This window comes from Gymnodraco acuticeps, unplaced genomic scaffold (genome assembly GCF_902827175.1).
Source record: "Gymnodraco acuticeps unplaced genomic scaffold, fGymAcu1.1, whole genome shotgun sequence".
Lineage (NCBI taxonomy): Eukaryota > Metazoa > Chordata > Actinopteri > Perciformes > Bathydraconidae > Gymnodraco > Gymnodraco acuticeps.
In genome coordinates, this window is record NW_022992223.1 from 325,690 (window position 1) to 397,191 (window position 71,502).

General features: G+C 40.4%; 6 protein-coding genes across 8 annotated transcripts in view; 4 read left to right on the top strand and 2 right to left on the bottom strand.

Moving 5' to 3' along the window:
* The window catches only part of map7d2b (MAP7 domain containing 2b), a 27,186-nt gene extending 26,358 nt beyond the window's left edge, over positions 1–828 (top strand). Inside the window, 1 exon segment of the mRNA XM_034206082.1 lies at positions 1–828. This exon segment is cut by the window's left edge and continues 1,687 nt beyond it. The gene's annotated coding sequence lies outside the window, so the exon portion shown is untranslated.
* Positions 829–3,203: 2,375 nt separating this feature from the next.
* zgc:112982 (uncharacterized protein LOC503771 homolog) lies at positions 3,204–15,593 on the top strand. 2 transcript variants are annotated; one of them, XM_034206030.1, is made up of 11 exons: positions 3,204–3,446; positions 4,257–4,300; positions 4,447–5,103; positions 5,507–6,313; positions 9,461–9,630; positions 11,590–11,713; positions 13,409–13,481; positions 13,799–13,920; positions 14,139–14,238; positions 14,357–14,459; positions 15,108–15,593. In XM_034206030.1, the coding sequence occupies exons 2-11, from the start codon at positions 4,266–4,268 to the stop codon at positions 15,119–15,121; spliced, it is 2,205 nt and encodes a 734-aa protein (XP_034061921.1). In that variant the 5' UTR covers positions 3,204–3,446; positions 4,257–4,265; the 3' UTR covers positions 15,122–15,593. The 2 variants fall into 2 exon arrangements, with proteins under 2 accessions (XP_034061921.1, XP_034061920.1); XM_034206029.1 differs by having other exon boundaries at positions 14,357–14,455.
* Positions 15,594–16,037: 444 nt separating this feature from the next.
* Positions 16,038–21,923, bottom strand: lipib (lipase, member Ib). The gene is given in 11 exon segments (XM_034206031.1): positions 16,038–16,871; positions 17,493–17,666; positions 17,761–17,869; positions 18,073–18,162; positions 18,852–19,019; positions 19,101–19,190; positions 20,185–20,286; positions 20,395–20,503; positions 20,655–21,032; positions 21,034–21,047; positions 21,872–21,923. Coding segments are annotated over 11 exon segments (1,371 nt in total). The 3' UTR covers positions 16,038–16,786.
* A 2,905-nt stretch (positions 21,924–24,828) lies between these two features.
* Positions 24,829–27,034, bottom strand: zgc:112408 (uncharacterized protein LOC550260 homolog). The gene is made up of 4 exons (XM_034206108.1): positions 26,906–27,034; positions 26,632–26,817; positions 26,086–26,208; positions 24,829–24,958 (listed from the first exon to the last, which is right to left on the bottom strand). Exons 1-4 carry the CDS (start codon positions 27,032–27,034, stop codon positions 24,899–24,901), a joined length of 498 nt encoding a protein of 165 aa, XP_034061999.1. The 3' UTR covers positions 24,829–24,898.
* Positions 27,035–28,311: 1,277 nt separating this feature from the next.
* Positions 28,312–33,747, top strand: si:ch73-264p11.1 (uncharacterized protein LOC100000923 homolog). Of its 2 annotated transcripts, none has more exons than XM_034206035.1 (4): positions 28,312–29,147; positions 30,135–30,198; positions 31,852–32,194; positions 32,547–33,747. In XM_034206035.1, the coding sequence occupies exons 1-4, from the start codon at positions 29,107–29,109 to the stop codon at positions 32,585–32,587; spliced, it is 489 nt and encodes a 162-aa protein (XP_034061926.1). In that variant the 5' UTR covers positions 28,312–29,106; the 3' UTR covers positions 32,588–33,747. The 2 variants fall into 2 exon arrangements, with proteins under 2 accessions (XP_034061926.1, XP_034061925.1); XM_034206034.1 differs by having other exon boundaries at positions 28,909–29,272.
* Positions 33,748–34,767: 1,020 nt separating this feature from the next.
* Positions 34,768–58,483, top strand: cip2a (cellular inhibitor of PP2A). Its single transcript, XM_034206033.1, is given in 23 exon segments — positions 34,768–35,003; positions 35,275–35,377; positions 36,295–36,442; positions 36,964–37,076; positions 40,538–40,632; positions 40,716–40,812; positions 41,684–41,806; positions 46,731–46,876; positions 49,876–49,951; positions 51,047–51,286; positions 51,784–51,946; positions 52,027–52,148; positions 52,150–52,175; positions 52,300–52,399; positions 52,568–52,686; positions 52,917–53,085; positions 53,390–53,464; positions 53,556–53,666; positions 54,160–54,356; positions 56,394–56,507; positions 56,622–56,704; positions 57,875–58,014; positions 58,143–58,483. Coding segments are annotated over 22 exon segments (2,706 nt in total). The 5' UTR covers positions 34,768–35,003; position 35,275; the 3' UTR covers positions 58,290–58,483.
* The last annotated feature ends 13,019 nt before the right edge of the window (positions 58,484–71,502 follow it).

Below are 71,502 nucleotides of genomic sequence, written 5' to 3' on the forward strand. Positions count from 1 at the left end.
AAGGCACCAATCAAATTGTACAATTTTTGCATATTAAGGAAAAATAACGTTCAATTTGATCTATTCAAATATTTTGTTTTTCTTCCTCCATTATGGACTGACTTCATTTTTATATTTTGTTGAACAATACTTCAACATGCCACCAACCAAACTCTGTTCAATTATTGAAGTATTTAGGCAAAATCACATTCTTTTTCTAATTTTGTAAACTTTTCATGCCATTATATAAATCTACGTCACTTCCAGACATATTAGAGAACATCACTTTTTTTATTTACATTTATAACGTGACCCATTTATGCATATGTTTTGATAGATCTGTTACATTGAAGGGAAAGAGTAAGCTGATGTTTAGCTGAGTCTCTTTTTTGCCTCTAAGTTAATTCAACCATGGCTAAAAATAATGATTACTGTCACAGGAACTTTTTGTTGGGTAGCAAAAGTAAAATAGAGAAAACTTTTGATCCAGGTGCAAAGAATGTTGTTAAAGATACCTTTTGTTGCAGAAAAACGTCTTTACTGCTCATATAAGGTGCCACATTGAGGGGACAAATTGTAAAGCTGTCACTGCTGCAACCTTCAGCACTTTGTTTTATGTTTTCACTCTTCTGCTGGCTTCCCTCTCTCCACTTTAACTCTCTATTCCTCCAGATTCTGCTGAAGCTCATTGTAAGAGGGTCTCCGGGGTCCCTGTGTATATGAAGTAAAGGACATAATGTTTATCCTAATATTACTTAACTCTGTGACACTGCAGCTTGGTGGAATATATCATTGTAGATGTGGTGCATGGAAAACTGCTGAAATGAACAATAAACTTCATCAAGCCTATTGTGTCATTAAGTTGGTATGAATAAACAAACGTATTGTAATGCAAACAGACACTTTTATTGAGAAATTAAACGAAATAGTATACATTCATATCAAGTGACATAAGAGATGATAAATGTAGTCCATTATATTTTGCACATTTTGCCGCACTGAAATTAAAATCTTATCTCTATTTTATTAGTTTCTGTACAGGAGTATTGCTCTGATATCAGATAATGTATTACATTTTCATTATCAAAAACAACTAAACTTCCGGTTTGGCCTTGCAGATTTCAAAATAAAACACGTTTGTCAACATTAAGTCTAACCAACCATATAAATGTTGCAAATATTTAAAGGGGACCTATCATGCCAAATGCACTTTGTGATGTCTTTTATACATAAATATGTGTCCCCTGTGCGTCGGGGAGCTCACGCAGCGTCAGAAAATAAAACCCTCTCTCTTTTCCTCCGTACCCAAATCTTTTAAAAACGGGTGTACAATGAGCGGATACAGATTTCCATCCGCTGTGACGTGTCCATCCGCTGTGACGTCGGCGGACCCACAGAAAGTTGCTATCAGAAACAATGCCTGACGTGTTTTGGACGTAACATGTGTTTAAAAAGCAGGAAATAAAAAAAGAACTCACCTTGTGATAAACCTGCAAGAGAAAAAGCATTTGAGCTCCATACTATTTCAGGATAAATGTTTTATCCTTGACGTGGTTTACACAGGATGGCGTTTTATCACAACCGAATTTAACTTTATCTCCGGTAGAATTCTGATCAGGCATTACCTCCTCTTCTTTCTTTTTTTCAAGCTAAGGACCCAAGATCGGCGTTTCTCTAACAGCTACAATAGAGGCTTCTCAATAATCAAATTTCCCCTCCTCGACTCCTCGGTCCTCCGGTAGTGACCCGGAAATGAATTTCAGCGCGCCATTTTGAAGGACGTTTCATTTCTCTAAATGCACACCGCGGACCGAGCATCGGGCGTCGAGGAGGCTCTCTGGAGGAGCTATAACCGAGGATACACTGATGGCTCCTCCACGGATGCATTTCCGGGAACGGTGGAGGCGTGACGCACGGCCGGACTTATCTCAGCCAATGACAGCTATGCATGCATCCCCTGGATATTATTTTAGAAACTGCTTTCATCACGTCGCCATGTTTCCAGAGAGAACAGCTGTACGGTCCATGCAGAAAGCAGAGCAGTGTGTATAATATATATCACTCAGTATAACAGGCCTACTCTCTTTATTTGCTTTAGTTTAGTAGATATCTACAAACAAAGAGTCGATATTTTTCTAAGACCATTGCTTCACATAATAAAATACACAACGGCTTATGCTTTTGGAGCTGTAGGTGTGTGTGGTACAGTGTGTATGTGTGTGTTGTACAGTGCGTAAATGCGGCGGACAGACGGGTCTCAATTGGTTTGGTGTCCTCTGCTTACTTTTAATAGGCCTACTTGTAAATACAACTTTTGGCCCGTAATTTCAATTCCCCATTTCAGCGACCAGAGAGAGGGGGGAATATATCCAGTCTCTGATTGTGTTACGTTATTATGAGAGTGCTCTCATACTTTAAATTGTATATATTTATATAAATATATTTGTGTGTGTGTGTCCGCATCTGTAGTCTGTTATTGTCTCATTATACCGCACTGTCAATGAATTCAAAGTAAATATGTGGGGGAACAATGTTCAGCTGATCTAACAGAGATACAGCGCTATGACAAAACACTCGACAGCTGATGCAGCTGTTGCCACGTAATAATGAACGGACGTCTCTTTAAAATGACCGCTCAGAGGAGAGGAGTTCTCATTTCTTTAAACGTCTGCTGCTTCCCCTCCTCTCTCCTCGGTTCCCCTCCTCGGTCCTCCGCTCGCATCTCCTGTGGGCGGGTCTAAGTCTCGAGGAGGGGTGTCGAGGAGGGGAAATTTGAGTATTGAGAAGCCTCTAATGGGTGATCTGTTTTTAAATTTTTTTTTTTAACTTCACAGACATGTTTTATATAGGTATGGCCCTACAATATATTTTTCAAATATAGCATGATAGGTCCACTTTAACTGAAGGTCATTTTACCGTGTGTAAACCTTTAGATCTATAGAAAGGTTTAATTTAGAGGAGTTGCGCAGTTTTTTACGTTAGAATTAAAGGTCAATATAAATATGACCTGAGGTACACGTACATTTACAGTTACAATTTTAGAAATGAAAATAATTGTTTTGGTAAGTCAGCATTACAACTTTAAAAGTCTGACGTGCTATTTTCTTGATATAAAATAACCACATCATAGATGTATACATTCATGTTATGTGTTCATCTGTAGATTTAACAACAAATATTTTAATCTGAAAAGACCGTGGCGGAAGTGTCGTATCGGGTAGTCACCATGCATAGGTAGTTAATTTACACCCAGAGCCACAACGTTTACTGCAGTGAAGAGAAGGGAGCAGCCATTTTCCTGAAGACTTTAATTAAAAACACAACACATTTTGCCAGCTTTTGTTTATATCTGATGATAAATAGGGGTTTAATCTAAAATTAAAAATCATTTTATTTCAGGGTTTTGCGTGTTTGTCATCGCTTTAGCTAACGTAGCCGCGTGAGCCCATCGCGTGTCGCCGACGAAGGTAAGAGAGCTAGGTTAGCTGCTAACTGCTCATTAGCTTTAGGGTCAGCTAGCTAAAAGTAAGCTTAATTTATTTCACATTTTCATGTTTTGGAAGGTTAAGGGAATAATCTAAAAAATATCTACTAGGGGCTATCATGCTCACCAATGTACCCCAATAAGAGTGTTTGACGTCAACTAAAGTTAGCTTGTTTGCAACTGTGTAACAGTTATTTTTTTGGATTAACGTGATGTTTAACATGTCATTTAATTATCTCAAGGCTTTTATTGTCATGCGTACACTACAGTGTAGTTATGTCGTTGAAAATCTTAGGTCACAGGCTCCTCCAACAGTGCAACACAATACAACAGATAAAATAGTGCAAGTAAATACAAATGAATCTTGTTGTATTATTACGTTGGCTTAATAATAATAATGTTAATTTGTTTGTACAGCTATAACATATATTACATATGTTCCTAACAGTTTTTATCTTTGTTTCAGGAGATCATTTACAGTAACTGCAGTCTATACTGTTGAGTTTCAAGCTTTGAGGAGTGTTTGGATTCACTTAGTAAACAGACGTCTTCTATTATTGAAATCCTTTTAGGGGGACATTGGCTTCTAAATATAGGTGCAAATTAAAGGTGACCCTTGATAGACCCTGTTGCTAGAAACTAGACAGTCTAGATCATTTTCAGTCAGATGAAATGAAAACAATTATCCTTGACAATACCAATAGTTCAGGTAGTTCAGTAATAACTTCTTCTACAGTAGTGATGTGTTTGTCTGCAACCTCTATTTTGTAACTAAAAACCTATTTCCCTAAAGGTTGACAACATGTCACGACCACGGTCCAGATCACCGCATTACAGGTAAATGCGTTAGATTTGATTTAATTTACTCTTAAAACTCAGAAATGAATATATGCATGTTTGTTGTAACAATATTAATGGTTTATTTATTGTTTGCTATATTACAAGTGGTGACACAGGTTTTCTTTTTACATTTTCTTTTTCAGGAGGTTCCCATGGGATGAACCTGACTTTAATCATCACAAAGTTGTTGCAGACCTGGACACTAATCCGTCAGATAGGAGCCCCTTCCCTGAGGAACACTGGGGAGACTTTAGGGAGGACATGCACCCTGAAGCCCAGAGAAGATCCCCTCCTTTCCAAGATGACCGTCAGTTTGGACATCAACGTCATCCAACCAAGGAGGACTTTCACCCCAGAAGACTACTATCGCCGCATCGTGATGCTGTTGGCTTTGAAGATGACCGGAGGCTTTCCTCGCTGCAAGTTGGAGCAGGAGATAGACACAGAGGAGGCTTCAAAGAAATATTCCAGAGTTTTGAAAACAGGCAGAGGTTGCCACAATCGCCTCCAAGGCTCGAGAGGGAAACATTGCCGCCGATGCCAAGGCCTCACTCAGACCACAAACAAAGAGAGCCAGTAGGAGGCTGGAGGAGAGAGGAGCAGGGCAGAGGTCAAGGGGGGTTCAGGGACCTCAGTCCCAGTGTGAGATCGGATGACCAGAGAGGAGGACCAGGTAGGGAGAGAGAAAAGAGGAACACGCAGGGTCCTTTTAGAGACAGGCGGAGAGAGGATTCACAGCAGGACAAGAACCCCTCCTTTAAAATGCAAAGAAGAGAAATGGATGACGCCACTCACCTTGGGTAAATTTAAAGCAAAATGCTTTGCAGCACTGTCTCAAGGAAACGAAGAATGCAGAAGATTCTCATCTTTCTAATTTTCCATAGAGCAAACTTACTGTTTGTCATCACACCCTATTTTGGCATGACATAAATTACTTGTATTCTGCATGGCCTAAAACTGTCTTGCATTGCAACTCTTTCTGATTCCTTAAAAATCTGCATGTATTTTACTGAACCAATAGTTTTTAATGAAAAAGGCAGCATTGTTCGCAAAATCTGTTTTTAAAGATCTCTTGTTATAGGTTTAACAGATATTTGATATAGACTGAGATAAATCCAAGGCTAATTAAAGTGTACATTCAAGTTGAATTTTAAGCATGAATAATTGTTGAACCATGTCACCTCCTCTTATGCTGTCACACAGGAATGAGGAGGACTTTGGGGAACAGCGTTACTCGGTGAACTCTCCCAGAGATAGGTTTGGAGGAGACGCTCAGGTGGGCCTCCCCCGTGGAGACATTCGGCACTCGGGAGCACTCGTCATTGAACATGGTCACGGCATCGCAAACAGCAGACAACCGCCACAATGGGAAAAATGTAGCAGTCGTGGAGACCCTGACTTTGATCGACCTAGGAGTCCCCGTCCCATGAGCTCCTCCCAGGAGCGTTTTAGGGCGCCGGACAGCAGGGTGGATGATGGTGAAAACACAAGGGGACGCCATTTTCAAGATAACTGGAAAGAATCCAACTATAATGAAACGAGGAGGAACCCCACTCCCCAAGATATACCAAACCCCGTGAAATATGGTAATCGAGGTCATGTGAACCCCAGGGGGAGGGGCGGCCCTCGCCAAGCAAAAGGGCAATTTAATCGCGGTCAAGGAGGACGGACCCCAGTTCCAAGGAATCAACCTCGCGTACAGCAGTCCTCCCAGGGATACCAAGGTCTGGAAGAGCAAAGAGCAGCTTTCCGACCCTTAAGGGATGATTCCTACGAGGATCCCATTGAAGAGGAGCCTGAGTGGGCAGAAGAAGACAGAATTCAGCAGTGGAAACCTCAGAGGCCTGTAAGCGTGGACCATCGCCTACAGAGGAATGACTTTGACCCGAAAATGCCCCGTCAGAGGGCGCGAGGATTGAACGGACAGAAAACCAACAACCATACGAGCGTCGCAACGGAGGAAACGCTAACCATCAAAGTGGACATGAGCCGACCCGCAAAAACAAACAGGTAGAGTAATTTTTTTATAAATCATCCAGGGTGAGAGGGGAAAGTTCACACTTCTCTTTCTAAGATCATTGAAAGCTGCTTAAGAAGGAAGGAAAACGATAGGAAAAGTGAAGGCTTGTTGAAAATCTCAGAAAGACTACATTTGAACTGGATTGTGTTGCAGTTTGTACCTCTGCTTATACCCCCCATTGGTACTGTAAAGCACTTTTGCTACAAGCATCTACCAGATTTGCTGTTGAATCAAACTACCAGGATGCTTTGCAGAAGTTTAATCTGAAGCGGAAGTCCCCCTCTAAGAAAATCAGGAAGAGACACACAGCGTGTTTGCTGTAGAAGCCCAGGAAACCCGCACCCCTCCAGAAGAAAGCAAACCCAAGATTAAGAACTGAAGAGAGGGAGTGTCATTGGGAAAGTGGCCACAAAAGCTGCAAATCACTCCTTTTTATATTCTACACAAATAGGAACACTCACCAGCTTGCTGTTGTGCTAATGCCATGATAAGATTGGGAGGATTTGGCCTAATGCAGGATGATGCAGGAGATGATACATGATGATGATGCAGGAGGATGATGCAGAAGAGCAAAACACCTCCAAAAAACTGAAGAAAACTCAAGGCATATAGTTTAAAAAGAAAGAAGGAAACATGCATTACCTTACTGATTTGTGGCAGAGAAGCATCATAATGACAACTTTCATCTCAAATGTACTATATTTTTGACTTTTATTCAAAGTCTCATCAAGTTTGCACTCGGATGCAGAAGACAACAATAGAGGCCAAAGACTGCACACCACCAGGCAGACCACAAAAGGAACAAGCGTTGTGAGTCAGTAGGCTGCAGAAGTGGATCGTATCACAATCAGAAGTCCTTTATTAGTCTCGCAGTGGGAAATGTACAATGTGGACTTTGAAACCAGAACCATTACGAAGAGCATATTGAAAGCACATGACCCAGGAGAAAGGAAAAACCCTGCAAACATTACATGTGCTTTGGTATGTCATTACATTTTTTCTATCCTTTTTTTTGGACTGAAATGGACGGACATCATTTGTTGAAGCTCTCCATCGATGTGACAATCTATTTGATGCACATTTTCAGGTTAAACCAAATCCTCAGAGGCCACACACCTCTGGTTGAGCTGATTTCAACATGATCTGTTAGGAATTCTTGGCCTCATTTGAAGAAACTTCCGTTACGATGTGAAGCTGGATTTGGAAACCCGACACCACTGAAACTGAAGGAGGAAATATCTGTTTCCTGAAGAAATGGCTCAAGGGAAGGAAGTCAAAGAAAGGCAATATACTACGTTGTGATGTATCGCAATTTCAACTGAGCACACATAAGAAAGGAATCGGCTGTTAAAGGAAGATCTGATAGCTCTGCCATTGAGAAAGAAAACCTCTGGAATATTTGAACGGGATAAATCAAGAAGTGTGACACGGTGAGGGCTTTTTCCAGCTTGACCAAAGCTGTTGGTCCACATGCCACATCAGATGTATTGAAATGGAACAAACCTGCATACATTGATCAATGGGAGGAAAGGGGGGAAAAAGAGCATGGTCAAAATAGGTTTCTACACTATCTGGATGAGCAGGGAGAAGAAGATCTGCATTGGCCAGACACTGAAACACTTTCGCAGCTTGGCAAATATATTTCAGGAAGAGGATTCAAAGCATGTCCAGTATTCAAATGCTGAGAAGCATCCACGTTAAGGCAAACATTTCTAACTCTGGAATATTGTTTTTGTCCAGCTTGGTAGGATGAACATATACCTCACCTGCAGCTGATATCACAAAATATGAGAAGCTGTGAATCTCAGTTATCACAAAAGCAGCAAGATAGGACACCTGGCAGAATTCATACACGTTGTTGAAAGAAATTGAAGCCATGCAAGTAAACATCAACACTTTCAATGGTATGCTGTCGCAAAGATAAAAACATAAACATCCTCAACAGAGAAATGAAAGCCCTGTACACGATCATCATCATCATCATCATCATCATCAACAGATGGATTGCAGACTCCTAATCAAAGCCTTGAGGATAAATATCAATGCTTTTAGAAGGGGAAATTGAAGCCTGAACACAAGTGAGAAACTGAAGCAACATTGGGTTAACATAAAAGTTCAAACCTTGAAAATACATATTGGTGTTGCTAAAGGAAACGTTTGCAGCATTCAACTCAAAGCCATTAACATCTACATATCTGGATAATTGAGGAAGTCATCCGTGCTCTGAAGCCGTACATGTAAATATCGTCATCCTGAAAAGAAGAAAATTGAAGCCTGAAAATAAACATCTCCGCTTATGAAAGAAGAAAGTTCAAATTGCTGGTAAGCTACAAATATAATCCATGGCAATCAATGGAGAAAAATAAGTTTCATCAGCGCTTTTTAGAGAAAAGAGAAGAACGGTATCCTAAATTCTGCAAGAATGTAAATCAATGGCAAGTGGATCCAAAAGCTGAAGGAGGATCATCCCGGAAGAACAGGGAGGCAAGTTTGAACAGATTATTGATCAAGACACGATATTTGATGAAGTTCCCCATAGCGGAGTCACAAACATTACCGGAGTCGTCATCATAAGAACCAAAGCTGCTGACGGGATATTGAACATTTAATGGATGAATCAAGAAAAGAAGTGTGAACTTTCTCCCGACGTTTTAAACTCCCCTGTCTCTATAAAGAGAGATATCTTGATTTCCCTCTGAAAAAACTAAAAATCCATCAAATATAATGAATTTGTTCGATTCTCTGTACTTTCAAGGGTGAACATCGGCCTTTTGTTATGCTACATGTAGGGTGTAATTATTGTACACATTAGTTATCAATTGTGGGACTCAGGGAAGGTAAGTTTGCTGGGTAAGGTAAACTCTGCTTTTATTTCAATGTAATATTATTTACCTACATGTGATTTAGAAAGAAACATTATTTTTCAAAAGAAATAAACATTTTGTCTACAATTTTAATAAAAAGTACATTAACATTTGGTCTTTCGGGACACAACACATTTTTATTTTACTGGCTACTTGTCACCTTGATATTCATGTTCAAAATGACTTATATAAATGGTAGTCAAGGTCATTTCCAATGTGTTCTACACAGTTATACATTTGGTTTGGTTTCATTCTTCCTCTCTCCTCCTGCAGCTTGCTGTTTTACTCCTCCGACCGGCAGCTCTCGTTAGACCTGGTTAACGTCGGCCGGCAGCGCCTGGACTTCCTGCCGATGCTCGAGCACTCGGGCACGTACCGGGAGAATGCCACGCACACCGGGACCTTCGCCCAGGAAATCATCACACTGGTGCACCAGGTCAAAGGTCAGCACTGCATACACATCTACCTGTTATGGCTTTGGTTTAATACAATAGCAGTAAAACATACAGGAGGACAGAAATACTTTATTTTGTTAGCATAATGTGTTGTGTGGACATAATGTACAAAATAAGGTGTAGTAAAGGGGATTGAGGTGGATTATATAAATGATTAAGTCAAACAGGATGTAAATGAATACGGAATTATGATTTATGTGAGCACAATATTTTATTTTCAAAAGGAGGATGGAACATACTTATGTAGGTGATTAGGAGTAAATGCCTATAGTAATTCACAGTAACAAGATGTAAGTGGACAGACGTATGTGTGTGTATGATATTGATGTTTGGGCTAAAATATATCTATAAAATAAAGTGCTAGAAGTCAATATATACGACTACAGCAAACGGACACAAAACATAACATTTGGATTCAAGACATCTTACAAAAATGATATAATGAAAAAAATACCCGACATATTTAGGCAGAGGTGGGAGTAAGTCCTACATGTGCAAGTCATGAGCAAGTCTCAAGTCTTGACCTACAAGTATCAAGCAAGTCCCAAGTCACTGTGGTGAGAGTCAAGCAAGTCAAGTCAAGTCATTGCTCAGGTCAAGCAAGTCAAGTCATACAACATTCTGATGAATAAGCCCAGTTTCCGCATTTAAATCAGTTATTGTCAGTTTCATGGTTTTGTATGATCAGTGGTTATGAAAATGGATTCAACCTACACTATGATCTTCATTACATACACAGTTAATCATTTGAAATCTAATTTAGACCGATGACAATCATATTAGATTCATATTAACCCTAGAACTGCAGACAATATAGCGAGGACTCAATCAAAAAGTCTGTTCAAAAAGGCAGAATTCCAGGTAAGAAAATCATATATGGCATTTGCCATTACACATATTTAATTTACATTTCTGTTAACACTAGAACCGCCAACAGCGTCAGCACCTACATAGATATCATTTTCAAATCATTTAATTTGTTCCTCTTCATAACTTCCTTATAAACTAAGTAGGACGATTTAAAACTCACTTAATTGGGTTCATTTAGAAATTGCTTCAGATAAATAAACGAGGCCTCTCTCTCTCGCTCTCTCTCTCTCTCTCTCACACACACACACACACACACACACACACACACACATATATAGTGTTCATTTACCGCTTTGTCTTCTCTTTGCAATGCTTAATCGATTTGAAACCAAGTCTAACGTAGCTTAAACTTAACGTTAGCTTTCTAGCTAACACAACACATTCACGCCCCTTTCTCTGTGGGTTTTTTTGTGGTGACGAATGAAGTTGGATGTTGTGGTGGTCGTGTCACTGATCTGTATGCTGCAGACCCTGCATACCGCTGTTCTCTTCTTATTACCGTCATCGACAACATAATCCTTGAATCCAAACTTCACTATTTTTGGAGTAACGCTTGCCGCTGCCATGTTAACTGAGACTCCTGCCTTCTAGTGGGTTGCCAGGTTTGCGCGCATGGCGCTATAATCACGTTTTTCGAAAAAACTAAACGTGATATCTCAATACAAAAACAAACGCAAATATTTAATTTTAAACCGTCAAGTCCTTTCAATTCATCTATCTCAAGCTTAAGTCATGAATACCAAGTCAAAGTCAAGTCAAGTCTTTTATCAATGTTAGTCAAGCAAGTCTCAAGTAAAAAAATATGCGAGTCAAGTCATGTGACTCGAGTCAAGTCATGTGACTCGAGTCAAGTCATGTGACTCGAGTCTGACTCGAGTCAAGTCATGTGACTCGAGTCTGACTCGAGTCAAGTCATGTGACTCGAGTCTGACTCGAGTCAAGTCATGTGACTCGAGTCAAGTCATGTGACTCGAGTCTGACTCGAGTCAAGTCATGTGACTCGAGTCAAGTCATGTGACTCGAGTCCCCACCTCTGTATTTAGGTATGATAAAACTCTTTCTTATCTGCTTTTACAGAGCAGTATTTCAGATCTGATGGGGCCAGCCTGAATGAGAGATTCTCAACGCCTCAGAAAGGGGTCTTCTCTGAGGAGGAGGAGACCGAGGAGCTGACGCTGGACGAGAGGTTCAGCGAAAACCGGTTCGTAGAATGTTCACAGACCTGCATACTGCTTCTCGTAAACTTGTTGTACAGATGTAAAGAAATCATTAATTACATTTGTATAAATCATACAGAACTCTTTATATTCATTATTTGCCATATTGTTGTCGTGGGTTTAAAATATTTAAATCCCTTCCTTGTAAAATTGTATTTAAGCTCCATGTGCTCCACATATCTTACTGTCACTTAGGGCTGTGCAATTAATCGTATTTTAATCGCGATTACGATTATGGCTTGCGACGATTATGAAAACAGCATAATTGACAAAATACGATTATTTAGCTGGGTGCGCTTCGCCCCACCCTAAAAGCCCACTCGGCCACGTGGGAGTGACATGTGTTGTGAGTGTTCAGCGCGAGCGAAGGTGTCAGAACAAGAGCAGCAACTCGTTAAAAAGAAGGGTACAACTATTTCCACTATTTGGAAGTACTTTGGCTTTCAGGAGTCCGACAAAGTACAGTGCAGGATTTGTTACCAGGTTGTGTTGGCACCACACGCTAACACAACCAATCTCTTTAATCATCTGAAATACAACCACAAAGTGCAATACGACCGGGCAGTAATACAACAAAAAGCAGACCAAAAAGCATATGCCGCTCGGCCTACGCGACGAGCTCGCAGAGACAGAGATATTACAGGTGCCATTACATTTCACATCGCTAAAGATATGTGCCCAGTTAGCACTGTTAGCAACCAGGGCTTTAAGCAACTTGTCAACACGTTGGACAAGCGTTACGCGATGCCGTCTCGGTATTATTTCAGCAGGTCTGCGCTGCCTGCGCTATATGACAAATGCCGTGGGGAAGTTGAGAGAGATGTGGCTTCAGCTGACTACTTTGCTACCACAACAGTCCTATGGTCTAGCCCAGGGGTGCCCAACCAGTCGATCGCGAGATGTGTCTAAAAATAGAACAACAATATTCTGTTTTATCGTTAATGTCCTGTAACATAATCTTCCTGTGCCAGAATAATGCACTTGAACGCATCAAAGCTTTGTGATTGGCCGGCGTCACCCCATGTGTCGGGGCGTGGCTGAGGGTCTTCAGTACAGGTGGCAATATCGTCACCTGCCTGCGCTCATCTCTGAAACCAGACCATGTAAACAGGCTGGTGTTTCTTGCGAACAATCTTTAAGAGATGACATGAGCAGCCCTACCAGCATTTGCCATGGTGGCCTAAACATTTTTATTTGGTCTTAAATTGTAGTTCAACATTTATTTCCTGTTACTTCTGGACCATGACGGTGGGCCAGCCTTCAACGTTTAACTGAGTGGAATATGTTGAATATGTTTTACCAAAATGTTGGCTATATGTTAAGGAGTTTTCAGTAGGTTGTGACAGTGCACTGCAACATGTTTGATTTCATTTATTTTGGTCTAATTTATTTTTATTTATCATATTAATAATATATGTTTAGTATGGTTTTGGAAGTGTGCTCCAACATATTTGTTGATCTTGTTTATTGGTAAAATATTATTTGTTTTAAAGTTCAATAAATGGTCAATGAATAATCGTGATATCAATTATTGACCCAAATAATCGTGATTATGATTTTTGCCATAATCGCACAGCCCTACTGTCACTTTATTCCTGTCTTTTATACTTGTTTTATTCTATATATCTAGATATGTTTGTATTCTCTCAGGTCTGAAATGACTGCTTTGTCTCTTGCAGAGGCTTCAGCTTAAATATGAACTCGCTGCTTGACGAAGAAGAGCCTCTGTTCTCCAGACTGGGACCTTTACTGGTAAATAAACATCTTTTAACTTGGTATCCTAAAACCACTAGACCTTCTCATAAGGCTCTGCGATACATTCATATTATATCTATCTCAGGTTTTAATAAAGGATGTCCTTTTCTTGCACCTTCCTCGCGACAGTAAAGGCATGTTATTTTCTAATGTTCCTTTATGAAACCCTACAGTATCATAGCAGTGTTGATCTTGAGGTATCGTGTAAAAGATATTGCAACATTTTATAAAATCCATATTGCCCAGACCTTATTCCTTATTGGCTTCGTGGATACATTTCTACTTGAAAACATGTTTTTTGATTGATGTTACAGCCGGTGCGGGGCCCGGGGGACCTGAGGCACGACCTGGAGCGGAGGAGGCAGGAGAGACTGGAGGGAGTCAAAGTCACGATATCAGGGAGCAATATGTCACAGCGCCCCCTCGGGCCCATCAGGTGACATTACACTCCTTCTTCCTGCTGTCATTGCTTTTCTATTGACCCTAAAGTCATTTATGTTTAGGGTAAAAACATAGAATATTTACACAAATATCTTATTAGGTACTTTTACTTTACCCAATTTTCTTCTTCTCAGAGAGTAATATTGTATAAATATAAAATAAGGAAATCTACAAACTTACATCTTGTGGACATTGTGTTCATGTTTCTCTCAGCGAGCCGAGTTTAGAGTACGAAGACAACATGTCTCCGATGGAGGAGGAAGGCTTCTCCAACTGGCCGGAGGAGCAGAGCAGGAGGCGAGAAGGAAACATGGTGAGGGTTAAAGAGCTAGAGTTTGACCTCTGACCTTTCTACAATGTGCTCCATCTGATTAATGGAGACTGCATGTCAGATTTCAAAGTGAATCTTAAACCTTTCTTTCCTTCTTTAGGGACCAAGGAGAGGCGCTCCCTTCGCCGCCCAGCGCAGAAACACTCGCCCCGTTAACCGGCTCGGACCAATGAGACGACCAAACAACCGAAACCCCCCCGTAGGTACTGAACAATGATTACAGCTTCAATTAGGGTCACTTAATACAGATAGAATTCATATTCCTGTAATAACAAACTTACTGCTTTGTAGTAAGTTTCACCTCTTTGGTTTCCTTACAGATCCATAAACAATAGAAACATATTATTAAGGATGTTTTCCCATGTTTGCAAGATCTCACATAAAAATATATACTGGTGGTTTTCAATCCAGTGTGCTAATCATCATCAATTTGGGTAACATATCATTTTGTTTAGTTGTATCTGGGCAATAATGTTGCCAGCAGTCGATATTAAACTATTTAAAATAAATAATAATACATAAATATTTTACCGTAACCCTTTTTAAAGCGCATGTTTTCCAGCCAGCATTCAATTGAGTATACATTTGAATTATTGCCTAGCTTAAGTCGTACCATTTCTATTAACATTTGTATTTAAATCTACTAATTAGAAATCTGTCAGAAGTCATGTTTTATTTATGTAACCTCAAACCAAACTCTAGACCCTTAGAAGCGTAACTGTTTTATGGAGTGTTTGGCTGCCGAGGTCATCACCTCCTCACCTCCTCTCTTTCCATTCGGTCTGAATCTCCCTCATATTGTTTCTACCTGACCTCAGCTCTTTCTCTCTCTCTGTATTCACCTCTCTTAGGTCCTAACTGGTGATCGGAAACTGGACATGTATCCTGTTACGGATGACTTTTAAACCTTACCTTCAAAAAAAGCCAATCAAATGTATATTGTGTCCATTTCAGGACAAATAAATGGTGTTGGTTTTTCCCTTGCATCAAATTGTGAAGAAGTCTCAGTGAAAAAAAGCTATTTGATTAAGATGAATGTTGAAACCCCTTTCCATCTTTGTTTAAATGTGTCTTTGTAGAGTCTTGATTTAAAGCAATGTTTTTTTATTTTTTACTCAAACGGTCGCTGTTTATCAGAATTAATTTCATTTTCCAACATCTACAGGTTTATTGTTGGAGATAAATACATTTAGTTAATTGCGCTCGTGTGAATCAACGGTACTTAAAAACGCTCTTTGTTCACTAAGTCGTTATTTCTGTCTTTGTCTCGGATTGATCACGTCTGTACCGTTTAGTTTAACGTCACCGTTATTGCTGAATAAATACAATGTTTCTCATTTTGCTTTTGTGTCATTTGTTGCCAAGTCAACTGTCCTTATTGGGTAACTAGTGAAGCTCACGACCAGGCCACTTTAAAAAAAGAATAGCTATCAAATGTTTGGAAAGACATTTTGACTAGTTTCACTAATGACCATTTTTTTTCAACCTCTTTCTTAATTGTCAAATTGTGTTCTGTGAAAAGATCAGATGCATGTACTGCAAATATTCTATCATGAGGTTTTGTTCTAGCTTGAGTTTCTCAATTTGAAGTCCTTCACAGTGACTTTGCTGTAAATATTCTGTGGCCACTTTCACTCAACGTGTTTTCGCCTGATTTAAATTATACAAACCTTAATTCAGTATGAGTCATAGAAAGCTGTATAGAATCAAGATATAAAAAAAACAATAGGTTTGCGTTTAATGTTTTTTGTCAAATTATTATTTATTTCAAACCACGGTGAAAAGACATAATAAAAAAGACAGTTAATGTTTACAACACTTTTTCACGAGTTATTTGTCTTTGTATAGGCTGAAACATTTACTGAGTCACTTTAACAATTTGAACAGCTTAAAGTCGCCCATATTCACAACTTGTCTTAGCTACCTTTTAGATAATAAACTTCACACATTAATACAGAACTACATTTAGCTGTGGACAAACATAGCAGCAGCACATTTTTGGCATTGATTGATTCTTTTAAGTTGAGAACTTAGGTTAGAAGGCACTGAAACTGAGCTGTATTGATGTGTCTTTGTAGCTGCACTGAAACTGAGCAAAAGTGTAGAATACATATTTTTATAAATCATTTTTGTGAGACAAATTCCAACAACAATTCCTATTGTGTAATTTTCATGTAAACAAATACATAGATGAACCTTATAGCTCCAAATACAATATCACCAGCTTATTTAACTTAGCTTTTAAACATTAAGTGTTTCTGATAATCAAAAAAACGTGTGTGTTTCCTAACCTCTGAGATTAATACTTATATTAGCTTTCTAGAAACCCCTCAGCAGCGACAGCAGAGACAGGCAGGCTTCATGAGTGTTCCTCGGCTCCTCATTATCCAGTAAGGAGGCGGCAGCTCCTCCTGTGGGACCCCTGGAGGTCCTCCTGGGGCCCGGAGACCCTGTAGCACCAGGAGGACGTCTGGTGGGTGAGTTAAATGTGTTTCCATAGAAGAAGAAAAAGTGTGTGTGGTTGGGGGAGTCAGAGGCCTGAGCCGCAGGGTAACGGTCGGAACGCCACCTCCATGTTCTCCTCCAGGATGATGTCGAAACGGCACATTAGAGGCCTGACGGAGAAGAAAGACAAAACGTAGATGTTTCTTTTATTATATAGAAAATAATGAAATGCTTTAAAGAGATACAGCAGTTCCGTTAAACACACTGGCATTTAAAGGGGTACACTTGTGAAATCTTGAAGTAGCCCCTTCCAATAAATGAAAATATTCTTATAAATAATACCATTTTGTTTTGCTCGTTTCAAAAAGGTATTTTATCCTTCTTCCAACATTTGACTTTATTTTGGAAATGCACAACAAATCTTCCTCTTTTTTATATGTTGGTATGCCTGTCACTAATACTCGAAGTACGATCTTATTGTGGTCGTACGACTTGATAAACTAAATAAAACTAAAACAATTTTTTTCCGTTATATCTTGTGTGACTGAAAACACTTCATGTTTTAGACTATAATTAGTAATGGCAACCATCAAATATTAACATTTTATATAAATACATTTTAGGGATAAATCAGCTTTTGACTACTAAGAAAATAAAAATCTGTTTAAGCTTAATTTGATTATGCTGAACTCAATATTTGGTCTTGTAAAACAATTATCTCAATCCTATCATCCGTCATCTAAATCAATAAATCATCGAAATGTCCAAACTTCGCTAAACGTGTCTCTGACCTCTCTGGGCGCTCCAGCGGTGTGAAGCGTATCCTCAGAAGTCTGATTTTGTACCGGGGGCCGATCACGTTCCCGGTGTTGATTCTCATCGAGATCTTGTGCACCTGCTGCAGATCCTCATCGAACTGGGCCAGTAGCCGTGAGGAAGTGTACTGCTCGAACCTGAGCTGCTTACTGTGAATAGAGAGGGAAGGAATTGAGTATAACATTATTTTTGTGCAGATGTTCCTACAGGTTAAACTGGCATCCAGATGTTTCCCTGACTCACTGATCTATCCGGGCCTCAGTGAAGTTTTTCCCGCTGTGCAGACGGATGTAGACGACACCCCAGCGCAGGTACTGGTTCCAGGTCACCATGTCCACTCTGTAGCTCATCTCTGACACACAGAAAACATTTATTAAGTTGAAATAAAAGCAGAAAAGGTACCAGATACATTTAAATCGTAAATAGATTGAAAAGACAGTTTATTGTTACATTCCTTCACTCATAAAAGTATGATTCTTCTGTATGTCGGTTGAAGCTATAACAATGTTATTTTTTAAGTGAGTCCGCTTGGTGCATGATGTTTTTAAGACTCACTCCTGTAGGGCAGCGTGCTGGTGGTGCTGAAGAAGGCTCTGGTCTGCCCCAGCTTCAGCAGCGTGTCTCTCCACTGACTCATATCATACCCTGCAGGTAGAAACAGAAAGAAACACAAACACAAGCTCCATTTAATCACAGTAAGAGCTTAGATTAGCATTAAATGTTACATTAGTGCACATTTGGTGAGCTATTTGTTATACTTTTTCTATATTTTTTTGCACATTTCTGCACAATGAAACTCCGCTCTTCCACTTTCAAATTCTGATATACTGCGCATATTCCATTTTTCTACTGTTTATATAAATACATAGTATTTTCTGAGTTTTTAAAGGCTCATGAGAGAATAAGGCGGATGATTCAGTTTCTCTTAATACTACCAAAAAAGTACCTTTTTGTTTAGTGCCTAAATACTTAATGGACGAAACAAAATCATTATTCAAAGTAAATTAATTAATAAAAGTAAAAGCTATTGCTACAAAATATGTATTCGTTTTTAGAGTTAAAAGTTTATTAGTATAATTAGGAATATGCACTTAAATTATTAAAAGTAAAATGACTCAATCCAGATAAACCCAAAACCTCAAAATTATTCAAAATAGATTAAATAAAAACATTTCTTTGTATTTGTTAATTACATAATTGTTTTTAAAATAGTTCTATAGTTTCCCCTTTTGTACACCTTCATAATTATTTTTGTTTGACACCAAAGCAAATTCCTTTGATGTGTAAACGTAGTTTGTGATTAACCTGGTTCTGGTTCTGGTTTCAGCACGTACCGAGCACGGGGCAGGGTGCGGGTTTGAAGGCCTCACACTGCAGGCAGCGGCCCTCCAGGAAGTGGCTGTAGGACGAGCAGGGGTAACCGGTGAGGCTGCAGGTCCGATTCAGAGCGCACAGGAAGAGGAACATGGAGCGCTGGTGGTCACACACAAAGTACGCTTTACCTGAGGGAGACACACAACTGCAGTGTGAGTGTGTGTGGTGATTCATGGGTGTTGGTTGGATTGCTTAGTGTGTGTGTTTACCTGAAAATATGGTTTTGGGACACCCTGGTTGGTCTGCTCCACCGTTGGCGTAGAAGTCGATATGACCGTGAGTTCCTCTCAGTCCAAACGCTGCACCGGAAAAATACATGTTGAAAATAAGACATCATTTTTGTGCTGGTTATTTAGTTTCTTTAAAAGTCCCATGTCATGCTTTTCTGGTTATTACCCGTCCCCTTGTGTGTTATGTAGCTTTTTCTGCATGTAAACGGTCTGCAGAGTCACAAACCCTCAAAGCACACCCTGTAGCGAGTAAAACTCTAACACAGAAAATACCTGTCTATGCTGCCCCAGAACGCCTCGTTGGAGATTTCTCTTTTTCCATTGTTTTCTTCTTGGGTATTGTGACGTATTTGGGTATAGTGACGTAACGTCCGCGGAGCCGTTACGTTAAGACTTCCACACACACACACACACACACACACACACACACACACACACACACACACACACACACACACACACACACACACACACACACACACACACACACACACACACACACACACACACACACACACACACACACACACACACACACACACACACACACACACAATCTTTTCTCATCTGTAGCTCCGCAGATTTCTCAGCCTGAGACGGCGGGGCGAGGCTGTGGTTGTGTGTATGTGAGCACACACACAAACTCACAGCCAGGCTGTGGTTGTGTGTATGTATGCTCGGGCTGGGTTTCACTGTGTCTCACTGTCTCGCAGACGGCCATGGGCTCACAGGGAGGGGGGAGGAGGAGCTCCAACAAGCCGTTTAGGACAGAGAGTGAATACACATACTATACAGAGATGCTGTGTGGGAAACGAATGTGAGTTTGGAAAATTGCACAATATAAATCTATTTTAGTATACCTCAACAATGAAATTATGATCAGTAGAAATGGCCATGTCATGGGACCTTTAAATATACTGTAAACTAACAGGTTTGCTTTCCAAACTTCCAAGCACATGTCAAGTACTTACCTGTTAAGTACCAGGTTTCTCTAAAGCACTAATGTCCCAGAGACAATCCTATGTGTTTAGTTATAGTCAGTAAATATAATTCAGAATCTTACAATCCATGTCGGTGTGAAGCACGTCCACAAACATGGCATCTGTCGGGTCCAGTCTCTCCTCTGGTATGGCGCTGGTGAACATTGGACCGGCCGGATCCAGACCTGGAGGGGAGGGCGACAGAAAGATCTCTTGGCACTCGTGTAACGGAATACTGCTCTGCTGCTTCTCTGTTGGCAAGTCATATATTGATTTAATTATATTTAACTCACCTGTGATTCGTCCGATCTTCCCATGTAGGTTTGCTCCTACGAATCCGGCCAGGTGAGCTCCCAGACTGACGCCGAGCAGGTGGACAGAGCTCAGAGACGCTCCTTCCTCCTGCAGACACAACATTTACTAAAGTGTTGTGAATATTGTTCACTTTTCACAGCTGCCTGGAAACATTAGGACTGAGATAAATAGTAAATTAAAGTTTCGAAAAAAAAGGCTAAAAGAGCTGCTGGCATCCTCCCCACACAGGTCGTCTCACCTGCATGGTCTCGATGAATCCTGTCAGGTTGTGCGCTGCGTCCCGGGTGTATGTGACGGCGGTGAAGTAGTTGAGGTTTGCCGCTCCTTTGTTCCAGTCCACCACGATGACGTTCATGTCCTCCTGCTCCGCTAGCAGTTGCACCAGGTGGTCGATCCAGATGGGGGGGGCTCCGGTGGGCCTGTAGCCATGGATGACGAAGGCGGTGGGGCGGGAGACGTTGAATAGCGGCTGGGAGGAGGGGTGGTGGTGGTCCAGCTCGCGGCCGCAGTCCAGGTTGGAGCGGGTGTAGAGCAGCAAGCGCACGTACAGGACGGTTCCCATGAAGCAGTGCGACAGGTTCAGGTCTGTGAAGTTATCGCAGGACTCGCCCCCCCCCACTCTCCTCCTGACCTGGACACACAGCAGGTCAGACATTAATGATGCTCCAGAGATCCAGAGATTTTTACTTTGGCTTAATTCTATTTTATATTTGTATTGCATATTCTTACTTTAACTTATCGTGTTTATTAAATTATTATTATTCAAATGTTTATATATTTTTACTCTAAAATGTCACAAAACTAATTTCCCCCCAGTAAAAAAAATAAAGCCTTCTGATCATAATCTAGGGTAATATCATATCAGCAAAAACTGGAATATTATTGGTATTGATTAGAAATACATTTGATGTACTCTTAGGAAGCCAAGACCTTATGTGACGAACATTCAAAGACATATTAAAAAACAACCTAATTAGAAGCTTCAAATGTAAAAAACCATTTAAAACATTCAGCACAGCCCTAGTAGCTTCAAACGTAGCATTTAGCATCACAGTGAATGGTATTTTCCCCGCTGTGGTTCCCGCTCACACACAGAGCTCATCACTGCCCTCAATAGGATCATGCTGCTATAAAAAAACACCTCATCCCCTACCCAACCCGCCCCACCCTGAGCGAGAGGGTGGCCCCAATCCAGCCCCAAACACACTCATTAGTAACCTATGAATAGCTGGCTGAGAGACGGTGTGTGTGTGTGAGTGCGACCCGGTGTATATACTCTAAAACCACCAGACAGAAACAGCACGCTTCAACCTAAACAAAGGGCAGCAGGAAAGGGATACTTATCTGTTCCTTAAGCTGTCTGCTGCCACTCATACTTTACTTCAGCTTTCACTGTTTTTTAAGAAGTTCACATTTTCTTTAATGAATAAGCAGCATTGTTGGTGTTTTTCTTACCTTTGCAGAGCAGGAGGAGACCCAGCAGAAGCAGGAGTCTGCAGGAGAGCATCCTTCCCACAACAGCAGAGACAGAGAGGGGACCGATGGAGGTAAAGACAGAGAGGGGAAGAAGTGTGAATGAAGAGGGATGGAGGGAGAGAGTAAGTGAAGGAGGGAGGGATTGTTGTGAGAGGGAGGGAGGGAGGGGGGAGAGGAGGTGCCGTCACTTACAGTAAGGATCAGTTTCTAGAAGGATGGAGAGCTAATGAGGAAGGGAATGGAGAGGAATACAAAATAAATGGAGGAGACAAGAGGTGTCAGAGTTCGGAAAAAATGTGATACGTTTTTGCTTATTTTTTTCAGAGTTTGAAGTGCTGCAAAGTAAAACTTAGTTCAAGCGTGCAAGAAAAGGATTTTCAAATATAAAAACCCAAAGTTTGGGAATTCAAAATCAGCAAAAAATTTTTTTTTAATGATAGAATATCCATTGTAAGTCATCCTCAGACAGCTAGCCAGTCCTACTACACTCTAAACATATATATACAAAATACAATAAAAAGACCTTATTTCTGAATAAATATATAGGCTACTAAAGAAGAAAACGTGTAAACCTGGTACAGTAGGTGGCCCTCGTAGCTGCTCCTCTCCTCTGATTAGTGAGGTTGGAGTATGATTGTTTGTAATATGTAACTTTAAAAAGCTGGGGCCACTCCAGTTCTGGTTATTAATAGCTCCCTGGGCTCTAACCACACGGCACCCAGCCCTTGCTGCCCTGTACTCACTGAATTCATCGTGTAATTTAACATCCAGAGACTCTGAAAACATTCAAAAGCAGCGAAACTGAACCGAGGGTTTCAGTAATGTAAGAGTGCACGCTGAAAACGTACAATCAGCAGTCGTAAGGCAGAGAAACCGACATGAAAACTCGAACTGGCCTCTACAAAATGTGTTTATCACAAGGAATACTGCTGCCTTCTGTATGCAATCTTGCTGTTTTACCACTTTGGTTTTTCGTCCAGAATAATTAAACAAGAACCAGCGTCTTAATTATTACGATTGTAATGTTCACGAAATGAAATGAATTCAAATTCTAATAAAAAAAATAGACAAAATGCATCCCTACCCGACAACTGATAAGAGAATAATAAGAAAAGTATTGAAATACTGCAGGTTTTTGTCTAAATACTAATAGGATCTGTGAGTTTTGTGTCTCTGCTGCAGACCGAGCAGCTATCGTCAGGGAGCAGCCAGGTAAAAGGTGAGTGTGAGGTCACGGCCCGTAAAGAGCTTACCTTTGAGGCCACGCCCTCTTTTTAGTCACCAGCCTGGCAAATAACAGAGCTGCGGGACGAGATTATAAAACCAGCAACGTGTGTCAGGCACTTCTTTGGTTCACACAGAAAACTGCGTGACGTTTGTGTTCAAGCATCTACGGGCTCCTGTGGAGGTTTTGTATACTGATAAAAATGTTGAGGTACTTCAGTATTTTCATTTTTATGCTACTATACTTCAATTAATAATGTGACTTAATTTGCTAGTTACGTTCCTGATTCAGAATTATACCTTCTCTCGGTTTTGCTAGCCCAACATTACATCCTAAACTTAAATTCAGAATTATTTTTAAATGGACATATTCTGATATCAGTTTACGTATTACACATTTTAGTCCAGGTTTTGGTGTGCATTAGATCAGTCTAAAAATGGTGCAGAAATGTAATAAGCTATCTGATAAGAAATATTTCCCTCTGTGAATGGTGATGTAAAGATCTGGAGGTCAGGGTGTTCTATTAGAGGAGTCTTCAGCTAAAGCTTGGAGATAATCACAGCTAAACCTCTGAACCTGAACATATTCATGTCTCAGTAAACTGCAGTATTAGGTAATTGTAATGGGATGATCCATAATGATATCCCCATTCTCTGCCTCTGTGAGCTGCATTATCAAGAATGAGGGGAAAAGAGATTTACTTTTAGCCATCTCAGCTGCGGATACCAGCTATCCACCATTATTTAATGACATATCTCAACAATTATTTCATGTATTGGAGTGAACTTTTATAAAAAAACACAATAATATTCAAAGGATAAGTGATATTTAAAAGAAGCACTAACAATGGAGATACCCATAGCAGAGGTAGAACTTAAATGCATACAGTATATTGCAACCACTTACATGTTTATAATACACAAATGTTGCTGTTCCACATATCCATCTTTAAATATTATTACAGTTCTCAGTATTAATTCTACTGAACAGTATTTTATCTTACATTCCATTGTTATTCTATTTTATGCTTCTTTGTTTTCTTTTAATTATAGTATGTTGCTTTATTGGAGGAGTCTTCAGGACTTCAGATTTCCAGTTAAAATAGGCAAAAAGCTGATTTCAAACACATAACGTGCAAATAAACGATATTTTATTAACAGAGGTACTGATATGTGATCAGAACATGAGGAGCTCTGTGGAGAGGGGGCAGACCACGATGTGGGCGCTGCTCTGCACGGAGGATAAAGACTGCAGGTATCTGAGGTGGGAGGCCACGGGGGGGGGGGGGGGGGGGGGGGGGGTGGTCGGACGCCTTCACTTCTCCTTCAGCAACAATCATCTTACAAAGAAAGAGAGGAAGGTAAGATCAGATCAAAATCATCATAATGGTCATGTTTCTCTTCTGAAATATACGAATATATATTGGAGTCAAAAGTACAATATTTCCCTCCGAGATGTAGTGGAGCAGAAATTAAATATAGCACTACTAAAAAGAGATTTTTTAAAGAAATTTTACATTACGAAAAGGGCAGAAAAAACATGACCAGAGCCTATAGGGAGGATAGTCTACATTCTATATAGCTAGCATCACTATTTATGTTATTTTTAGTCTTTCCAAATAATCCTACTTTATTACATGCGAAATCCTCCATCACTCGAATATTGTCTATAATTGTGCCAAGATATCCAACATATACATTCATTTCACTGAGCGGTGGCGATACCTGGTCTTCACAGCAACTTGCAGTGATTAAATAAACAGATGGAGAGCTTTGTGTGTTTTATAACAGGAGTGTGTGAGATAGCCGGTGTGTGTGTGTGTTTGTGTACATGGCCCTGGCCTATGGAGGACGGAACATGACTTAAGTATAAATAAATAAATGTATGAAGAAATACAGGAATAAATAAATAAATACGTAAATAAATAAATAAATACAGGAATAAATAAATACAGGAATAAATAAATGACGAAATAAATACAGAAATAAATAAATGTTGAAATGAATACACAAATAAATAAATAAAAGAATAAATGCATAAATAAATGCATAAATAAATATGGAAATAAATACATCAATGTATAAATAAATAAATAAAAGTCGAAAATAAAACAGAACACACGTTATTATATATCTTTCATTTATTTCTACATTTACGCAACATACATTTATTTATTTATGTATTTATGTGTCCGTATGCTAATGAGGTGGGCGGTCCTAACCTCAGTCTGAAGCAGGATTGGTTACAGGAGTGTGTGATCATTTCTGGCAGAGGGCTCTACTACTAACGCCTGGATAACCGCGCTGATTCGAATGCAGGAGCTTTACTGTTTAGCCCTTATCTTTATACATCCATGGTTTATCCACAGTTGTAAGGTTTATTTATGGATATTGATTTAAGAGCCATTGGAGATCATTTACGATCATTAGCGGACCATTTAGAGAACGGAGAACCAAAAGACTATGTCCAGTTTCGTGTGGAACGATGTATAGAGGACTTGGCTCAGCTCGACATGATGTGACTTGCCACAAATCTATTGCTTCTGCCTGGCTCCAACAATTGGCGAATCCTGCTTCAGACTGAGGTTAGGACCGCCCACCTCATTAGCATACGGACACATAAATACATAAATAAATAAATGTATGTCGCGTAAATGTAGAAATAAATGAAAGATATATAATAATAACGTGTGTTCTGTTTTATTTTCGACATTTATTTATTTATACATTGATGTATTTATTTCCATATTTATTTATGCATTTATTCTTTTATTTATTTATTTGTGTATTCATTTCAACATTTATTTATTTCTGTATTTATTTCGTCATTTATTTATTCCTGTATTTATTTATTTATTTACGTATTTATTTATTTATTCCTGTATTTATGTACGTAATTTATTTATTCCTGTATTTCTTCATACATTTATTTATTTATACTTAAGTCATGTTCCGTCCTCCATACTGGCCTTCCCGATGGCCTCGGCCTCTGAAGCCATGCTGCGCTGTAGGGTGAAGGGAAGAGTCACATTTTTCAGCTCCACCCGCTGCACCTGAACGCCCCACAGTCTGGATGCAGAGTAGAGCACCTCCTGCAGGACAAACAAAATATATAATTTATTGATATCAAAAATACAAACAAGATGTTTATTATCAGGTAAATATCCCAATATTATGGTACAAGTGGCACCATTTAACAATTTCTTTATTTAAAATAAGTGTCCCATATATTGTTAACACTGGATTCTTCTTCACCTGTTGAACACCTATATAACATGTAAACAAAAAACATTAAGGAATAGAGTTTCAAAATGGGAAACAGATAAAGAACATGTTTTTTGTGTGCAAAAATAAATGGAAAATATTCTTCCTGTAAGAAAAAACCCACAGAATTTGTCTTTAGAGAAAAACTAATGAGTTGAGTTTGTTTATAATATGAAATAAATATGGGTGGCTCTTACAAAACAGCATCATTCAAATAGATTTCCGCAACCGTTTTTGTTGATTTCCCTCACTTTGCCATGCTTGTCCTCTGTAACAGTATGTCTGTCAGAGTGTGTGTGCCCAGCGTGCCATTCAGGGTCGTTTGGGCCAGAGAGTGTGTGGCCATTTTCAACACGTGTCACCCAGAGCGAGGGGTCCACCACTCGGTAAAACACAACAGCATCCACCATTAATGGAACCCCGTCTGCAGTCAGAACCTAAGCAGGGGATGAAGAGAGAACAGATCATAGAATACAAAACATAAAGGACAGATTTCTCCCTGTGTGTAATGTTCATGCTGCTGACCTCTTGTGGCTGGATGGTGAAGGAAGCGGTCCGCAAGTCCACTTTCTGGATGGCATCCAGCCAGGGGATGAACCAGAAGAGACAGAAAGATATTTCCTTTTCTATGCCAGAATTGTTTTGATAGGTCATCACTTCCTTTTATATTTTGATTTTCAGCTTTCAGTACAGTAAAGGCTTCTACATAGTATGACAGTGATTACATTATTTGTATACCCCAATAATAAGATAATGAAAAGTATATATTTGTACCGGGGTCCTTTGGCCTGTCCCTTTACAACACGGCCCAGTCTGAAGATCACGGCCCTCTCACACTCCTTAATGACCTGCAGGACAGAAAGCATTGCCTTTAAGTTAAGCAAAGACTGAGTATATTGTCAGGACCTCGACACAAACTGATGAACCCAAATGCACGACCCAGAGACAAAGTCTTGAATATATAAAAAAAAGTATATTTATTATCACAGTTCAGGTAATCCCTCTTAAGGTAGGTGGTGGAAATAACAAAAGGCGCTCACAAGGAGGAAACAACTAGTGTAACAAAAAGAAGACTTAATAAAAACTTAAGCCAACAAAATAGCAAAACCTGACACGAGTGAAAAGCGATCTTTTCTGAGCTGAGGCTTGGCACGGCCATTTGGGGAAACAAACAAGACGAACTGACACAGGGGAGGGAGAGACAGGACTATTTAAACATGAGGTGAGTGGGAACAGGTGGAAACAATAGGGGCGGGGCAGACACTGATGATGGCGGGAAAAAACACAAAAGGGGAGGAAGAGAACAGGGCCTGAAATGAAAGACAAGGTAAATACAAAATAGAACAGGAAATTACAGACAAAATACATAAACATAACTAACACATTTGACGAGACACAACATATATTTCATAAATATGATTTTGTATGTCATCATTTTGACACAAGAATCTAAACTACAATAATACAATTTGAAACAGTTGCTTCATTTTATAATGAAATGTAAAAAGGGTTAAAAAAAAATTAATTAAAATAGAACACATATTTTTATAAACATAAGCAGTTAAGTAAGAATTAAATAATAATATAAAATAAGAAAATACAACAACAATAATGTCATGTTAATTGCATAAAGTGTGTATGTTAATGGTGGAAGATAAATCAGTGTTTCTTCGGTGTGTTTGTGTCGGATACCTTAGCACACATCCAGACTGAGAGGGGGAAGGTGAAGAGGATGAAGGCCGTGGACAGGAGGGTGAGCACCGCCCCGAAGACTCCAACCAGCGGCGGGCTCCTCCGTCCTCCATCTTCCCCCAGCAGGGACACAGAGGGAGGAGGAGAACAAATAGGGCTTCAGAACTCACCTCACGTTAGCTTGAAAAATTAGCATAATCCAGCTAAACTCAAATGACCTTTTAACGTTTTCAGCAACAAATTATTCCGCACAGATAACTCCAACTTTATATACACCGCCTATTACCCTCAGTATCGCCGAGAAACACGTTTGAAGTTACTTTATATCGCTGTATTTAACACTAAAGCAAAGTTGAACTGATTTTCAAGCCATAAACTCCAACAGGGTTTGCTTTACTGACAGTGAGCGCGTCACGTTGCCTAGCAACCCCGTTTCCCTCCAAACGTTATTGAGAAAAATCTTACAAACAAAACATTGCTTGAATTGTAATCTATATATAAATAGAAAAATAGCATATAATAATAATTTGGAATTTAAATAAATGAATACAAAAAATGAAAAAAAAGACAATAAAACAGAATACATATATTTGTATACAGTGAACATAAGAATTACCAGTATCAACAAAAATGTGCTAATTTGACTATTACATATAGTTAACAACATTACATTTTTAAACATTAAACTTGTGTAAATTACAATATATACAGAGTTTGATTCGTATAATTAGAAGATAATAAAGCTGAAGCTCATTGTTGCTCAACAAGTACAATGTAAGTATAGTCAGTTTCACCCTTTGTTCTATTACTCACATGCTCTCTGTCTTTCACTTACACATCACACTTCCTGTGAAACTGTCAGGCTACTTCTTCTGTCTTGTTAGCTCCCACAAGTCACTCTGCTGCACACCTCCATGTGTGAAGTTCTCTCTTTCTCTTTCATTCCCCTTTACCTCTGCGGGTCTGCTTCTATGGCCCCTGTAATAAGTCTAAGGTGCTGTTTTTGGAAATGAATCTGTTTGGCGTGTTTGTGGATGTCTGACAGTTTCTCCTCACCATGGCAGCAGCTGTGCCGGTGAGTTATCACGGCGCCATCACCAAAGCCGAGTGTGAGGCAATGCTGGGGAAGAAGAACAAGAATGGAGCATACCTGATCCGAGAAAGCGAGACCATCCAGGGAGCGATGTGTCTCTGTGTTTAGTGAGTAAACTGCAGTGGAGAAAGTCTCTTAATGGATTTAAGTCATGTAGGTTGGCACATGCAAGGATTTGGCATTGATTGTTGGTGCATAACATAAACAAAGTAAGATAAAATTGCAAAAATCAAGAAGCCTGGAAGAGAAATACAATAAGAATGTGAAAAATCGATGTTATGTTATGTTGTCTACTTCTACCTAATTACATTTCAGAGGCAACTGTTATTGTACTGTACTTCCACATGCAATGACTTTGCTTCTGTGTTCGATGCATACAATTAACAAAGATAGAGAATGTTATGAATGTATTTAAAAAATCAAGACACATACAATAAGATAACGTAAGAAAATCTATATTACACTGTTGAAGTAATTTTATTTATACCTAATTAAAAGAACAAATACTCGAAGAAGTTTTAAAGAGACTTAATAAAGCTAAAGAATGTTAGCAAATTATTCTTGCTACATTAAAAATTAATTAAATGACTGTTGTGTATGCAGTCGATAAGTATATACTGCATATCAAAAATAGCTTTATTTAAGTTAAGTTGGTTTAAGAAAGAAAGTATATATTTATGTGCATTACTGTACGTGCTAACCTAACATTTATTATGTACTGTACGTTAGCCTTTTGAGGCTGTATGGCGGTTGGTTTCTGTTCATTACATTTTCCATTTCGCGTCAACAAAATGTTTACACATGACCCGAAATCATTTTCTATGCACCAACAATTGCACCTTTTTATATTTAAATGCGAACATTCAGTAAAATGCTTCTAAAGGAAAGAACAATACCATTTCCTTTACGTGTTTTTTGCAGCTTTTATCAATAATTAATTAATTTAACATTTAACGTTTATCTTCACAGCAAACAGAAGGTGGTGTATACCTACAGAGTGCTTAAGACACACAGTGGACACTATACTCTCATGGTAAACACACACACACACACACACACACACACACACACACACACACACACACACACACACACACACACACACACACACACACACACACACACACACACACACACACACACACACACACACACACACACACATATATTGTAAGTATAGTAAAGAAAAGATTAGCGCCACAGTCAGGATCCACATCCCTCTTGCATGCATAATTATTATTATTTCAATTTTAAGATTTCATTTATTTAATTTACTGTTCAATTAAATAGCATCTCATTTCCTAACGTTGTTTCAAAGCCATTTACAAACAGGAGTTGTAATTTCAAGTACTTCCGTGTCAAATGTTCATATTCTTTGGGTTGGATACCTATTCTTTGATCAGATATTTATAATTTGGATAGTGTTTTATTGAGGTAAAACCTTTTGTTTAATTGTATGCATTGTGTGCTTTAATGTCCAATCTTTTTAATGAGAAAGTTGGTCAAAACAAGTTACTGTCCCACAAAGTCATGGATGGTACACACCCTTCCTTAGTTATTTATTTATGTATATTTTGACAGCCTAGAAAGTACTTAGTACACGCCTTCTCATTCAACATTTTTACCACATCAAGCCAAAGATGGATACTTTAAATAATGTAAAATACAGAAAATATTTGGCTTTGTGTACACTTTCTGCATAATTCCATACATGTCATTTATTTGTTTGGATGTGTTAAGTATTAATCCAAGATGTAGGACATTATAATAATACAGAAAAAACATTAAACTAGCAGGTGTATGCAAACGTTTTACTGGTTCTCAGTGTAATTGTTAAATGCAAAGTAGGTTGTGCATTAAGACTGAGGAAATGACCACAGTGTCAGACACTTCAAAATGAAACCAAACTAAAATTCCCACATCTAAACTGAGTTCTACAAAGACAGAAACGGAAGCAGAAACACTTCCTCAGTGTCATTTTTCAAAATTTTGAAATAATTAATGACTTCACCACAGATCAGGAGGGTTGATAAAGGTTTTGATTCCTAACTGGAAACTCGTGCCCATGTCACAGGAACTTCTCTGACGTGTGATTAGACAAAAATACACATTTCCAGAACTCTGAATGGCCGCCCACACACACGAGATGGAAATAGCAACTGGTTATCAGGCTGCTCAAGTTTAAAACTCACAGGGCTATTCAATATTTGTAGGGCTCTTTGATTTTCTTTCTTTTTTTCATTATTTACAATCTAGTTTATTCTTCGTTGGATTGTTGTTTTTGGGTGATTCATATATATTTTTTTCAAAGTCATTATTTTATACTCATTTTCTCATCATTTGATCACTTTTCTTACATGATGTATTTTATTCCCCTTCTTATATGTTGTTGTCAGATTTAGTACTGAAACAGTTAGTTCAACATTGCTTGACAACTCTTATTATCTTGCCTCATCCAGTAATATTTCAAGCAAAACTGCCCAAAACATGGCCTTGTTTAATCTGAGGATTTGATATTATGCTCAGATAATGGATATTTAAATGTCTTGTTTGACTTTCTTTTTTTTTTTTACAAATTGACAAATGTATAGACAACCCTTAGCTTGCTTTAACATGCAATGTTTTTCTCCTCTTGTATTGGGTTTTCCTCCTCCGTTATTTACTGGATGCTGTTTTCTCCCTTCAGACTGCAGGAGGTATTGAAGAAACACATTTTAAGAATTTGGAAGATCTGATCCGGCACTATAAGAAGAAGAACCAGGGCCTCGCCATGCACCTGCGGCACTCTGTCAAAAGAAAGACAGCCATGTTGATCAAGCAACCAGCAGAACCACAGAGCATGGCAGAACCTCAGAGGATGGCAGAACCTCAGAGGATGGCAGAACCTCAGAGGATGGCTGAACCTCAGAGGATGGCTGAACCTCAGAGGATGGCTGAACCTCAGAGGATGGCTGAACCTCAGAGGATGGCTGAACCTCAGAGGATGGCTGAACCTGAGGAACCTGACTATGAGGAATCTGACTATGCGAGTACGTCACATGTTTTATATCTTAAAATCGGTTTATGTCCAGAGAGTAAAGCAGAAAATGCACAAAACACAACATTTGTATAATAATCAACCTAAGATCTCCTTACAGTGAGTAACATGCAGCTTTTTCATGAGCATATACAAAATAAAACAATATAAAACACTAAAGAAATAACACTAAGGGGATTTCTGCAGAAAATGTGCCCTGATAACCCGAGGACAATTTAAAATATAATAGTATTCTTCATATAGGTTTAAAAAAACATTTAAAACACAATTTCCATTAAACATCATCAGCATCTTCGTTTATTTGTTGTATTGATTGACCTGATATTGTCTTTATTTTCCTCTAGATGTTTCTGACACTGACTACGTTGAGGTCCTGCCTGAATGAACAACTCTGACAGTTATCTTAAACAACACGAGCAGAGTGGAAAATACATTTGGTATCAAAAGCTTACAGACTGGATCAAATTCAGAAATATAAATAAGGTTGGACAAATGCTGAAGAAAAAGGCTCGCCTCCAGTGGATGGACTTTTATGCAATTTGTCTCATTCATGACACCCAGAGGATGAATTGTTTTTGGGAATTGCAAAAATGTGACTTGGAGTTGAGTGCTATTATAACATGCTAAGCTAAGATGTTATATATTAGCATGTTGGCAATATTCATAGTTGGCATCAGTGTTGGAAGAAGTACTCAGATAGTTTACAAATACTGCCCTCAAAATCAAGCTTACATTAAAGTACAAAAGTAAAAGCACACCTCATCACCCATTTCAGAAGAAATTTATATTATTAGCTAAATTATAATTATTGATGGATTACTGGCTTCATCATTTAGATGATGCAGCTGGTTAAGGACGAGCCAATTTGAATAACTTAACATACTGTACAGTATCTAAAGGTCACATTTTGTTTACTTTGTAATTAAAAAAATACAATATTTGTAAGTAAAGTACTTCAAAATAACACCTGTGCAGTATAGTAAATATACTTTAAATCACTTGTTAGCATTTAATTCCTTGTTAATGCTGCTGTACATGTGTAGAATATAGAACTGTTCATCTGTAGAGACATAACAGGATTTTTACTCCTGCTGTGAGACACTGGCTGTCAACTCAAGTTACCATTTGAAAGCAATCTGAAATGTAATTGCAAGTGCATTTATCAACATTTGCATCTGAATCATCATGACGCATGTGGAAACATATCCTTTATCTCAAAGTTACCATACTGTCAACTAGTTTCCAGTTCCAAGAATATTGGCCGGACATTGCATTTACATGAATCCAGCAACACAGTGTTTGTTTTTGAGTTGCACTGCAGTATTCCTTATGTCATGGCTTTTATTTCTATCATATTATACAGTAAAGAACATTTTGGCATTTGTTTCCATTCCTACAGACATGTAGAATGACAGGGTGGCTGGTATTTGTTATACATTTACACTTTGTAAATACTAATCTATTCCATTTTCTTTTGTACCTGTATAATCTTTGGTGTTTTATGTGCAATTACAGTAAAAATATCCCTCTTGCAGACACAACATACCTGAAACTCATAGACTTTAGAGAACTTCCTCACTTCCCAGAATTATGTTAAGATATGACTTGAGAACCTTATTTCAGTGTATGCAGATCAGTATACTAAAGAGACCAAACCAAACCACTTCTGCATTGTCTGTTGGACAAAAACATCACTTCACATCCTGTTGCTTTCACACCTGCAATACCAACTCACGACACATTTTAAAGATAGTCTTCATTTGGCATTTTCATTGCTTTACTGTAAGGATAATTCTAGTAAGAGGTTATTTTTGTAATTATGGGAGATTTGTGCATTTTTTAAGCAGATGCATGCTTCTGTTTATGTGCAAGAAAGAAAACAGCAAAGAGACAAGATAAAAAGCAAACAAATTCAGTGGTGGGCTTCAAGAGTATATGCATATAACCACATTTTTGCCACACCGACATAAACAGCTTCGACAGTCACATGTTCTATAGCAGAGCATCTTTATCTACTCATGAGATTTGTATTTGAAGTTTGATGATTTTGTTTATGGTTGTATGGACTCACTGATAACAGGCCGATATTATTAGCCAATAGCAGTTTATGTAGGAAATATGTCAGCTGCTTAATAAGAAGAAATGTAGGTTAATGGCATACCATAACAGCAACACACCCTTTCAGCATGAACCGCTTTATTTACTGTCTCTGTTTAAAAATGGCAAAAATATATTAATAATTAATATATATATTTATATATATATTATTTTTTACCACAAATATATATAGATTACTTGAGAGATCTGGTAAAAAATAAATAATTAAAAATGTTGAATTCTGACTGATCTTGCTCCGAACAAGTAAACTGGTGATGATTTTGTTATATTTTGTTCATGTATTTATTTTCTTGCATGATATTATATTTTTATTTCACTCTTTGTATTTTACTTTAAATACGTCTGGTAGTTGTTATGCCCCCTTACGTTACGTGTCCTGGCCTGTACCCGCCCAATACATACAAAAGGGGGGAATTGATATTTAGTCAACTTGATTTTTAAAACAAAAATCACATTGCACTTTCCGACGTCATCATATTTAATAGTACAGTATTCAAATAATATGATTGGTTCATTTATATCATTCACAAATCATACAAACCTTTATAATGTTGAGTTAACCTTGCCCACCCCCCCTTTTTTTGACATGGTCCGTCCCTTTCCCGTTCGAAGCTCAACGCGGGAGGAAGTAGCTGTGTTGCCGGTTGTTGTTGATGTTTCTTGGGGAAGAAGAAGTACCACAGGTAGTCTGATATACACAAAAAAGCACATCCATAACTCATGTAATAGTTAGAAATATATATCCAGCAGTACACAAATGTTGAGCCATTTTTCTATTAGTGTAATTTTCTATTGTTATAAAGCTCTTAGGTGGGCTGGTTAGCTAACGTTAGTGTTACCGTTAGCATCGGAGGTTCAAGATGGAGGTGTAAAACGTCAGTTACTTCTCTTTGAAAGCGAGCTAATGTGTTGTGTCACTGTTATAACCTTATAGTTCATACTTTTGCTCAACAGGATGGACATGACGACGTGTTTAAAGTCTCTGTTGCTGGCTATCCAGCAGTACAGAGGCGGCAGGACTGCTCAAAATGCAGCGCAGCTACACAAACAAGTGGAGGTGAGCCTGAATAAATTTAAATAATCGGATTTAATTTCACTTTATGACAGACATATAACATCACAACAATACCAAGGGAGCATGGTTGGCTTTTGGGTGTGTATTGTTTATGTTGTGTTAGAAAAGCCTATTTTCGGTGGTGTAAAGTAGCTCAATACATTTACTCAAGTACTGTACGTTAGTACAATTTTGAAATATTTGTACTTAACTTTACTTGAGTATCTCCATTGTATGCTACTTTATACATCTACTCCTCTATAATTCAGAGGTAAATCGTGAACTTTTACTAGACTACATTTATTTTCTACCTTTAGTTACTTTTCTGATTTGGATTAATGATGTGAAATATAATCAACATTTAAATCAGATTGAGCTAACCTGGAGTCCAATTCAGAAGCTACCCTGCAGTCAATGAAGTCATTCAAACTAGCTGCACCTTTACCAGCTTTATTAAACCTGTATTAAACACATCAATACCTTAATAATTATAATCAAAACATATGGTAATATATGATTGAGAAATGGGCCAATCTGCATAATGAGTGCTTTTACTTTTGGTGCTTTAAGTATATTTAGATGCTAGTACTTTTGTGCTTTTACTTGGGTAACATATTGATTGCAGGACTTTTACTTGTAACAGAGTTGCCTCTTTTGTATTTTGTTAACCCACTCTTATATTATACATTAAAGTAAGAATAAAGGAATTGTGGAAATGGCTTTAAGTTCCATGACAAAGTCCCTGGATTCACAAAAGAGTATAAACTATCTTAATAACATTACACTCGGTTTTAGCCTTTAGTTTGTGATTACAAGCCAAACTGAGATGCTGTGGCTTTACTAAATGTTGGTTGAAATGTTGCGTACATAACAAGTTGCAGGTCCCTATGAGTGCATGTTGTGTTTGTGGTTGTTTGCAGGAGGTGTCAGGCCTCAAGTGTGACCAGCTGCTGTCCTCGGGTCAGGCTCTGCCCCGGGAGTGTGTGAGCGGGCTGGTGGAGCTGGCCGGAAACCCAAACACCAGCCCCAACATGACGAGCTCCATCATCTCCCTGCTGGCACAACTAGGTACATACCAGACACATTTATCAACATCCACATGCTCGATGAGCTAAGTAAGTGTTTTCATGGTGGCATCAGAGAAACAGGAGCCAGGGTATTTATTTTGCCGATTTGCTGGCGTTTCACCCACTTTTGTAAAATCTTTCTGACACAGATGATAGGTGTCATATAGATGCAAATAGGATCTCACACTTTTCTCTGCTGCTGGTTTAAATCTCACATGTTATTAATAAAATGTCACATATGTTGCTTTGTAAAAGCAATGACTCTTCACTTTGATTTGACGTCTATGATTCTTATAACGTTAGCAGTTCAGCGAGGAAAAGAAGAATACAATAGAATTTGAAGAGATTAAATACACATACTCAAAACATAAATACAAAAATGAAAAACACAAGATGCAATGAAATGCATACTGAAAAACAAAAAAGGAGAAAGCAGTTATAAGTGTGATTCATGAGGTAGAAACTGAACATCCAGCCCTTTTCTAAACAAATCTTTGTCCTTCTTCCCACCTGCTGCTCCAGCCTGTGATGATGACAGTCGGGAGATTCTTCACAGCAGCTACAGCCTCACCAGCACCCTGGCGTCTGTCATCCACTGCCACAGCGCCACACCTGGGGAGCCCCTGGTACTGCAGGTAAGAACATCACCGCATTTGGTCAAATGTTTCTCTCATGGGTCCACACATAGGTCTTCTGTCGGCTCTGTACATCAATGCCGACCTATGCTGACAAGTAAGTGAAGAGTAGACAATATAAAGGTATTGGCTATAGGGAAATGTCCCAGCAGTTTAGGATAATGAAGGTTCTAATCAAATCTATTACATAGCCATTACATTTCTAACTCCTGATAATGACAGGAAGGCAGAAAGCGCATTATACAAATAATAATACTCATAATAATAGCAGACATTTTTTAACAATGACTAACAATATAATTATTTTAATAAACTAAATATGAACAATTGAGGAAAATGAGGATGAACTGATGATTCAAATGTTGTAGTAATGTAGTTAGTGCATACTGTAGGAGCAAACACAATAGTGGTGGCTTAAAGCCCTCCTCTGCTCCGCGCCGTCCTTTAGATGAGCCTGGTCAGATTTAATAAAAGGAGTTCAAAACACCGGCATAAAAGTTATAACAATAATCTGATTTTAATACAGTAAAAAACACAATACGAAATACAGAGTGCCCTGAAACAGAGCACTCCGGGCTCCCCGCTCTACTGCCGTGCGATACAGATATCGGGACCAGCCAGTCAGAAACAGGGGGCATTTTGCATGAAGAAACAACAGTATATATGGACATATTTGGGTCGGAGATGTGTGTCGGCTCTTCCGTCCCATTTTACTCCTAAGCGAATCAGAGTTCTGGGGAAAAGTATTTTTCTTCTGAACAGAGCGTGAGAGCATCGGAACTCTACAAGGTCAGAATCACTTTTTATCTTATACCTGGGCCCAACTCCTTTAATTTCCCAGGGAAGGTTTCACACAAACTATTCTTTTAAAACAATCAAACATTGTACACAGATATATTGGTGCTTGGGATTATTCTCCCCAGCAAGAACCTTGGAAAAAGAACATGTGTGTGTGTTAGTGAGGGGAAGTGTATGTGTATGTATGTGTGTGTGTGTGCTGATAAGCGGAGGCGTATGTGTGTGTGTTGCTGATATCTGGGTCAAGGAGTTTATGTGTGTGTGCTGCATGGAGACAGGAGGTGTATGTGTGTGTGTCTGCTTATGGGAGGAAGTGTATGTGTGTGTGTGTGTGTCAGGGTCTCTGGGTTATGGAGTGTAAGTAAGAAGGTTTAGATATATAGGATTACTTTAAACAGTCCCAAGTTAATACATGTTCACTTCAATACATTTCACGATAATACCTGTTTACTTTAATACAGTTTAGAACAATATCTGGGTGCTTTAATACATAATTATTGCAACAAATGTGTTAATTCTCAGCATTATTAGTTGATTTTTTTTGGACGAATGCTCCGGGCCAGTGGTTACAATGGTGGGGCCAGTGACAATACAATGCCACTGACCCGGAGGGCCAGTGGCATTTTACCCTTAATGTCTACCCCTGTCTCCTCCTGCATTGAACATCACATAAACTCCGTTCAAACATCAAAACGTTCAGCTCGGTCGGGAATCGAGGCTATTACTTTTCTCATTCATACATTTCATAATTCCAGAGATACATCCCATAATTCATCAAATTTTTAACATTGAAGTCAATGGAGAAACTTCAGACTTGAAAAATCTTCAAAATCTTCATGCGACTTCAACTGCTAACTGTTTCTTCATACTTTCACTCAGAAACCTCATTCAAACTTTAAAATGTTACACATCTTTCTGACATTATTCGTGTAAAACAACTTTTAAATCTTATTGTTACTTTTAGAGATATTAAACATTGTTCAGACCTTGTTAAAGAGGTTTTCTTCAGATTTTAACATTAACTAGAGTGCATGATGTCACAGCTAGAGGGTAGAAAATGTTAAGATTTGCCTTCATATATATTTTTTAAACTGCCTTAATTCCCAAACCCTATATTCCTGAGACATAATTTTTCATGACAAACGTAGGAAAACATCTCGTAGCTTGAAAAATAATAATTAAACAAAATGCCTCTTGAGAGCATGAAGTGACAAAAACATTCAACATTCCTCCAATAAAGCCCATTTTAATTTCAGGCTGATATTTCCTCACAGTAGCAGCCGCACACCTTTAGTTAAATTGCCAAAAAGGCCACATTATTAACCCGAAAGTACACAAAAATTACACTTCAGATACTCAACTTCCTTGACATGCTTCACGTTTTGAAATTTCACAGATATCTGTTACGGTTCTTCCACAAAACGTTCACATGTGAGAGGTTTATCTCTCATTCAGAACAATGGAAACCTGTGATCTCTGCACACCTCGTTAGCTCAAATATAAACACCTGTGTCATGGAACACGATGATGTCATCGCTCCAACTGACATGCTCAGAGCAGCAGACTTCAGATAGCAGTGTGCTAACAGTCCAGCCGTGAAGACATCTACGGGACAGTTTTGAGATTTCTTCAAATGCCGTTGCCATGGCAACACAATGCTCGCCTTGAAACACGGTTTTCTCATAACTTCAATGAAAACACTCCAAACAGCCCAGAACTTCACAGGTTTGGTAACGACGCAACCATCAACGCATCTAAGCGTAGTATGGGGTGTCATCAAATGCCGTTGCCATGGCGACAGACCACTCGCCATGAAACACGATGTGGCTCTAAGTCCAATCGACACGGTCCAAACGTCCCCCAATCTTCACTTGTATATCACCGGTCCATGCCTCAACAGCTCTACGCCAAATCTGAGATCTCACCATATGCCGTTTCTATGGCGACAGACCACTCGCCATGAAACACGATGTGGCTGTAAGTCCAATCGACACGGTCCAATCGTCCCCCAATCTTCACTTGTATATCACCGGTCCATGCCTCAACAGCTCTATGCCAAATCTGAGATCTCACCATATGCCATTTCCATGGAAACGCATCCCTCGCCATAAAACATGATGTCGCTATAACTCCTATGAAAATGTTCAAAAAGTGCTGAAACTTCACACGTGTGCCAACAGTCCAGCCGTGAAGACATCTACGGGACAGTTTTGAGATTTCTTCAAATGCCGTTGCCATGGCAACACAATGCTCGCCTTGAAACGCGGCTTTCTCATAACTTCAGTGAAAATACTCCAAACACCCCAAAACTTCACAGGTTTGGTAACGATGCAGCCATCAACGCATCTAAGCGTATTATGGGATGCCATCAAATGCCGTTGGCATGGCGACAGATCGTTCACCATCAAGTTAGTTCAAAAGTTTGCAGTTCAAATATTCTGCTGCTTTTCCAAGCCTTTTACTTTCTTTTCTTCTCTCATCACACATTCAAGCCCCCAGTGTTCATGTATCATTTCAATCTAAATTCTTCACTTTATTTTTACACATTACATTGCAGCATAGCAGTTTAGCGTCAGCTTTTCAGCATAAAGCATTCCCACTAGCAATTTCTTTAGGAATTGCATTCTCTAGTTGATTGTAATGTTGTCTTTTGTGTCCTTCAGTGTTTGCAGGTGCTGCAGAAACTTACTTACAACACTCGCATCTTCCAGTCGACAAACTACATTCACGAGCTCATCGCTTTTTTAATGACCAACATGTAAGAACCACCATCTCCAAGTATGATTCATTGAAGGATGTGTTTTTGACATTTCACCAACCGTTTGACTTTGGGTCCCTTAGCCAGTCTCACAATGAGGACATCATCATGCCATGCCTCGGCCTTATGGCTAACCTCTGTCGTGATAACCACTCGGTGCATAGCCACATCAAGTCTCTGGTGAGTGACTGCACACAGGAAATAAACAGGATGTCTGGTTAAAGAGAGATGTGAATTGCTTTGAATAGAGTTAGGGGGTTACAGAGTGTGTCTGTATGTAGAGCGTAGAATAGAGGAACAATCAGTTGATTAACTGATTAGTCAATTGACAACAATTAATTAGGAACAGTTTTAATTTATAATTGGTTAAAGGAAATAGTATTTTGCAGCATTTCATTCTCTTATTTCTTTGAGAATGTTCCTCAACTTATTTCACATACATTATCAAACATGTTTGCAAAAAACACCTTCTTTAGATGTTATTTAAATACAGAGATAAAACAAATAAAAAAAGAGTGACAAATATTTCTAATAAGTGTTATATTTATTGTCTATAATTTCTAACCGTTACTGTAACAAAACATGATATGCAGCCAGTAAGGTAGACTAGGAACTTTATGAATCACCACCATTTCTGCACCTTCTACTTTACTTTTCTCCAACATTTGTTTACGAAATGAATATGTGCTCTCTGCCATTAGACAAGAAAGACAGAGTATTTGATGCGTGTTGTGTTTGAATGACATGAAATTGGATGGTTAGTTAGGAAAAAATGGCCTGATGACGCATTGACACAACTATAAACAACCACAAAGCATCTAAAAAAATAAAACATTTTTTAAAAGGCATCACAAGTCCTGACAACCCTGACAAGGTTTTCATCAGATAAATGTCATCTGTTGAGCAGTAACTGAAGTGTTTCTTCCAAATCCACATAATAGACTAAACCTATTTCAACATGGCAGACAAAAGTTTCACAAAACATAAAGGTCATCAGTTTGTGGCTAGTTTTAGATATCTTGTAAATATGTGTTTGTGTGTATTCTTGCAGGACAACGTGAAGCCATTCTACCGCACTCTGATCAACTTCCTGGCTCACAACAGTCTGACGGTGGTCGTCTTCACGCTGTCCATCCTGGCCAGCCTCACTCTGAATGAGAAGGTTGGAGAGAAGGTAGGTGTGAAATACTCAATACTGACGGCCCCTACACACGGCGGCGTGCGTTGCCGCTTCAACGCTTCTGCCCATTTACTTTGAATGGGGTGACGTCACGATTCGCCGAACTGCATTGTGGGAGCAAAGCGTAGCTTCTCTCGCGGTGCTCGCTGCAAAAGTAGAGCAATATGTCAAAAAATGGAGGAGAAAATTATAGTAGGGAATCACCCGGTACTATATGACCAGTCCCTCTTTACATACAGGGATACAAACCGGAGGAGCCAGGCATGGGGGGAGGTGGCAGAGACAGTGGGTGAAACTGGTAGGTTTTCGCCTGTTTGGGGAGTTTATAGCCAGTGTACTTCGTTTGAATGGACAGCTAGCAAGCATAGACAGTATATTTAGCCAGCATGGATGTAGCATGAATGCTTTGCTTTGTATGTCCGGGGCGGGACATTCATGTGATTGGTTGTTGGTCGCGTTGCTCGAGTTGACTCCCCAAGCTCAAGACACGCCCACCGCCAAGCGGCAACGCACGCCGCCGTGTGTAGGCTCCGTGAGAGCTCACATGTATATTTTCAAATGTATCCTATAGGGATGCCCAATATTGGTTTTTTGAAACCGATACCGATAACTTCCTGCTTCTCAAGACCGATACCGATAACCGATAATAATATAATATATATATTAGGGGTGTAACGGTTCACAAACATTTCGGTTCGGTACGTACCTCGGTTTTTTGGTCACGGTTCGGTTCGGTACGTTTTCGGTACAGCAGATTTTTTTTTCACAAAACAAAACATATATATATATTTTTTTTTTATTATTATTAAACTGTGAATAATGTATTCACTCAAATAAATACAAAATATAATAAAATAAACATTAAGGTGCAGCATTTCGATGAACTGAAATAATCTGTATTTGAACTTTACTGTAGGCTACTAGTACTCACAAAACATAAACTATTAGTTTTGGGTTTTTAATTATTATTAAACTGAATATTCACTCAAATAAATACAAAATATAATAAAATAAACATTAAGGTGCAGCTTTTCGATGAACTGAAATAATCTGTATTTGAACTGTACTGTACTAGTTCCTAAGCAGCCAGCTTAACATTATGACTTGCTTGTCATTGTATTTTCATGTTTTTTTAAAGAAAAATTAACTTGTCCACATTGCTTGCCGAAAGGGCAGATCTGCTGGCACTAACAATGTCTCCTGCTGTGGAGAACACCCTCTCGCTAGGGACAGAGGTAGCAGATACAGCCAGGTAGCGCTTTGCTAACATGGCAACATAAGGATATTTGGCGTTTGTAATAGCTTTGGCTCGGTCTGAACTCTCTGCGAGTGGTGGAGGGTTACATGCTAGTGGGAGTTGGGTTTGCACTTCAGTCTTTTTTCTTTTGGTACCGGTGATATTCACGTTCGAGTGATGCCTTTTCAAGAGTGTGCAAGTTTGATGTATTGCCAGCCGCGTAACCAATTTTAGTTGAACAATGCCGACAAACAGCTTTGGTTCGGTCCACCTGTCTTTGTCCTTCATCCTTGTACGTAACTGCGAAACCAAAATGTTCCCAAACCGGAGACTTCAATGATGCTGGAGGATTTTCGAGCTCAACTTTATCTGCGTTCGCCATTAATTTTCGACAGTTCTTCAAATTACTGACTACATTTGAACGCATCCCTCTGACCAGCTCTCATAGTATGCCTCTCATCCAATTAAATGACTTGCTCGCTCTATGACGCGTTGAACCCAATGTGACCAAATTACTCTGAATGCTGCGACGCAGCACCTGAGATTACTTCCAAAAAGTTGTTCACGTTCTCAATTTTTTACGTTTAACGTTATATTCGTTCGGTACACTTCGGTACACACCTGTACCGAACCGAAGGGCCCGTACCGAATAATTTCGGTACGGGTACGTGTACCGTTACACCCCTAATATATATATATATTAAATGTACCTGTAGTTTTTGCACACCTGGTGGTAAAAAAAAGACTAGTAGTGAGCAAATGACATGAGCATTACTACTATGAACAAAACAAAGCCAAGAACAGTTTTGACTCTTCAAAGTGACCATATTTATTTTCCCAAATAAAGTGCCTTTTTCAAAAGCCTCGTCGATAGGTAAAAGCCCCGGTGCCTTTGCAGCTGGCTTTGGATTCGCCGCTAGTTTAGCAGCGCAGGCGTCTTCGTACGCTTTTAACACACCATCGTAGCGATGGCGATGTTTCAGGTGACTAATCAGGTTTGAAGTACTATAGCTCGTTGCCTTTTTCCCTCCTCGTGGAACTTCTGCATTGCATTTGTTAATACAAATAGCAAGCGAACTATCTAACTCTGAAACTTTGAAATAGTCCCATACCACCGACGACATGTTTGTTTACTGTCCTGGCTTCACGGCCGCACACCATTTACGTCACAGCCAGGCATGAGTTAGGGAGCGCTGGATTTGTGAAAAACTCCCCTCTTCCTAAACCACTAATACCACAGTACTGGCAAAACGGGAGGAGCCGAGTGAAAAACAAGTGCCCCTCATCCCAATCCACCCACACCGCAGTATTTTTTCTTTTTTTTTACCCAAAAAATATATTGTATATTATCGGGGCTATTAATACTTTTATCGGTTTTATCGGGATGACGTCATAATTCCTAATATCGGACCGATAATTATCGTGCACCACTAGTATCCTATCCTTTCACCCAGATTAAGCAAAATCTTGATAAACAGAAATACTTAATTAGTCCTAGAATGAACGTTGTTACAGCAAACTGCAGATACATCTACTTGTCCTTTCGCCTGTATCTACTCGTCCTTTCGCCTGTATCTTCTTGTCCTTTCGCCTGTATCTTCTCGTCCTTTCGCTTGTATTTACTTGTCCTTTCGCCTGTATCTACTTGTCCTTTCGCCTGTATCTACTTGTCCTTTCGCCTGTATCTACTTGTCCTTTCGCCTGTATCTACTTGTCCTTTCGCCTGTATCTTCTCGTCCTTTCGCCTGTATCTTCTCGTCCTTTCGCCTGTATCTTCTCGTCCTTTCGCCTGTATCTTCTCGTCCTTTCGCCTGTATCTACTTGTCCTTTCGCCTGTATCTACTTGTCCTTTCGCCTGTATCTACTTGTCCTTTCGCCTGTATCTTCTCGTCCTTTCGCCTGTATCTACTCGTCCTTTCGCCTGTATCTACTTGTCCTTTCGCCTGTATCTACTTGTCCTTTCGCCTGTATCTTCTTGTCCCTTTCGCCTGTATCTACTTGTCCTTTCGCCTGTATCTTCTCGTCCTTTCGCCTGTATCTACTCGTCCTTTCGCCTGTATCTACTTGTCCTTTCGCCTGTATCTACTTGTCCTTTCGCCTGTATCTTCTTGTCCCTTTCGCCTGTATCTACTTGTCCTTTCGCCTGTATCTACTTGTCCTTTCGCCTGCATCTACTTGTCCTTTCGCCTGTATCTTCTCGTCCTTTCGCCTGTATCTACTCGTCCTTTCGCCTGTATCTACTTGTCCTTTCGCCTGTATCTACTTGTCCTTTCGCCTGCATCTACTTGTCCTTTCGCCTGCATCTACTTGTCCTTTCGCCTGTATCTTCTTGTCCTTTCGCCTGTATCTTCTCGTCCTTTCGCTTGTATTTACTTGTCCTTTCGCCTGTATCTACTTGTCCTTTCGCCTGTATCTACTTGTCCTTTCGCCTGTATCTACTTGTCCTTTCGCCTGTATCTACTTGTCCTTTCGCCTGTATCTTCTCGTCCTTTCGCCTGTATCTTCTCGTCCTTTCGCCTGTATCTTCTCGTCCTTTCGCCTGTATCTACTCGTCCTTTCGCCTGTATCTACTTGTCCTTTCGCCTGTATCTACTTGTCCTTTCGCCTGTATCTTCTTGTCCCTTTCGCCTGTATCTACTTGTCCTTTCGCCTGTATCTACTTGTCCTTTCGCCTGCATCTACTTGTCCTTTCGCCTGTATCTTCTCGTCCTTTCGCCTGTATCTACTCGTCCTTTCGCCTGTATCTACTTGTCCTTTCGCCTGTATCTACTTGTCCTTTCGCCTGCATCTACTTGTCCTTTCGCCTGCATCTACTTGTCCTTTCGCCTGTATCTTCTTGTCCTTTCGCCTGTATCTTCTCGTCCTTTCGCCTGTATCTACTCGTCCTTTCGCCTGTATCTACTTGTCCTTTCGCCTGTATCTACTTGTCCTTTCGCCTGTATCTTCTTGTCCCTTTCGCCTGTATCTACTTGTCCTTTCGCCTGTATCTTCTCGTCCTTTCGCCTGTATCTACTCGTCCTTTCGCCTGTATCTACTTGTCCTTTCGCCTGTATCTACTTGTCCTTTCGCCTGTATCTTCTTGTCCCTTTCGCCTGTATCTACTTGTCCTTTCGCCTGTATCTACTTGTCCTTTCGCCTGCATCTACTTGTCCTTTCGCCTGTATCTTCTCGTCCTTTCGCCTGTATCTACTCGTCCTTTCGCCTGTATCTACTTGTCCTTTCGCCTGTATCTACTTGTCCTTTCGCCTGCATCTACTTGTCCTTTCGCCTGCATCTACTTGTCCTTTCGCCTGTATCTTCTTGTCCCTTTCGCCTGTATCAACTTGTCTTTCATCCTTTTTTATTTAATATTTTTTTATAACTAATGCTGTTGATATATTGTGATTCTAAGGGTGTCTATTACCATCTGGCCGGGGACAACAGCTGGAAATTAGCCATGTTGGCTAAAGCTGCTCCATTTACTGTTTTTGTGACAGTTCATCGATGGGGACTGTCCACGACACTATAAATAAATAAACTAAACTAAACCAATTTTGTTGTTGTTGCAGTTATATATATTTTGTCATTTTGCATTCAATCCTGTTGGCCTATCAGCACTTAGCAACCCTTTTTATTGTAGTAACAAACAATAATAGCTATTATGTTGTGCTATGTGCTTAATAATGTGTCTTCTTCCCGCAGCTCTTTGATGCAAAAAACATCCACCAGACTTTCCAGCTCGTGTTCAACATCATCGTGAACGGTGACGGCACTCTGACCAGAAAATACTCTGTGGACCTTTTGGTGGACTTGTTGAGAAACCCTAAGATCACAGATCACCTTTCACGGTACGAGCACACGCCGTTTTGTCATGTTCAGCGATTCACCACAGTGTTTGCTTCATTACATTACATTACATTTAGCTGACGCTTTTATCCAAAGCGACTTACAATAAGTGCGTTCGACCAACAAAATACAAACTTGAAGAAAACAGAATCATATAAGTACATCAGGTTTCATAGAGCCAAAACATTTCAAGTGCTACTCAACTGGCTTTAGATAAGCCAGTCCTTTATTAGTATATAAGTGCTTTGTTAGTAAATCTATCGCTCGAAGTGGAGTCGAAAGAGATGAGTTTTCAGTCTGGGCCGGAAGATGTGTAAGCTTTCTGCTGTCCTGATTTCAATGGGGAGCTCATTCCACCATTTTGGAGCCAGGATAGCAAACCCACGTGTTTTTCCTGATGGGAACTTGGGTCCCCCTCGCAGTGCGGGTGCAGCGAGCCGTTTGGCTGATGCAGAGCGTAGTGCACGTGCTGGGGTGTACGGTTTAACCATGTCCTGGATGTAGGAAGGGCCAGATCCATTCGCAGCATGGTACGCAAGTACCATTGTCTTGAAGTGGATTCTAGCAGTTACCGGAAGCCAGTAAAGGGAGCGGAGGAGCGGAGTGGTGTGGGAGAATTTAGGAAGGTTGAAGACCAGACAAGCCGCTGCATTCTGGATGAGCTGCAGAGGTCGGATGGCACATGTAGGTAGACCAGCCAGGAGGGAGTTGCAGTAGTCTAGGCGTGAGATGACGAGAGCCTGGACCAGAACCTGCGTCGCTTTCTGGGTCAGGAGGGGACGTATACTCCTAATGTTGTAAAGAGTGTATCTGTAGCAGCGGGTTGTAGCAGCGATGTTTGCAGTGAAGGACAGGTTGTTATCTAGGGTCACACCCAGATTCCTTGCAGTCTGAGTCGGGGAAACAACAGAGGTGCCGATGTTGATTGTCAGGTCAAGAGTGGGACAATCTTTTCGCGGAAGGAAAAGCAGTTCAGTCTTGTCAAGGTTGAGCTTGAGGTGGTGAGCAGACATCCACTGAGAGATGTCAGCGAGACAAGCAGAGATGCGTGCGATGACCTGGGTCTCTGAGCGGGGAAAGGACAGAATTAATTGGGTGTCGTCAGCGTAGCAGTGGTAAGAAAAACCATGCGGGCTAATGACTGATCCGAGCGAGTTTGTGTACAAGGAGAAGAGGAGGGGACCAAGAACAGAGCCCTGAGGGACCCCTGTAGTTAATTGACAAGGGTCGGACTCCGACCCTCTCCAAGTAACCCTGTAGGTACGGTCTTTGAGGTATGAGGTGATGAGGGAAAGTGCAGAGCCTGAAACTCCAAGTTCTTGGAGAGTGCAAAGGAGGATCTGATGGTTCACCGTGTCGAATGCAGCAGACAGGTCCAAAAGGATGATGACAGAGGAGAGGGAGGCTGCTTTAGCCGTGTGCAGTTCCTCAGTGACAGCAAGGAGGGCAGTTTATGTGGAGTGACCTGCCTTGAAACCAGACTGGTGCGGATCCAGAAGGTTGTTCTGATGGAGATAACAGGAGAGTTGTTTAAAGACAGCGCGTTCAAGTGTTTTAGACAGGAACGGGAGGAGAGAGACAGGCCTGTAGTTTATAACATCAGAAGGGTTGAGAGTGGGTTTCTTTAGGAGAGGGTTTACTCTTGCCTCCTTGAGACTGTTTGGAAAGTGACCAGAAGTTAGAGAAGTGTTGATGAAATGGGTGAGAAACGGTAGAATATCAGGAGCGATAGTCTGAAGGAGGTTTGAGGGGATAGGGTCCAGAGGACAGGTGGTAGGGCGGGCAGAGGTAATGAGGGTAAGAACCTCACTTGGAGAGAGAGGGGAAAAGGAAGTCAGTGGATGAGAAGAGATTAGTTTGTTATGTTTGGAAAGGGATAGAGAGAATGAAATGAAGAAGTGATCGGATGTGTGGAGCGGGTTTACAGAGAGGTTAGAAGTAGAGCAGTTCCTTGAGAATATGAGATCAAGGACATTGCCAGCTTTATGAGTTGGTGGGGACGGAGACAGTGAGAAAGCAAAGGCGGTTAAAAGAGATGTTAGTTCAGATATCTTCCCTGTCTGGAGGTTGAAGTCTCCGAGAAGTACAGCGGGAGGGCCAGTTTCAGGGATGTGTGAGAGGAGATTATCTAATTCCTCCAAGAAGTCCCCCAAGGCGCCTGGTGGACGGTAGAGAACAACAATGGTTAATTGTATAGGATGGGTTACTGTGACGGCATGGAATTCAAAGGTGGAAGGAGTGAAGTTAGGTAGCTTGAAGAGGGAAAAGCTCCATTTGGGAGAGAGCAGGAGAGCAGTGCCACCTCCTCTGCCAGAGGGTCTGGGTGTATGGGAGAAGGAATATGCTGTGAGAGAGAGCTGCTGAGGTGGATGTGTTGGATGGAGTAATCCACGTCTCAGTGAGAGCAAGGAAATCCAGAGACTGCAGGGAGGCGTAGCCAGAGATGAAGTCGGCTGACTGGCAGTTCCACAGGCCCCCTGAAACTAGATGTTGGATCTCAGTGGAGCATATGGGATAGACGAGAGCAGGCCGGTTATATCGATTAGGAGATACACGGGGCCAGTGATAATTGCGAGAAGACACATAAACAGGAATGGAGAAAATACACATGATTATAGCATGAGGGGCTAAAAACAAAATAAAACACCAGCGATACCTAGTTCAATCAAAGTAGGATTTGCCTCCCTCGTGACTCCCGCAGGACTCTAACTAGCAGTCAGTTAGTTCAGTTTGAAGGTTTCAGTCAAATTACGTGTCCCAAGTTTCTGCCTGACAGATACTGTAGCGGTTTTGAGATTTTAAAATCACAATTTTAGTCAGATCAACTACAGAGCATTTATACAGAGTACACACACTGAAACAGAGAAGTCTAAAAACAGAATGTTACTCACACAATTCTAGAAGTCACCAGTTGTTATCCTGTCAAAATCGAGTTGCACACTGCTTCATCCTCCGTTGACCACCTGACTGTGAACTGAAACCATTTGTTTTCCATTTGAAGGTATCAGCACTTCTCAGCATGTGTGTTTCAAGTGTTAGGACTGCTGCAATCGAAGGACCCTGACTCTGCAGCAAAGGTGCATTTGACACATTATTCTGTATATCTGTATTTAACCACTGCACAAATAGACACTAAAAGCGTCCTCGATGGCTAAAATGTGTCAGTTGTTGTGTTTGATGGTTAACTTTTATGTGGTGCAACTAATCATATGTGAAACTATGCAGTAACCACTGTTTTTTAGTGGTAATAGAGTGAGCCTTTTCTAAATAGAGCACAGTACAGCAGTGACAGGAAATAACAGTGACAGTAAGTGACGGTACATTTTGAAGCATAGTTTAAAAAAACTAAGCTCTGCCCATTTTCTTATTATGTGTCTGATTCAGTGTTTTCGAAAATACTAAGTGCTATACAAATTATAAAAACATTATAAAACAAGAGTCAGCAATGTAGGCCAGTCCCAAATTATGAAGAGCTTTAAAAACAAGTAGAATAACCCCAGCATCTCTATAAACAAAGATGTTATCATGATGGATGAATGATTGTAAAGATGATGTGTCATTCTTCATGTTTCTATTATGAAAATGCTTCTGTGCAAAAGTTCAGATTGTGTCTGTACAAACTCAAAGGTTAAGGTTCAAGTCTTTTTTTATTCTCTTAGAGGACAGTAGAGCAACCACAGGAAATAAAGAGGAAGATGGGGGAGTTGAGAGGTTTTGCAGCATAGTTTAAAAAAAAGCAGCACTGCTCATGTTGTTGTGATTAAAAGTTGTGTTTTTTTTAAAAGGCAGTGGGAGGATTATAAAAAAGGATAACAAAACCAGAGTGAGAAACGTAGGCAATACCCAACCTATTGGGAGCTTTAAAAACAAGGAAAATAACCTTAAATATATATTAAAAGATGATGATAGAGGAATAGATGATATTGAAAGCCTTGAGCCGTTGTTTCTGTAATGAAAATGCTAAAATGGCTTCTTATACTGTACATTTAACTTCTATTTTTTATTTATCTTAATATATTAATACCCAATTAATTGAGGATAACAAAAGTTTTCTGCATATGATAAAAAAAATGATGTACAATAGTTAATTATTTAATTATAAGTTGTCAGTATTATCGCGAGAACTAACATTTAGTTTCAATTTGATCTTGTGTTGTTTGCATTGTCTGCAGGTGCTGGAGCTCCTCCTGGCCATGTGCAGCGTCTCTGGGCTGCGTTCTCTGCTGTGTGAGGTGGTTTTCAAACCCGCCGCGCCCAAACTCAGAACAGCAGGCCGCAGGCAGGCAGACGGGCTGGACGGGGGACGCAAAACAGAGACGGGACTGGCCCTGGTGCAGTGGCTGAGCCTGCCTGTGGAGGGCGCCGAGTCCTGCTCCCTGCAGGCCCTGCAGCTGCTGAAGGAGCTGCTGGAGGTACGGCAACTATACAGGGACACATTTAATACTGAGAGGTTTGAGTCGGCAGCATGTTGTAGTGGTTTGACCAACATCTAAAAAGATAGTAAGAGGAGTAGTACAGTGAAATGAAAACATTTAAAACAGTTCCTTAGCCATAATACTCCTTTCTACAGCAAAGCACTGAATTATGGTCAAACCAGTCAGATTAACCCTAACCCTAACCCAGGGGGTTACCTTGGTTGCTGATTGGCTAATGGTTACTCAAGCCAAAACATCGTTATGACATCATAAAGCGGCCAAAATCTGATCAGCTCATTTTCAGACAGGTTTTTATATAAATGGATCAGGACAAGAAATGAGCGAATCTTTTTTCCTGAAACTTTCAGAATGTCTTTACTCAGAGGGGACACATGGTTATGTATAAAAGACAAGTGGATTTTGCATAGTAGGTGACCTTTAAGAAAATAAGGCTGTTAATAACAGTCCATGTTATCTCCTCTCTCTGCGTGCAGGAGGCGTTGGGAGCGGAGAGTGTGTCTGAGTGTGTGCTGAGCTTCGTAGAAATGTTGCTACCTGTCCTGTTGGGGCTCCTGAGGGGCCTCGAAGCTGCGCAGGGGGACGCTCACCTCAGGAAACAGTGCCACCGCATTACACACGTCACCAGCCTGCTGCTCAATATCCTTCACATGTCAGTCTGCTCTGTATTTCTGTGTTGCTCTGTGTTGTGTTTGTTTTTAAAGCCTTAACTCCTGCACTCCTGTGTGCCGAGGACTCCACTAGGTGTCTGGTGTCCCGACAGGTGAGCACTCAACTCTGCCTCACGCAGGTCGAGTCCCTCCTCTCCTGTTGTCACAGCAACAGCTCCTTCAACTGCCACCCCCCCCGGCTCTGACAATGATCTCAGGTTAGTGGCGGCTGCCGTTTTGAATCACAATTTTAAAATGCTTTATTTCGTGTTCATGTCATAAACAAAAAATTACATTTATAATTGCAGTTTTGGTAGAAGGAGTTAAAGTTGTGTGTTCCAGTCAGGTGTATGCAGACGCTCTGCTGAAGACTCTGGAGTTAATGAGCAAACTGAGACAGCAGGTGAAGGACATGGAGACCAGCTTCTATCGGATGTTACAGGTAAACACACACGTTCAGTTTCCCTGAATCCAAGGTGACATTTGGAAATGTTTTTGTCCATCAGAAACTGTAGATATGTATTAATTTAGTCGGAGCATGTGGTGGTTGACTGAGTGCAGGTTTCTGTGTTTTCTCTTTGCCCTCTCATTCTCTGTGTTTATCCTCCAGGACCAGAGGATCGTGACCCCCCTCTCTCTGGCGCTGACGTCCCACCACAGAGAGCGAGTCCAGACGGGACTCTCTCTGCTGTTTGAGGCTACTCCTCTCCCAGACTTCCCCTCTCTGGTGTGAGTCCCTTGCTGGAAAAAAACATATTTATGTTACGAATATGAAGCCGCTCAGGTTTATTAAAAACATTTCATTAATCACCAAACAACAAACAGTCTGCAAAAATAAACTGAAAATAAGATCTTTCATTTATGATTTAATGCCGGGTTTTGGTTTTCAGCTTGTTGTAGCATCTTGTTGTTATGCGTAGATGCCAGTCACCTGTACTAATCCAACCATATTTCTCAAGTCTGGGAGAAAGTATGGCTGCCAACAACGCCTATCGCCAGCGGGAGTCTGAGCTGTCCGTCAAACGTGTCGCTGTGCAGGAAGGCCCGCCCTCCAGCATCCTTGACTCTTCCTGTGGATCGAGCAGGAGCGTCTACCGTCTGGCTGACAGGATACAGAACGGCTTAGAGGTGAAGTGTGTGTCTGTGTGCATGTGTTAGGAAAACACCCATACTGTATATCTGATTTTAGTGTTAAACTTAACTTGATTTTCTTAAAAGTTGTTGTAGGACAAAATAATTACAAAAGGGTCTTACAGAACATGTTTTCTTGACTTCAACATTTTTGCATTTATTTATACAAGAAAAAAAGTGGTTCCTTTTTTTATAAACAACATATAATTAATACTGTAGCCAGCAGTTGCAACCTATAACTGTTTCAGTATAAAAATAAAGTGAAAAGCATTATTCACTGACGTCCTGTTGTTGTTTGTAGCTGCAGGAACAGGTGAAGGACTCCCATGTGTCGGACATCATAGATGTTTATGAACAGAAGCTCTCAGCGTTCGCGGTCAGTATGTTTTATAATATTAAATTATATTTTTACATTAACATTTATTGTTTGGCTCAGTTTTTCCAACAGTTCTATCTCTCTGTGTCAGTCTAAGGAGAGTCGTCTGCAGGACTTGTTGGAGGCCAAGGCTCTCGCTCTGTCTCAGGCCGACCGTCTCATCGCTCAGTATCGCTTCCAACGAGCTCAGGCTGAAGCAGAGGTAAAACACGCACGCACACACACACACACACACACACACACACACACACACACACACACACACACACACACACACACACACACACACACACACACACACACTCATGTTAAACAAGCCTTGCCCTTACGTTCCTCAGTTAAACCTGCAACTTTTTTGTAAGTAGAGCTGAAAGAATAAGTTGATTTATCAAAAAGTTAATCGACAGAAATACTTTTGCAACTATTTCGATGATTAATAAATCATTTCCCAGACTTATAAAGCAAAAAAAGGCAAACATTTACTCTCTTCCAGTCTCTTAATTGTGAGAATATTGCTGCTTTTTTACTGGTTTATGTGATTTCCACCTAGGTTTCTTGCCGGATATCACAATGCTCAGAATTATCTTTATTTATACTTACTTCGAATATGACATGCAACACCACAGCACTGGTCAGTTTCAGCATTAACAGCTTAAATGTTCTCATCATGGTTCTCTATGTGTATCTGTGTGCAGGCCTGTAAGCTGGGCTGCCTGCTGAAGGAGGCGGAGCGTCGGCGGGAGGATCTGCAGTCGGAGCTGAGCGGCCAGGTGCTGGAGGTGGAGCGCTGCAAGGCCGACATGGAGGAGCTGCTGCAGCACAACGCCCGGCTGCAGAAGGACTCAGAGGAGCACCAGAGCCTCAAAGGAGCTTACAACGCCCTGCTCAACAGGTACGAGGCAGGACAAACACAACAGATTCATACAGATTCAGAATATCTGCAAGGCTTGACAAAAAATATGTTACATTCAAGACCTTTTCTTGTAACTTCTAAAACTATTTTGATTTTAGCAAAGGCTTAAATAAACTTAAAGCTGAAATTGATTCCATTTTTAGTTATAACTAGTCACTTTACTTTGATTTTTGGAAGTTCTGACAAATACATCCGATACAGATATCAATAAACTCATACTCTTATTAAATAATTGTAAGCCTTCGTGTCTCTACTGGGGCAGAGTGGCGCAGTGGGCTGTGCGTTGATCATCAGATCAAGGGGGCGTTGGGGGTTGTGTCCTTGGCAGTGTTGTGCTAGTTACTGAAAACCAGTAACTAGTTACCATTACTAGTTACTTCATTTCAAAAGTAACTCAGTTACTTTACTAGTTACTTACACCCAAAAGTAATGCGTTACTGTGAAAAGTAACGTTTTGGTTACTTTAAAAAAGGGCGCCCATTAATGCCCTTATAGCCTTCATTTCAGTACTGTTATTGCATTGGAGAATAATACAATCTGTTGATCAACTTGACATGCATTATATGCAATCTGGATTGCATCGATATTAGCTGGCTTTCCATTTTTGTATATTCTTTCTCTAGGTAGTTGGAAAAAGTTTTCCGTCCCATATGCCGTGTGCCGCCCGGACATGCTATCATGCTAACTAGCTCCCTGAAAGCGGGTGACTCCACTGTAGCAATAGCCTGCATGTGTTCTACAACATACCGTGCAATGGCTTTATCGACTTTTCCCTGGCCAGCAGTCCCTCGGTTAAAATCCAGCCGCTGTTGCTTAGGTGGAGGTGGAGTGGCGTCGGCTGAGTCTCTGTGGTCTTAGCTACTAGCTCCCAGCATGTTGTTTTTGCAGATGTTTCAACAGATTTGAATTACTGGTTTGGGCAGTAGATAGGATCTTTGACCCGCCAGGACACAACTTACATTTAATAGAAACTTTCTTTTCTTTGTGCTCGACAAAAGTGAAATAGTGAGAATATCTCCAGGTGGAGAAACTAGACTTGAGCTCCGCCGCCGCCATGATAGTCTTGTTAGTAAACAACACAAACACGCCCACAGCCCGTCTCCGCACGTGACACAGGAAGTATCAAAGTACATTTACTCAAGTACTGTACTTAAGTACAGTTCTCATCTCTGTTCGCCTGGCTGTTGACTATATAAAAAAAACTAACGCAGTAACGCACCATGTAGTAACGGTAACTGAGTTACTGAATTTAAAAAGTAATGCGTTAGAGTACTAGTTACTGTCAAAAATAACGGCGTTACAGTAACGCGTTACTTGTAACGCGTTAGTCCCAAGACTGGTCCTTGGGCAAGAGCGAATTTGCTCCTGTGGGTATTGTCCCACAGTACATGACCGTTACATGTATGATATGTGTGTAATGTGTATTTGTAAAGCGCCTTGAGCTCTGGAAAAGCGTTATAATAACTATAAGGAATTATTATTATTATTACTGGGCTTTTTTTCAGGTTAATTTTCGAGCAGTACAACTGTAAAAAATTATTGAAATTATATGTGGTTTCGAAGTCAGGTCTTTAATTGATTTCATTACTTTCTTATAAATTAGTGAAATCAATCTCAATTTTTAGCCACTTATCTGGTTTGAGATTAATTATATTTCTAGGAATTACTGTATTATACACTTGGGAAGTACTAACAAAATACAAGTTATAAGTATCAATGATTCACTTAAATATATTTGGAATCATCATTGTATTGTAGTCATATTTTTTTTTTGAAGTTTTACTGTTTTATGTCTTATGTTGCATTGTTGGAGGAGCTCGGGACATACAATTATTAGCCATTTCTACACTGTAACTTATGTGCATATGACATTAAAATCTTTGAATCTTTGATTGTATTCAATGTGGTTTTATAATCTTACATTGAATTTGGTTTAAACAGAAACCCTGTTTTAGCCTCGTTTGTTTTTCTGGAATGTTCAGTCTCTTTAAGTACCTAACAGGTAGATCTGTGCAGGTTTAACGAGAGCGAGCGTCTGCTGAAGGAGCTGCAGGCCGCTCACATCTCGCTCACCAAACAGAGCGACACTCTGAGGAAGAACCAGGAAGCTCTGACACTGCAGCACGAAAAGTAAGACACACACACATCTGCATCTTTCTTCTCTCAAAGTTACTCCTAGAAGTTACCTTGTGTTCAAAGGTTCAGGTATTAGCACCCTCTCTAAATTCTGCGTGTGTCTCTCAGGATGGCGTCAGTGTTGGAGGAGAGAGAGCAGGAGATCAGATCTCTCCGTGCAGATCTACAGCAGAAGAACAGCGACATCACAGGTGGGTCTAACATTAACATCAGACAGCGTGTAAACACTGCATGTGCAAATCTGGGATTCCTTGAGTGTGTTTTTGTCTCTCCTGCTGTGGAAATTGCATGAATAAATATAATTAATTTTATATAATTGTCTTTAAATATTTTTATAAAACTGAAATAAATTTTAAAAACAATTTCCTAGGAATCTTTTTTAATTGTGGTATTAGCTATTTATCCTATATATTCTTTTTTTTCTCAAGGATTTCTCACCATAAACATACCGTACATTTATTTTTAACAACAGAGCTGCAGAATTTATTAATTGTATAAAGCAGATTTTCTCCTGTCTTTATTCCATATGCATTTGTATAACTGTTACAGCAGGCAGTGGATGAATGTTTGGGTGTAAACGATGCTACATAAAATCGGCATTCTAATCTACTGGTTAGATTTGTTTATAAATAAATGCAAAATGTGAAAAAATAGGGCTTCTGTTGATCTAATCAAGTTAACATAAAATGTAGGTTTTTAAGGTTTAGACCAGGGCTATTCATTTTTGTGGGCCAGAGTGCCTTTATTCCAGAGAGGGTGTTACATTGAGAGAGGGGAAGACAATGCCTGAAAACTTCGGCGAGCTCGTGTTTCGAACCCACCTACTAGCTACTGTAGTGACAACTCCTGTCATTTAATGCATCTCTGCGTGAATGATTAGATAATTTCACCTAAATTAAATCAAATGAAATGATGTTGATGGTTAAATTAGCTTCACATGTAGGCCTACTGAGTTCTGAACTTGCCATTTAGATCTGTAGAGGCCTTGGGGCTATGTTGTTTGATTTAATTAAACACAATATATGCACTCCACTATGCTGTTGTAGTATTTACTGTATCTGAAGCTCTTAATATGATTGCTCATATTTCAAGCCATCTTTTTCCCGGCCCCTTGCTTTGGATCATTTTCATCAACCGGCCCCCATTCCAAACTAATTGAATAGCCCTGGTTTAGACTATATATTTTACAGTGAGGTCTTTTGTTAATGATGTTTGCAGAACAGGCAAATAGAAAAGCACACAGATCCTCCTCCAGGTGTTATTACTATACCCAGAGCAGATTTGAGGAAAGCCTGGTAAACGTGGGATCTCAACTCCCAGCATTCATCTCTAACGCTTCCCTGAATGTCGGTTCCTGTCAGGTCTGCGAGATGTACTGCGGGCCGAGGAGGAGAAGATGAAGGAGAAGGATCAAGAGAGGAGAGATCTGGAGGAGACGGTGGACGTTTTGAGGAAAGAGCTGAACAAGACGGAGCAGGCCAGGAAGGACGCCAGCATCAAGGTGATTTTGATACATCTGTTAGAAAGAGATATTCACCACGTCAGACTCAAATGTTGAGATGGATCTGTGTACACACACAGCTGTAGAGATTTGATGCTCCTCTTCTCTGAACCTTCCCTGTCTCTCAGGCGTCGTCTCTGGAGATGCAGAAGAGCACTTTGGCGACGAAGCTGAAGCAGAAGGAGGACGAGTTGAACAAACACTCCTCCATGATCGCCATGATCCACAGCCTGAGCGGCGCCAAGCAGAAGAACGACGTCAACCTGTCGCTCTGACCGCAAGCAGATGAGTGATCTAGGAACATGATGGAGTTTTTAAAACTGGACTATGATTTAACATTTTTAAAACATTATGGACTATGATTTAACATTTTTAAAACAAACACACTTAATCAAATATACTAAACTAAGTGATATTAAATATTTGTATGTCTGTTTTTAATGTCTGGTAAATAAATGATGGATGTGTATTCTTGTTGGCCTCCTATCGCAGTTAAAATATGTATATTTTTTAAGGTTACATGCTTACTAGAGCCAAATATATTCTTAATAAGTCTTACTTCTGGGATTTGTTTGGTGCATTTTTATTTATTTTTATCTCCTGTTGAGGAAATTACATAAATTATTTCATGTTTGCTCGAAGATAACTTCCATTTAAGTCCACATTTGTACAGGTAAAATGCTAACTGTAGCCAAAATATATGTATGCTTATACTGGGTGTTTCTCACAGCCAGTCCTCCTACAAAAAACGACCAAATAGGTCGATTGTTTAAGCACCTTAGATTACGACCCATAGCCACGTTTTAAAGTGTAGCACCTCTAGTGGTCGTGTAAGAAACAACATGGTCCCGTTTATTCACAAATAACCCTCTCTGGAAAATCCTAAATTGTAGGATAGTTTGGCCATTAAAATGCTTTTTGATTAGATTTCTAGCGAGAAGTGTATATTTTACTTTTAGAATCCACGTCCAGTCGATATGTAGGATCTATAGTTTGATAGATCTTACGAAGATGATTTGAGGTATGCGGCAGCCTCCATGTAAAGTTACGGGTTGAAAAAAGTATTTCCGGTCTCGACGTTTTCAAAATAAAACTTCGGTTTTTCCTTGCGTCCCTCACTTGCGTCGTTTCCCTGTGACTAGTCCCTCCCACCAGGGAAGCATGGCGAGACGCAAGGAAACGAGAAGCAGGGAAATGAGTTTTAAGAACAATGGGACGTCCTTTCCTCCGGAGCGTCACGTGAAGCGACGTCCGTTTGTGATGACGCTGCACAGCTGATCGTCTGACAGCAGTTCTGTCCCCGTTATTTCCACACACACCCCCGCCTCTGTTAGTGCACATTTACTGACACAAACATTTGTATCATCTGTTGTAGACCCAAATAAATCAAATTAAATAAGAACTCATTCTCAAAAAAGATAAACGCCATTCTTAAAATGTATAAACGAACATTAGTTAGATTAACATTCATTGGATTGCACACTTTGTTTGTTTGGATATGTAGCAAATTAACATTTTAATAGCACTTAATGACTGACTGAATGGAAATGACAATAAATGAAAATGTAAAACGAAAAAAGCGATCATGAAAATGTTTCCAAAAAATGAATAAAATGATTTTTGACCACTTTGTTGTTCAGATATATCACATATTTGTAACTAAATGATACATTAATTGAAACAAAACACAGTATAAACTGAGGAGTGACTCCCGTGAGGTTCATGTATTTTCTTCACTCTGCTGGGAAACTGCTCTCATGTCAAGAAGCATCAGATCAGTGCATGCACTGCCTCGTCCAATCAGTGAGCGATACACAGTAAGGGGGCGGGGCGAGTGTCTGAGGATTTCATCGGAGGATGGTCTGGTGGTTCCTCGGTTATAGCTCCTCCATTATCGATCCTCGGTCCTCCGGCAAAAATAAGGCCACTGGGACGCTACTCAAGATGGCGCAGACAAATCAACTTCCGGTGAGACCGAGGAGCGAGGAAATGAAAAATAAGAGAAGTGAGAAGGGCCCTAAGAGTTACGACATTCCCATAGACCTCCGTTGTAAAAAATGGCGGCGCCTACTTTCGGGGTATGGACATCGAAATTGTTCCCAATATTGTCATTTGGGCGTTGGACCTCATTCACTTACATTACGGCGCGTCGATTAGTTCCAGAGGTAAGTTGCTGAAATATCGAACTCTTTTGGATTGTCCACTGTCTATATTGTATCAGAGGCCCTTTATGACAATAGTATGAAGCTGCAGCGTCGGAGACGACACTTGTAGAACCACACACACAGGTCCCGGCGTCACGAGCACACACACAGGTCCCGCGTCACGGCGGCACGTGACGGGAACCACACACACAGGTCCCGCGTCACGTGACGGGGTCCCACGTGACCCGCGTCACGTGACGGGAACCATATTCTGTTGCACGTTCACATTAATGTTTATATGTATATTCTGTTAATTTAGTTGAGAATTTCAAAAATGAATTTCAAAAATATAGTCTTTTATATGTATATTAAACAACACTGTTCATTTAGTTTTGGGTATGTTTATAATTCTCGTTTCATTATTATTCAAAAGAAAACAACACTGTTAAACACTGTTCCTTCTACAGTATCATAATTCTCGTTTCATTATTATTATTAATAAATCAAAGGTGTCTTCGAAGAGGTGCTAGATTACTGAAAAACAACTGTTAGTGTGTTCATGCACCAGCCTGCAAAAGATAAACAAGCAGTTTGACCGAGAGGCATTTCAGTTCAGAATACATTTTAATTTATTTTTATTGCGGGGTCTGCTGATTCTTCACTGGGGGTGAGGCGGGGTCTGCTGATTCTTCACTGGGGGTGAGGCGGGGTCTGCTGATTCTTCACTGGGGGTGAGGCGGGGTCTGCTGTTCCCTCTCTGGTCGTGGCACACTGAATATTGGCTGAAGGGTTCCCTCCAGCAAGCTTCTGGCCTCCAGAGTCCAAAAGGCAAACCTTTGGCCATGCCTTTGAAACAATAAGAACAAGACGTCATCTAAAGTATTGCATAGGGAAAGGCTAAGGCATTGGTGCACAATTGATATGCATTAATAATCTCAACAGATATTGCCATCCAGAGTCTTACAGCTCTTGTTACTGATGGTCTACTGATCTGTACATGGTTAACCTAATATAATAGATCATCTACAAGTGACCCTCAAAATAAAGTGTTACTTAAATCAAAACACACATATTGTTAAGGGCTTTCATACCCTTGTATTTCAAACAGCTCCATGAGAAGAAGACACCACCACTTCCTAATCAAAGGCATGTCCCTCTGAATGAAATTAGAAAGTGACAAAGACAATTTTTGATTCACAATGTCCACAATAAATCATTTTTCTTCAACATGAACAGTATGATGCAACATAAGCAACACTTTAAGTAGGCATTTACTTCTTTAGTAAATACAAATCCTAAACTAACCTCCTGGAATTGAAACCCGGCATTTGTAACAATGGACAGAGTGTACTGGAACAGAGAAGATGGAAAACAAAGCATTATATTTACAATGTTTACAGAAGCCTGCAAACGTGCCAACTGATACCCTACCATAAGCATAAAAATCCCGCAGTCATTTCCACAGATCTGGCGTGGCAAGCCCTAAAATCAACATCAAAAAAAGATAACATTAAATACATGACTGATAGATAAACCCCAAGTCTTCTCCGTCACATGATGATTTGTACATGATGTGCAGATGATGGGGATTGCTGGATCTGGGATGATGGGGGTTATGGCAGAGTGCTTTGCCTTGCACAAAGCGAGGTGCTTTACAAAGCCAGATTTGCGAGTATGCATGGATTGGCAGTAGCAGCAGTGAAAATGATAGTCTGGTCGGCAATTTAATCCACATCTGTGAATGGTATACCCTTAAACATAAGAACATAGAATTGTAGTATTATTATTTTGTGATCATATTATTTAAAAGTGTAAATTATGAATACCAAACATCTGGATCAAGTAACTGGTCACCACAAACAAATCATAGGACTTGTTTTGATGTATTGCTCAAATGGAACTGATCATAACATTTAGGCTGCTTTTAATGCAGACACATTGCAACTCCATTTGCATTTCACAAGAGAATGTAAGCTAACTTTACCTTCATGGAGAACTGCACGCTGGAAGTGGCTCTCGAGATGGCTTTTCACCTTGCAGTGTTTTGTTGGAGAGAATAAACGAGAGACACAGAACGGGCAGTGGAAGTCATTGCAACACGTCGTGCACCGTTGAAGGTCCGGCAAGGATCTCCCCTCTCGGATTGTAATATGCATCTTGAAAAAGAGAGATCCTAATTGGTCAAACTGAACATTTTGAAACAATTTCACAGACAGACATAAATTAGGCTTAATTGTTAGATTCTGACACGACAGATTCTAACCTACATAATAGGCCGACATAACTGACTAAAACACCTCATGCAATATTACAAAACATGTCAAAATGATGACACTGTCTGATAAACGGTAAACAGGCAGTCAGCACAGTGAAGATTATTTACAATGAATTCAAATTGTAATACAATGACTATTAAAGAAGCATTTACACTGAAGACAGAACTTAGGCTACTGCTGATTTAATGTAGTGGACATATTGACATGCTTTTGTCATCCGTTGAAGTTTAATTAATTAGCTGACTATAATTAATCATTAGGGTTGGGAAGTTTACTTTTTTAAATGTAGTAGGTTACAGATGAGTAATTACCCTGTTAAAAAAGGGTGACTGTTCTCCAACAGTCAACTATTTTCATAAAGAATATATATATTTTTCAAAGTCAACTTTATTGTCAATCTTACTCAGTTTGTGTTTATAGACAGAGATCAAAAAGACGTTTAAATAAAATTATACAATTTACAGATATGTATACAAATATATATATCCTATATACACCATCATGTATAATGATGGTGTATGATGTAGAAGGAAGTGTGGTAGATAACAAGTAAATATAGAGTTACATACAGATCCATGTTACAGCAAAAGATGGAATAACTAAGAAGCACGCAGTATAATAATAATTACATGCAACAATTAAATAACTGCTCAGCATCTCCACCACAATCCCAATCTGCTGTGTCCTGTTTTCCTCCCCTCTGCATAACACCCCATCACACATACGAAACACAACGCAGAGTCCGAGGGTGTTAAGAGTATGTTTATTTAAATGTCCTCCTCTCTACTGGCCAACACATATGCTGGGTGTATAATTTTTCCAGGAGGCAGGGCTCGAAATTAACTTTTTTCCTCAGTGTCCCACAACTGTCCCGAATTCTACTTTGTATTGTCCCGGATATAACCAGCAGTGTCCCAAATTTAAATTTGTATCGTCGCCACCCCAATTATGCAGAATACATATAATTTGATACTTTTTTGTCACTTAATCATCACACCATAGACTCTGGTCCACCATGTAAGTTTACAATACTTATTCTTTTAAACATATGAATATTAGTCTGATCTGTTGCCTCTCCTAGAGTAGAAGGGAAGAGAGTTGTTTTAAGACATGTTTTTCTATTGTTTTTCAATATCCAGACTAATTTATTATTGTCATGTCAACATTGAAGAATTCTGATTTGTATTTTTCAATTCAATATGATATGGCTGTATGGTCTCTGTGTTTTATGATCGGAACCCTCTATCTGGCAATAAAAGTGGTATGAATGATAATAAAAAATAATAAATGTATCTATTTTCAGTTCTAATTACAAGTTATCCTTACAAGTCAGTAGTACTATAGGAATATAAATTGATCTTCTATCTTCCTTCATGAATGTCAATCATCTTGCTCTCACTCATTCACCCACCCCCCCCCCCATAGGCACAAAAACAACTGGAACATTACTCTCTCTTAACATGACATATTATTCTCATACCAGAGTTGATTCTTGACAAACTAAAATTACCTTGCGACCCCCTTTCTAATCGTCACCCAATCTGACTGACGTTCTTGACCCAAAAAAACTAAAACACTAAAAAAAGATGAAAAGCTAAATGATTAGCTAAATGCCTTACGTTTTTGCAGCTAAAGATTCTAGCCTGGTCACTGACTGGCTGACAAAGAAAATACAAAAATGATCGGCTACACCTCTTATTCTGATTCTTATTCTGTATTTCACATCATTTTCACAAACTTTTAGGACGTTTGTATGCATTGTAACGGAGCCTACACACGGCGGCGTGCGTTGCCGCTTCAACGCTTCTGCCCATTCACTTTGAATGGGGTGACGTCACGATTCGCCGAACTGCATTGTGGGAGCAAAGCGTAGCTTCTCTCGCGGTGCTCGCTGTAAAAGTAGAGCAATGTTCTACTTTTGCCGCCTCGACGGAGGCGTCAGCCAATCAAATCCCGCGTATGCAAATCTGACATTACAAGCGCTAGCCAATCAAACCGCGTGTATGTTGGGAGAGCCAGACCGCAGTTATTTCCCATATGTAAAAAAATGGAGGAGAAAAAGATCGTGGCGGTACTATATGACCAGTCCCTCTTTATATACATGGATACAAACCGGAGGAGCCAGGCATGGGGGGAGGTGGCAGAGACAGTGGGTGACACTGGTAGGTTTTCGCCTTTTTGGGGAGTTTATATCCAGTGTACTTCGTTTGAATGGACAGCTAGCAAGCATAGACAGTATATTTAGCCAGCATGGATGTAGCATGAATGCTTTGCTTTGTATGTCCGGGGCGGGACATTCATGTGATTGGTTGTTGGTCGCGTTGTTCATAAAAAATCCCCAAGCTTCAGACACGCCCACCGCCAAGCGGTAACGCACGCCGCCGTGTGTAGGGGCCGTAAGGCACACTTCAGTTGCTAGCGTTAGTTAGCGCTAGCGTTAGCTAAGACAACTAACTTACCACAGTGGAAGACGATGCATCATGACCAGGACTTGGGATGTTTTCGTTTCGGGGGTCGGCAGAATTGGGGCTTGCATCAGGGGCTGTTTATTCAACCACCTCAGCATGTCTTTCTTATTTTTTAACTGTCGTGATCGTTGCATTGGCGCGAGTCTAGCAGCAGTCAGCAGCAGAGTGGATGACGTAGAATGCATTCTATGATTTGACAGCCCAATGACTTTGCAAATAACACCCATTTTGAAGTTTACTTTTAATTTTTTTTTCACTGTCCCAAAATAGTCCCAGACAAAATAGATTTGTGTCCCAGTAGGAATTTGTATGGTCCCCGGGACATCGGGACATCGTTAATTGCGAGCCCTGCCAGGAGGAGGAGATTTCCATGCCATGCAGGGTCTTTGGGGATGGGGATGATGATCGCCTCCTTCGTGGTCCACACAAAAAAGTAGCAGAGACTCCGGTCTGTGATATGCAGCTGCCCTTGGACCTGGTGCCAGTATGGGTGATTCTCCTAGAGAATATATGACCCACCCTCCTCACGAAGACAGAAGGATGGTAACTGGACTGCCTCCGCGATGGTCATGTTCCTCTGGCTGTGTGGACACTTCACCTCCAGCAGGGCAGATGGCTGCACAAGTCCATCGGGTGATGCTCCCAAAACACCCGACTCACTCACAAAGAGACCAGACTCGATTCTAACACTGTCACTTGATAGGCCTCCACAAAAGCCTTCACCCCTTCGGCCTCGTTTACAACCCCCCAGTTGACAGTTGGCGATGTCTCTGGCCAGTGGGTTGTATGTCTCCTCTCGCTGTTGGTAAAGTTGAGACACCGGCTGGACTACTTTTTAAGTGCCAGGCTTCCTCCACTGGCACTCAACATCTGTTGAGCTGATCTGCCACATGGCAAATATTGCCAATGCTGCAGCGTGGCTGCATTTGTACATCCCCTGTGCACAATCACAGACAGCGCTCTGCATCGCGCCATCGTCTCCCATGCAGATCTGTAAATATAAAGTAAGTACCATTTGTTAGCATGCTATAATAGATTGAATGAGCAATAATACAAGGATGGTCCGGATCTGGGGGTGGGAGGGTTTATTTTTCCATAGTTTTGTCCTCTTGTCTGTTGTTATTGTTTGTTTTTTCTGTATTTTTTGTAATTTGGTTGTGATTGTACATTGTATTTTTCTAAATGTGTATGAATACATTTTTGAAAAACATTTGATCAACAATAAAAAAGGATTTGGTCAGGATCTAGACTCAGTGTGTAGTTTATTAATTAATCAATGCTCTCTACATTAGGAAAACACATACCAGTGTACCAGAGGGAGTCACACACAGCTGTGCCTCGATAACCAAAATACTTGAATCTACACACAGCAAATAAACTCAAATGACACAACGAGAAAAAGGAGATCACACATACAGTATAGTCGATATAAAACTGGCTGCTTCAATCTGAAGAGCAACTAAAACAAAACACGGGAGTGTACCTTGTTCTTGTTAACACTAATGTTATCCACAGCATACACAGAGACCACGAATTTCTTAAGGAGAAAACTAGTTACTAAAACAAAACACGTTAGTGTACCTTGTTAGCTAATGTTAGCTAGCTGACATTAACGTTACACATTGCACTCATATTACTCACCGAAACCTTGTAAAGCCATTCCCGCTGCTCTTACAGAACCGACTAACTCCCCTTTCGTGTATGTACAGCTCTCAACATGCCCAGACTTGTAGTGATGTTCACCTCGTTTTATACTTTTCGCCTCATTCTGAAAGAAACAGGTGACATTTGCTAACGTGACGGCCGTCTTTGTGATGGTGACGCGTATTGTGCGAGACCAGAGACCTGTAGTTCACTGAGCGGTTTCACACAAACAAATGTGTAACTTCACAGTTTTACGACACATTTTTATTTTTTTGACTTGCAAAATGTTCTTTTAAATTGACAAACATCATATGTGTCATTCGTGGCACAATTCAAACGGGATCAAAAGATAACCTTTCTCTCTCCATTGACTTCAATGTATAATTTTCCGCTTCCGGGGTCCCATGGAGGCTCCCGGAAGGGGAGGGACTTCGCCTCTCTATATGCACAGCGTAATTATCTATATTTTATCTTGGTTGTTACAACAAATTTTGCTAGCATTGCCTGCTAGTTAGCTAGTGCGACTTCGTCAGCTTTGAAGGTAAGATTTTAGTAATGAATGGCTAGCAGCTTATATATCAATGATGCTGGGTAACTAACAAGCAGGATTTAGATTGATTATGTGTTTTTATTGTTATTTTGGTTTTTATCTGCTGAACCTGACCGTGTCACTGTCAGCCATCCTTAGTCGGCTTTTTCTGTATGATATGACTTAACTGCTAGCACTAGTAGAAATGAGGTGGCGTTTGTGATAAATATTTCATTTAATATTTCATTGAATTTTGGGATATACTAACATTTCATTATGTGACATGTTGACTGTACTTAGTTTTTTTTGTACTGTTCCTTGTTAACTCATCTGTACTTAGGGTTGCCAACTTCCAGAAATAGAGAAACGGGACACATGTGTCCCCCGCGCGCGTGCACGCGAAGATTTTCGGGTTTCTGGCAGATTTAGTTACTTTTTTTTGTTACTTTATTTCGGTTTTATGGTTAGGGTTATGTTATTTAATTATTTTGGGGGAGCCAGCCCCCTAGGCTTCGAGGGGTCAAATCCCCCAAAACCCTCAAAATGCATAGAAAACTATGCATACCTATAACACAATACAAACACAATGGTCTTACACCTGCATTAGGCTACTACATCACATTGTACATCAGCATGTTCAAATCGGATAGGTGGGCACTAGGGACATCTGGGCACCTCGATGTACAATTGGCTATTTTGTCCAAAATGTTAAAAAATAATTATTTGAAAAATGGTATTAAGTAATGCAAAGTATACATGATGTGAACATGCACGGTACATCATTATTAGACTTAATGTATCCTTCAACCAACCATTTCCCAGCATTTCCCATCAATCAGCTGACTGACACACACACACACACACACACACACACACACACACACACACACACACACACACACACACACACACACACACACACACACACACACACACACACACACACACACACACACACACACACACACACACACACACACACACACACACACACACACACTCACATCACACACACACACACACACACACACACACACACACACACACACACACACACACACACACACACACACACACACACACACACACACACACACACACACACCACACACGAGCAGGGTTGGGAGGGTTACTTTGTAAATGTAATCAGTTACTGATTACATGGCTCTGAAAGTAATCCGAATACAGTTACAGTTACGTGTCTTAAAAAAGTAACGTAATCAGAATACTTTTAGATTACTTTCTTTTTCCATCACAGATGGGTATATTTTGGTGAACAGGAGACACAAAAAGCAAAAGGAAACTGAATGTGTTTTTACTGTTTTAATGGCTTATCAAGAGCACAACTGAAACATAACATCTGAAACGATGTAACAACATAATAAACTTTCTTTTTGGGGATGCAGCTTGGGATGTGAGGAGTGAGGGACACGGCTTAGAACGGGTGTGTTGCCTTCTGTCCTGCCAGTGTTGGCAGGACATGAATTAAAATGTCAAACTCTGACTTCATTTTAAGGACATTTCGGCCAGGGGTTTAGAGCTATATTTGTTTAAGCACCAGATTGGCAAAACAGGAGAGGAGAGTGTGTGCACCAATCTGCCTTGATCTATGTATTCATGTCCGTGACACTCACAGTATCTGCTGCCTGCAGCTGTTTTATAGAAGGAACACCTCCTTCACTTCATGAAATCTCTGCAGCACCAGGAGGCAGCGGGAGGGTTAACTCAGCCTCTGAGAAGACGAGCGCGCAGTGCCTTTCACGCACCGCCTTTCACGCACCGCCTTTCACGCACCGCCTTCACTGTGTTTACCTTCAGAAATAATCATTAGTAAGGCTAAAAGAGCGACCGCAGGCTGATGTGTTTTAACCACACACACACGCGATTTAAACGCAGACTTTTGTTCCTCCATGTTTCGTTGTTATTGTTTCACTGAGCGAGCGGACCCGCGATTTTTTTTCAAACGCTTTTTTGGTCCATCTGCGGCGGTAATAGGTTTTGTGGGCTTTGATGATTTGGCTGTACCTTTAGTAATGAATATTAAATGTTGTGAGGAAATCTTTCCACCAATAATTCCAATAAGTAATCCAAAATGTATTCACTTCAGGTTTACGAAAGTAACTGTAATCAGATTACTCGTTTTTCAAATGTAACGCAAGCTAAATACAGTTACTGGATTTTTGTATTCTGATTACGTAACGCCGTTACATGTATTCCGTTACAACCAGGTTACAACCAAGCGGCAAACTCTGGGGAACAGCCGGGACGCCAATACGGAAGTGCCACACACTGCAGTTCATACATGGGCCGCTAGGGACTGGCTGCAGAAAGGAGCAATTTCCATAGACCCCCATGTTAAAATGGCCAACTTTACAGCAGAAAAAAACATGTTTCTACCCATGGATGCAATAAATATTATTATCGATATAGTTAGATTCCACCTTCATGATTATGAATCTGTGAGTGAATTGTTTTCTAACACGACTCTTTTATTTATATTAGGTCTTAATGTTTTTGGCTACATTACATTGCATTTAGCTGACGCTTTTATCCAAAGCGACTTACAATAAGTGCGTTCGACCAACAAAATACAAACTTGAAGAAAACAGAATCATATCAGGTTTCATAGAGCAAAAACATTTCAAGTGCTACTCAACTGGCTTTAGGTAAGCCAGTCCTTTATTAGTGTATAAGTGCTTTGTTAATAGTTCTATCGCTCGAAGTGGAGTCGAAAGAGATGAGTTTTCAGTCTGCGCCGGAAGGTGTGTAAGCTTTCTGCTGTCCTGATTTCAATGGGGAGCTCAATCCACCATTTTGGAGCCAGGATAGCAAACCCACGTGTTTTTGCTGATGGGAACTTGGGTCCCCTTTGCAGCGAGGGTGCAGCGAGCCGTTTGATTGATGCAGAGTGGAGTGCACATGCTGGGGTGTACGGTTTAACCATGTCCTGGATGTAGGAAGGGCCAGATCCATTCGCAGCATGGTACGCAAGTACCATTGTCTTGAAGTGGATTCTAGCAGTTACCGGAAGCCAGTGGAGGGAGCGGAGGAGCGGCGTGGTGTGGGAGAATTTAGGAAGGTTGAAGACCAGACGAGCCACTGCATTCTGGATGAGCTGCAGAGGTCGGATGGCACATGCAGGTAGACCAGCCAGGAGGGAGTTGCAGTAGTCTAGGCGTGAGATGACGAGAACCTGGACCAGAACCTGCGTCGCTTTCTGGGTCAGCTGGGGACGTATCTTCCTGATGTTGTAAAGCGTGTATCTGCAGCAGCGGGTTGTAGCAGCTATGTTTGCAGTGAAGGACAGGTTGTTATCTAGGATCACACCCAGATTCCTTGCAGTCTGAGTCGGGGAAACAATAGAGGTGCCGATGTTGATTGTTAGGTCAAGAGTGGGACAATCTTTTCCCGGAAGGAAAAGCAGTTCAGTCTTGTCAAGGTTGAGCTTGAGGTGATGAGCAGACATCCACTGAGAGATGTCAGCTAGACAAGCAGAGATGCGTGCGACGACCTGGGTCTCTGAGCGGGGAAAGGACAGAATCAATTGGGTGTCGTCAGCGTAGCAGTGGTATGAAAAACCATGCGGTCTAATGACAGATCCGAGCGAGTTTGTGTACAAGGAGAAGAGGAGGGGACCAAGAAGAGAGCCCTGAGGGACCCCTGTAGTTAATTGACAAGGGTCGGACTCCGACCCTCTCCAAGTAACCCTGTAGGTGCGGTCTTTGAGGTATGAGGTGATGAGGGAAAGTGCAGAGCCTGAAACTCCAAGTTCTTGGAGAATGCGAAGGAGGATCTGATGATTCACCGTGTTGAATGCAGCAGACAGGTCCAAAAGGATGATGACAGAGGAGAGGGAGGCTGCTTTAGCAGTGTGCAGTTCCTCAGTGACAGCAAGGAGGGCAGTTTCTGTGGAGTGACCTGCCTTGAAACCAGACTGGTGCGGATCCAGAAGGTTGTTCTGATGGAGATAACAGGAGAGTTGTTTAAAGACAGCGCGTTCAAGTGTTTTAGACAGGAACGGGAGGAGAGAGACAGGCCTGTAGTTTATAACATCAGACGGGTTGAGAGTGGGTTTCTTTAGGAGAGGGTTTACTCTTGCCTCCTTGAGACTGTTTGGAAAGTGACCAGAAGTTAGAGAAGTGTTGATGAAATGGGAGAGAAACGGTAGAATATCAGGAGCGATAGTCTGAAGGAGGTTTGAAGGGATAGGGTCCAGAGGACAGGTGGTAATGAGGGTAAGAACCTCACTTGGAGAGAGAGGGGAAAAGGAGGTCAGTGTGTGGGTGAAAGGAGAGTCTGGTGACCCAGTGGTGAGTAAAGGTGAGTCAGAAAAAGAAGAGCGAATATCATCAACCTTTTTTTCAATGTGGGTAACAAAGTCGCTTGACAGAAGTGAGGAGGGGGGAGGAGCTTTTGGAGGGTCCAAG

Excerpts from the sequence above, each read along its gene's own strand:
- zgc:112982 (XM_034206029.1), top strand. The coding sequence starts at position 4,266 with ATGTCACGACCACGGTCCAGATCACCGCATTACAG. Across the intron at positions 11,714-13,408 it reads GAGAGGTTCAGCGAAAACCG|AGGCTTCAGCTTAAATATGA; the intron begins GTTCGTAGAATG and ends TGTCTCTTGCAG. Across the intron at positions 14,456-15,107 it reads CAAACAACCGAAACCCCCCC|GTCCTAACTGGTGATCGGAA; the intron begins GTAGGTACTGAA and ends CACCTCTCTTAG.
- zgc:112408 (XM_034206108.1), bottom strand. The coding sequence starts at position 27,034 with ATGACCTATCAAAACAATTCTGGCATAGAAAAGGAAATATCTTTCTGT. Across the intron at positions 26,209-26,631 it reads CAGAGGACAAGCATGGCAAA|GAGGTGCTCTACTCTGCATC; the intron begins GTGAGGGAAATC and ends TTTGTCCTGCAG. Across the intron at positions 24,959-26,085 it reads AGGCCGAGGCCATCGGGAAG|GCCAGGGCCATGTACACAAA; the intron begins GCCAGTATGGAG and ends CGTCCTCCATAG.
- si:ch73-264p11.1 (XM_034206034.1), top strand. The coding sequence starts at position 29,130 with ATGGCAGCAGCTGTGCCGGTGAGTTATCACGGCGCCATCACCAAAGCC. Across the intron at positions 29,273-30,134 it reads GCGATGTGTCTCTGTGTTTA|CAAACAGAAGGTGGTGTATA; the intron begins GTGAGTAAACTG and ends TTATCTTCACAG. Across the intron at positions 32,195-32,546 it reads TGAGGAATCTGACTATGCGA|ATGTTTCTGACACTGACTAC; the intron begins GTACGTCACATG and ends ATTTTCCTCTAG.